Source organism: Lolium rigidum, chromosome 4, assembly GCF_022539505.1.
Source record: "Lolium rigidum isolate FL_2022 chromosome 4, APGP_CSIRO_Lrig_0.1, whole genome shotgun sequence".
Lineage (NCBI taxonomy): Eukaryota > Viridiplantae > Streptophyta > Magnoliopsida > Poales > Poaceae > Lolium > Lolium rigidum.
In genome coordinates this window covers 215,497,375-215,569,463 of record NC_061511.1, presented here as the reverse complement: position 1 = coordinate 215,569,463, position 72,089 = coordinate 215,497,375, and the positions used below count along the sequence as shown (strand labels likewise).

Below are 72,089 nucleotides of genomic sequence, written 5' to 3'. Positions count from 1 at the left end.
CAAAGCAAAATAGGAGATATTCATTAGTTGGTAAGATTAGCAACGTTACCAAATATTTTAACACCTTCGTGTGGGTCAAAGTGTATTTGTACGTGAATATATTTTGCACTTGGAGCTGGCAAGGAGATCTTGCACGTACAGTTCTATACATACACGCGACCGAATCAACGATTGAGCTGATCGGTTTTAGTTTTAGAGTTTTATGCTTGTACGTCAAGTCTTTCCCTGTAAACGCGAAGTCCTGCACCTATATAAAGGTTCTGGCCGATTGAAGAAGACCAACAATCGATCTATACAAAAAATACATCTACCTTTTACGTACTTGTTGCCTTTTATCGTTTTTCTCCGCCATGCTCTAGCAGCCCTAGGGTTTGGTTCATCTTTGCCGTTTTGCGCTGAAAAGCGGCCGTATCTTCTCTCCGAAATCGAGGATCCTTTGTTGCTTTGCCGGAAAAGCAATCGGGCGTCGTCACGAAAGCACGACCACTATCACGGTGTTGCGCGGCAGTTTTGCGTGCCAACACTTTATGATTCAGTTGTTTACTCATGTCATTTACCATTGTTTTGATCACTGCATTCATTACATGTGCTTACAATAGTATGATCAAGATTATGTTGGTAGCATTGTCACTTAAGAAATTATCTTTGTTATCGTTTACCTACTCGGGACGAGTAGGAACTAAGCTTGGGGATGCTTGATACGTCTCAAACGTATCTATAATTTCTTATGTTCCATGCTACTTTTATGATGATACTCACATGTTTTATACACATTATATGTCATTATTATGCATTTTCCGGCACTAACCTATTAACGAGATGCCGAAGAGCCAGTTGCTGTTTTCTGCTGTTTTTGGTTTCAGAAATCCTAGTAAGGAAATATTCTCGGAATTGGACGAAATCAACGCCCAGGGTCCTATTTTTGGACGAAGCTTCCAGAACACCTGAGGGGAAAGGAAGTGGGGCCACGAGGCGGCCACACGCAAGGGCGGCGCGGCCCAGGCCCTGGCCGCGCCGGCCTGTGGTGTGGGCCCCTCGGGCACCCCCTTGACCTATCTCCTCCGCCTACTTAAAGCCTTCGTCGAGAAACCCCCAGTACCGAGAGCCACGATACGAGAAAACATACTGAGACGCCGCCGCCGCCAATCCCATCTCGGGGGATTCTGGAGATCACCTCCGGCACCCTGCCGGGAGGGGAATCATCTCCCGGAGGACTCTACACCGCCATGGTTGCCTCCGGATTGATGTGTGAGTAGTTCACCCCTGGACTATGGGTCCATAGCGAGTAGCTAGATGGTTGTCTTCTCCCCATTGTGCTTCATTGTCCGATCTTGTGAGCTGCCTATCATGATCAAGATCATCTATTTGTAATGCTACATGTGTGTTTGTTGGGATCCGATGAATAGAGAATACTATGTTATGTTGATTATCAATCTATCTATGTGTTGTTTATGATCTTGCATGCTCTCCGTTGCTAGTAGAGGCTCTGGACAAGTCATTGCTTGTAACTCCAAGAGGGAGTATTTATGCTCGATAGTGGGTTCATGTCTCCGTGAATCTGGGGGAGTGACAGCAACCTCTAAGATTATGGATGTGCTATTGCCACTAGGGATAAAACATTGATACTATGTTCGAGGATATAGTTATTGATTACATTACGTACCATACTTAATGCAATTGTCTGTTGTTTACAACTTAATACCGGAAGGGGTTCGGATGATAACCTGAAAGTGGACTTTTTAGGCATAGATGCATGCTGGATAGCGGTCTATGTACTTTGTCGTAATGCCCAATTAAATCTCACAATACTCATCATGTCATGTATGTGCATTGTCATGCCCTCTCTATTTGTCAATTGCCCAACTGTAATTTGTTTACCCAATATGCTATTTCTTATGGGAGAGACACCTCTAGTGAGCTGTGGACCCCGTTCCATTCTTTTACATCGAATACAATCTCTTGCAATACTTGTTTTACTTGTTCTCCGCAAACAATCATCATCCACACTATACATCTAATCCTTTGTTACAGCAAGCCGGTGAGATTGACAACCTCACTTCGTTTCGTTGGGGCAAAGTACTTTGGTTGTGTTGTGCGGGTTCCACGTTGGCGCGGAATCCCTGGTGTTGCGCCGCACTACACTCCGTCACCAACAACTTTCAACGTGCTTCTTGGCTCCCTCTTGGTTCGATAAACCTTGGTTTCTTACTAAGGAAAACTTGCTGCTGTACACATCATACCTTCCTCTTGGGGTTCCCAACGGACGAGTGCTTTACCGTCACAAGGAAGCTACAACTCCCACGTCAACAGCTCTGTCCTGGGTAGCAGCTCTTTTTCTGGCGCCGTTGCCGGGGAGATCAAGACACGCTGCAAGGGGAGTCTTCACAATCCAATCTCTTTACTTTGTTTTTTGTCTTGCTTTATTTTATTTACTACTTTGTTTGCTGCATTCTATCAAAACACAAAAAAATTAGTTGCTAGTTTTACTTTATTTACTGTCTTGCACTCTATATCAAAAACACAAAAAAATTAGTTACTTGCATTTACCTTATTATTATCATGACTAGTCCTGTAGTTACTCTATCACCTGAGGAATCAATCTTCACTTTTAAACAAGGTTTAAAATAGCGCGCTATTTCTCCGCTAATACCACGCAATAGCATATTTGGAGGGTCTACGCTAAATTTTAGTATTTTTGCTCGCTATGGTGCTATTTGTGAAATAGCATGATATATCGTGCTAAAACTTCATAGCGTTAGCGCACTATTTTTTCAATCTAAGTTGCTTTCACTTTTTCATGGTGATAAACTGCAATATGTTGGTTCCTCTTCTAGAATAGAACTTAATATCGCTAATGCTGATGATTCTTAATAAATAACTTATACTATGTTGTTGCCTTGTGCAATACTGATGTTAGCCTTCTGAAAAATTGGAGATATATTTATTGTATGTGGTTGTGTATGTATGACTTAGTCATTTTTGGACTAAATATCCAACCTTTTTAGCGAAATCCTTTATTTTTCGACTATATTTGAATTTTTTTTCAAAACGCTATTTGTAATATAGCACGCAATTACCACGATATAGCGTCCATAGCATTTGAAGAAGGCCGACGCTATTTTATTTAGCACGCTATTTTAAACCTTGCTTTTAAACAAGGAGGTGAAGAGAGTTTTAAAGAAGCTTGGTCTAGAATTTTTGATCTTTATAGTAAAACTGAACCTAAAATGACGCTAAGTTTGCTTCTTAGTAATTTTTATTTTGGGCTTATTCTTCGTTATAGATATGCCTTAGATGCTGTAGTGGGAGGAGATTTCCTTCATTGCGACGGAGATAGAGCTTTTAATGCCATAAAGAAATTGGTTGCATCATCTAGTTCCACTAATAATTATGATCCATCCCTTGTTAGTATTTATAATAGATTGAACACTCTTGAGACAAATGTATCTTGCTTAAAAAAGGGTATGGTCTAATCCGTGAGAATTTTGATTATGTTCCAATAAACTCTGAACCCTCAATGTGGGACCCCACTCTTAAAGTTACTATTGATGGTAAAATTTTTGATGCTCGTTGTGATATTATGACTGAATTTTGCCTTATGCCTGAAAGTATTTATAAATCTTTGACACTCTGGGGACTTACCAAAGGGGGAGAAAGAATAACTCTCGTTGATAACTCTGTTATAATTCCCAAGGGAATAGCTGAAGGTGTTTTCACAACCTTTCTTGGAAGGACGGTATCCACTGATTATCTCATTATTAAATGTGTAGGAACAGGAAAAATTACACTCGGAAGATCCCTGCTAAAACTATTGGGAGCAATCATAGATGTGGAAAAAGGCACTCTAGGCTCCTCCATACCTGGATGCCATCATATATTCCCTAAATCAAAGGGTAAGAAGGGTAGTAAAACCCCTGGTAAGAATGTTGATGCTTCATCTCTCGATAATACTTGATACACACTTTCTGCGCCTAGCTGAAAGGCGTTAAAGAAAAGCGCTTATGGGAGACAACTCATGTTTTTACTACAGTATTTTGTTTTATATTTGAGTCTTGGAAGTTGTTTACTACTGTAGAAACCTCTCCTTATCTTAGTTTTATTGCATTGTTGTGCCAAGTAAAGTCTCTAATAAAAGTATGATACTAGATTTGGATTACTGCGCAGAAACAGTTTTCTTTGCTCTAACGAATCTGGGGCTAATTCTCTGTAGGAAACTCAGAAAATTATACCAATTTACGTGAGTGATCCTCAGATATGTACGCAACTTTCATTAGTTTCAAGTTTTTTCATTTGAGCAAGTCTGGTGCCTGTTAGAAATTCGTCTTTACTGAACTGTTACGTTTTGACAGATTCTGTCTTTTATTTTGCATTGCCTGTTTTGTCATACTTGATGGATTTCTTTATTCCATTGACTTTCAGTAGCTTTGTGCAATGTCCAGAAGTATAAAGAATGATTGTGTCACCTCTGAATATGTGAATTTTAATTGTGCACTAACCCTCTAATGAGTTGCTTTGAGTTTGGTGTGGAGGAAGTTTTCAAGGATCAAGAGAGGAGGATGATATACACCATGATCAAGGAGAGTGAAAGCTCTAAGCTTGGGGATGCCCCGGTGGTTCACCCCAGCATATATTAAGAAGACTCAAGCGTCTAAGCTTGGGGATGCCCAAGGCATCCCTTTCTTCATCGACAACATTATCAGGTTCCTCCCCTGAAACTATATTTTTATTCCGTCATATCTTATGTACTTTGCTTGGAGCGTCTATTTGTTTTTGTTTTGTTTTGTTTGAATAAAATGGATCCTAGCATTCATTGTATGGGAGAGAGACACGCTCCGCTGTAGCATATGGACAAGTATGTCCTTAGGCTTTACTCATAGTATTCATGGCGAAGTTTCTTCTTCGTTAAATTGTTATATGGTTGGAATTGGAAAATGATATATGTGGTAATTGGTATAACACCTTGAATAATGTGATACTTGGCAATTGTTGTGCTCATGTTTAAGCCATTGCATCATATACTTTGCACCTATTAATGAAGAAATACATAGAGCATGCTAAAATCTGATTTGCATGTTTGGTTTCTCTAAGGTCTAGATAATTTCTAGTATTGAGTTTGAACAACAAGGAAGACGATATAGAGTCTTATAATGTTTACAATATGTCTTTTATGTGAGTTTTGCTGTACCGCTTCATCCTTGTGTTTGTTTCAAATAACCTTGCTAGCCTAAACCTTGTATCGAGAGGGAATACTTCTCATGCATCCAAAATCCTTGAGCCAACCACTATGCCATTTGTGTCCACCATACCTACCTACCACATGGTATTTCTCTGCCATTCCAAAGTATATTGCTTGAGTGCTACCTTTAAAATTTCCATTCTCTACCTTTACAATATATAGCTCATGGGACAAATAGCTTAAAAACTAGTGTGGTATTGAATATGTACTTATGCACTTTATCTCTTATTAAGTTGCTTGTTGTGCGATAACCATGTTTCTGGGGACGCCATCAATTACTCTTTGTTGAATATCATGTGAGTTTCTATGCATGTCCGTCTTGTCTGAAGTAAGAGAGATCTACCACCTTATGATTAAGCATGCATATTGTTAGAGAAGAACATTGGGCCGCTAACTAAAGCCATGAATCATGGTGGAAGTTTCAGATTTGGACATATATCCTCAATCTCATATGAGAACATTAATCGTTGTTACATGCTTATGCATAAAAGAGGAGTCCATTATCTGTTGTCTATGTTGTCCCGGTATGGATGTCTAAGTTGAGAATAACCAAAAGCGAGAAATCCAATGCGAGCTTTCTCCTTAGACCTTTGTACGAGCGGCATAGAGGTACCCCATTGTGACACTTGGTTAAAACATGTGTATTGTGATGATCCGGTAGTCCAAGCTAATTAGGACAAGGTGCGGGCACTATTAGTATACTATGCATGAGGCTTGCAACTTATAAGATATAACTTACATAACTCATATGCTTTATTACTACCGTTGACAAAATTGTTTCTTGTTTTCAAAATAAAAGCTCTAGCACAAATATAGCAATCGATGCTTTCCTCTTTGAAGGACCATTCTTTTACTTTTATGTTGAGTCAGTTCACCTATTTCTCTCTACCTTAAGAAGCAAACACTTGTGTGAACTGTGCATTGATTCCTACATACTTGCATATTGCACTTGTTATATTACTCTATGTTGACAATATCCATGAGATATACATGTTACAAGTTGAAAGCAACCGCTGAAACTTTTATCTTCCTTTGAGTTGCTTCAATACTTTCTACTTTGAATTATTGCTTTATGAGTTAACTCTTATGCAAGACTTATTGATGCTTGTCTTTAAGTACTATTCATGAAAAGTCTTTGCTTTATGATTCAGTTGTTTACTCATGTCATTTACCATTGTTTTGATCGCTGCATTCATTACATGTGCTTACAATAGTATGATCAAGATTATGTTGGTAGCATTGTCACTTAAGAAATTATCTTTGTTATCGTTTACCTACTCGGGACGAGTAGGAACTAAGCTAGGGATGCTTGATACGTCTCAAACGTATCTATAATTTCTTATGTTCCATGCTACTTTTATGATGATACTCACATGTTTTATACACATTATATGTCATTATTATGCATTTTCCGGCACTAACCTATTAACGAGATGCCGAAGAGCCGATTCTTTGTTTTACGCTGTTTTTGGTTTCGAAATCCTAGTAAGGAAATATTCTCGGAATTGGACGAAATCAACGCCCAGGGTCCTATTTTTGGACGAAGCTTCCAGAACACCTGAGGGGAAAGGAAGTGGGGCCACGAGGCGGCCACACGCCAGGGCGGCGCGGCCCAGGCCCTGGCCGCGCCGGCCTGTGGTGTGGGCCCCTCGGGCACCCCCTTGACCTATCTCCTCCGCCTACTTAAAGCCTTCGTCGAGAAACCCCCAGTACCGAGAGCCACGATACGAGAAAACATACTGAGACGCCGCCGCCGCCAATCCCATCTCGGGGGATTCTGGAGATCACCTCCGGCACCCTGCCGGAGAGGGGAATCATCTCCCGGAGGACTCTACACTGCCATGGTTGCCTCCGGATTGATGTGTGAGTAGTTCACCCCTGGACTATGGGTCCATAGCAGTAGCTAGATGGTTGTCTTCTCCCCATTGTGCTTCATTGTCTGATCTTGTGAGCTGCCTATCATGATCAAGATCATCTATTTGTAATGCTACATGTGTGTTTGTTGGGATCCGATGAATAGAGAATACTATGTTATGTTGATTATCACTCTATCTATGTGTTGTTTATGATCTTGCATGCTCTCCGTTGCTAGTAGAGGCTCTGGCCAAGTCATTGCTTGTAACTCCAAGAGGGAGTATTTATGCTCGATAGTGGGTTCATGTCTCCGTGAATGCGGGGAGTGACGACAACCTCTAAGATTATGGATGTGCTTGTTGCCACTAGGGATAAAACATTGATACTATGTTCGAGGATATAGTTATTGATTACATTACGCACCATACTTAATGCAATTGTCCGTTGTTTACAACTTAATACCGGAAGGGGTTCGGATGATAACTCGAAAGTGGACTTTTTAGGCATAGATGCATGCTTGGATAGCGGTCTATGTACTTTGTCGTAATGCCCAATTAAATCTCACAATACTCATCATGTCATGTATGTGCATTGTCATGCCCTCTCTATTTGTCAATTGCCCAAGCTGTAATTTGTTTACCCAATATGCTATTTCTTATGGGAGAGACACCTCTAGTGAGCTGTGGACCCCGTTCCATTCTTTTACATCGAATACAATCTCTCGCAATACTTGTTTTACTTGTTCTCCGCAAACAATCATCATCCACACTATACATCTAATCCTTTGTTACGACAAGTCGGTGAGATTGACAACCTCACTTGTTTCGTTGGGGCAAAGTACTTTGGTTGTGTTGTGCAGGTTCCACGTTGGCGCCGGAATCCCTGGTGTTGCGCCGCACTACACTCCGTCACCAACAACCTTCAACGTGCTTCTTGGCTCCTACTGGTTCGATAAACCTTGGTTTCTTACTGAGGGAAAACTTGCTGCTGTACACATCATACCTTCCTCTTGGGGTTCCCAACGGACGAGTGCTTTACCGTCACAAGGAAGCTACAACTCCCACGTCAACACTCTTTACTGGGTAGCACTTCCCCAAGCTTAGATTCTTCAATAGCATTAGCAATAATAGTGTTCAAAGAGTTCATGCTAATAACATTGCTACAAATATTTTGCAAACAAAGTTCCATGGGTTTTTTAATTCTCTCTTCAAACACATCATGTCCTAATTCAATATAAAGTTCATAAAGATCTCTAATTTTTTTTTTGTTTTCCATTAAGCCTAACTAGTGAAAATAAAAACAAGAAACAAAAAGATGCAATTGCAGGATCTAAAGGAAATAGCTTCGAGCACTCACACACCGGCAACAGTGCTAGGAAATAGCTTAGTAGTCGGAGGATGTGAATACCTTCTACCTTACCTCCCGGCAACGGCGCCGGAAAATAGCTTAGTTGCCGGGGTCCGAGTGTGAGTGCCTTTTACCTTTCCTCCCCGGCAACGGCGCCGGAAAATAGCTTGATGTCTACGCACGCTTCTATTCCCGTAGACGGTGTTGGGCCTCCAAGAGCGGTGGTTTGTAGAACGGCAGCAAGTTTCCCTTAAGTGAATCACCCAAGGTTTATCGAACTCGGGGAGGAAGAGGTCAAAGATATCCCTCTCAAGCAACCCTGCAATCACGATACAAGAAGTCTCTTGTGTCCCCAACACACCTAATACACTTGTCAGATGTATAGGTGCACTAGTTCGGCGAAGAGATAGTGAAATACAAGTAATATGGATGTATATGAGTAGTAGCAACGGCACCAAGAAAATAGCTTGCTCGGCGTGCGGTAAGTAAAGATGCGAGCAGAACAGTAAATAAGCGATGATTGCAGTATTTGGAAACAAGGCCTAGGGATCATACTTTCACTAGTGGACACTCTCAACATTGATCACATAACTGAATAGATAAATACTACTTTCTCTACACTCTCTTGTTGGATGACAAACACCATTCATTGTGTAGGGCTACAAGAGCACCTCAATGCCGAAGTTAACAAGCTCCACAACATTCGATGTTCATATTTAAGTAACCTTAGAGTGCATGATAGACCATTGCAATTATACCGAGTACTAACATAGCATGCACACTGTCACCTTCAGACTATGAAACGGGGAATAGATCGCATCGATGCTATCATAGTAATAATTAACTCCATAATCTACAAGAGATCACAATCATAACCTATGCCAATTAACTCCATGGAGGAGGAATAGAGTACTTTAATAACATCACTAGAGTAGCACATAGATTAATAGTGATACAAAGCTCATCATATGAATCTCAATCATGCAAGGCAGCTCATGAGATCATTGTATTGAAGTACATGGGAGAGAGATTAACCACATAGCTACCGGTACAGCCCTTAGCCTCGAGGAAGAACTACTCCCTCCTCATCATGGAAGCAGCAGCGGCGATGAAGATGGCGGTGGTGTCGATGGAGATGCCTTCCGGGGGCACTTCCCCGTCCCGGCGGCGTGCCGGAACAGAGACTTCTGTCCCCGAATCTTGGCTTCGCGATGGCGGCGGCTCCGGAAGGTTTCTCGTACCGTGGCTTATTCGTCTCGATGTTTTAGGTCGGGAAGGCTTAAATAGGCGAAGAGTCGAGTCGGAGGGGTCCGGTGGCTCCACACACCGGGGGCGCCCCCGGGCCGCGCCGCCACCATGTGTGGGGCCCACCCGCCTCTTCTCCGGCCCCTCTTCGGTGCTCTGGAAGCTTCCTTGAAATATAAGATATTGGGCGTTGATTTCGTCCAATTCCGAGAATATTTCCTTACTAGGATTTCTGAAACCAAAAACAGCAGAAAACAGGAACTGGCACTTCGGCATCTCGTCAATAGGTTAGTTCCGGAAAATGCATAAATATGACATAAAGTGTGAATAAACCATGTAGGTATTGTCATAAAACAAGCATGGAACATAAGAAATTATGGATACGTTGGAGACGTATCAGCAACATCAAGAGTTTTACTAGCATAATGAATAACATTCAATTTTTTTATCTACTCATTGTCCAAGAACGGCACCAACTGCAAAATCACTAGCATCACACATAATTTCAAAGGGTAAATTCCAATCAGGTGGTTGAAAAATAGGAGCAGTAGTTAAAGCCTTCTTTAAAATTTCAAAATCATGCTTACAAGCATCATCAAAAACAAAAGGTACATCCTTTTGGAGAAGATTAGTAAGAGGCTTTGAAATTTTAGAGAAATCTTTAATAAACCTCCTATAGAAACCAACATGGCCTAGAATACTACAAATACCTTTAACATCCCTGGGATAGGGCATTTTCTAAGTTGCTTCAACTTTGGCTCTGTCGACTTCAATACCTCTTTCAGAAATTTTATGTCCAAGAACAATTCCTTCATTTACCATGAAGTGGTATTTCTCCCAATTAAGAACAAGATTAGTTTCCTCACATCTCTGAAAAACTTTATCAAGATTGTGCAAACAGTTATCAAAAGAAGTCCCATCGACGGAGAAATTGTCCATGAATACTTCCACAATTTCTTCACAAAAACCATGAAAACTAGCAGGCATCCATCTTTGAAATGTAGCAGGAGCATTACACAAGCCAAAAGGCATACGTCTATAAGCATAAGTTCCGTAAGGACAAGTAAAAGTGGTTTTCTCTTGAACTTGCTTTCGAACAACAATTTGAGAAAACCCAGAATAACCATCAAGAAAACAAAAGTGAGTTTTCTTAGCCAAGCTTTCTAACATTTGATCAATAAAATGTAAAAGATAATGATCCTTCTTAGTAACTTTATTAAATTTTCTAAAATCAATACACATTCTATAACCAACTACTACTCTTTGAGGAATAAGCTCATTCTTCTCATTAGGCACAACAGTAATTCCTCCTTTCTTAGGGACACAATGCACATGACTAACCCATCTACTATCAGCAATAGGATAAATAATACCAGCATCAAGGAGTTTCAATACCTCATTTCTTACCACATCCTTCATCTTAGGAATTAAACGACATTGATGTTCAACAACTGGCTTTGCATCAGGTTCCATATTAATAGCATGTTGACATATAGTAGGAGAAATCCCCTTCAAATTGTCAAGAGTATATCCCAAACCTCCTCGGTATTTCTTCAGTACTACCAATAATCTTTCATCTTCCTGTCCTAAAAGTTTAGAACTAATAATAACATGATATATTTTATTATCATCAATATAAGCATATTTAAGATCATCAGGCAAAGGCTTCAAATCGAAACGGGATCTTCCTTGGGTGGTAATGTGGTACCCAAGTCCTCCACAGGTAAATTGTGCTTAAGCATCTCCGGTTGACAAAGAAAAATCTCAGCAATATCATTCTTTCCTCCATAAAGACATCACTCCCGTGGTCCTCCATATATAGCTGCAAAGCATTGTTAGGAGGAAGAGCAATAGAGGCAAGTTGTTCAACTCTAAAATCCTCGTTAGGCAATTTGAAAGTATAGAGATGGTAAACCTAGAGGGGGGGGTGAATAGGTTTCTACAAATTTTAATTCTTTCTTTGCAATATTAGGCTTTGCGGAATATAAAGATGAGCCTAATGCAAACTAGGTGAAACAACCTATATGAGGATACAACTAACTCGAGCACGAAGACTCTCACAGGCAGTTAAATCACAAGTAAGGAGTTCGGTTAGAGATAACCGATAGCACGCGGAGACGAGGATGTATTCCCGTGTTCCCTTGCTTTGCAACAAGGTACGTCACGTTTGGAGGAGTGGAGGTCCCACGAAGGATTCCCCACGCCACGAAGGCTCACCCTATTCTCCGGAGCCTATCCCACGAAGGAATAGCTCACTCACTTGTGGTAGACTTTGAGGTAGCCTCCAAACCTTCACAATCTTGCCCGGAGCAAATCCACGGCCCGGATGCTTCCGGACTCCTCTTGCCTACCTAGGGTTTCCAAGGAACCCTAGGAAGCAAGCTTCTCAATGAATACAAGGGGGAATGAGATTTGGCTTGGTAGAACGGTAGATCGGGTCCTCCTCTAATGATTCCCGGAGGGATTTGTGTTTGGGTGGAGGAGGAGGGAGATGCGAGGCTTTTGGTGTTTCTAGCAATGGAGTATGAGAGAGAGAGCTCAAGAACAGCTTGTAGTGTAGTGCCTAAGCTGTTCGAGAGGTAGGAGAAGACCTATTTATAGTGTTCTACTAAATACGGCCGTTGGTCACTTGCCACATCGGCGAGATTCTTCGAGAAACCCGGTCAACCGGATTTTGCGCCGGACAGGCCGGTCCACGGCCCGGTCGGACCGGGCCACGGACCGGGCCGGCCGGTTTCCAACGGAGCTGGGACCGGGACTTGACCGGGCAGGCTTCGGGCTTCCTGGATGTGGCCCGGATGTCACAGGCGCAGAACCCGGTTGCTGACCGGGCCGCTCGGTCAGGCGCCCGGTCAGACCGGGCCGTGGACCGGAGCAGCCGGTCCGAAACCGGGCTGGTGACCGGACGCGCGCCGGATGGCTTCGTTTCTTTACTGGATGTCGCCCGGATGGCACCGGTTCAGGGTCCGGTTGGCGACCGGGCTGCCCGGTGCCGGGGCCGGTCCAGCCGGATCCGTGGCCGGCCTGGCTCGGAAAAACTAGCTGATTTTTCGTCGAATTGGGGGGTCTCCCGTTGCCTTTTGTTCCATTGCAACACCATCATACCTCTTTGGCTAATACACGAAAGTCATCTTGTAGGCATGTATTAGTCCAAATACTCTAGCACGGTGTCATAGATACCAAAATAATGGATAAGGGTAAAATACCCTTACAATCTCCCCCTTTTTGGTATAAGATGACAAACCGAGCTAGAGTCACACATAGATATTATGATAAGTTCTAAACCTTGATTCCATATAAGATATTACGACAGCTCCCCCATAATGTGTGCACTTGGAGAGTTTGCGTTTGAATGCAAAGTGCACCATTTGTGGAATATGAGAAGCTCCCCCAATATCTTTAGGAAACAAGCATGGTATGGACAAGTATATCAACATATATAAGCATAAAGCATGATTATCCATAAAGCATGATTATCCTAACATAGAGTAGCACACATAATAGTCGTCCATACATATCCATACATGAATTATTCAAAGTAGCAAATGGTTCTTGAGAAATCAAAGCAAATACGCACAAGCCATATAAAATCCAAATAAAGCAACTCCCATGGCTTGTGACAACCGAAAGAACCCCGTAATTCTAGACTCTACTCTCTTCTCCCCCTTTGGCATCGGAACACCAAAAAGGCGAAGAAAAGAGGAGAGATGCTAGCGTCCCATCAATAGAAGTGGGGCACCGCGGATGGAGAGTTGCCATCACCATCCCCATCGTCATCCTCGTCATCATCATCCTCATCATCATCCTCTTCATCATCATCCTCATTACCGTCATCATCCTCTTCATCATCATCATCAGCAGGAGGTGCATGAGCAAATCTACCACCAAAGTACAGAGAAGGATCAAAGTTCTGGAACATCTCATCAGTGAGAGGAGGCATCTCCCAGTCTTGTGCATGGACAGGCTCCAACTCAGGGCCAGGAGGAGGGGTAGGCACATTCCTAGCAGCCATGAACTCATTTTGGCGCCTCCTTGTCTCTTGGTTCAAAGAGAGACTTTGATGTGCAACATCATGTGTAGTTTTGCACATCTGCCATAAGCGAGAGAAGAACCGTGCGACACCACGCTGTGGGCGACGAGAGGAGCTGGAGCTAGCATGGTCATGGCGTGCCTTGGACCGGCGCTCAGAAGGCATCATTTCAGGAACATCCGGGTTATCACCTTGGGCAGGGATTTTGAACGCTTCCATCCTGACCCGCTCACCTAAAGTATTGAGAGGTGCGGGCACAACCTTGTTGATGAGCAGCTGAACGTACTGGGCAAGGTTAGGAGTCAACCTCTCGCGAACACAGCGCCGTAACTCGCAGTAGATGAGATCACAGCCATCAATAGGTTGCCGGTGCTCAGGGAGACAGTAGTACATCAAGTTCAGATGATATGCACGGCATTCACTTGTATCGCCGGACTTGCTGATGAGAGTCTCACGGAAGAGCTTGGCAAGTAAGAGGTAGGAGTAGTACATCCCGGAGATGGTGGGAGGTCCAGGTGTGGGTTCCGGCGGATAGCAACCAGCAATGTCCCCACGGTTGAACTTCTGCTGAGAATATATCTTGAAGCCAGAAGTACGCCCTCCACCAAACCCCAAGGCTTCACGAGAAATCAAGATAGTTGCAAGTGTATTTCTGTTTGCCGGTCATCCAAGTCATAGTCCGGGCTGCATCATCATGGAAAAAGACTGTGCAGTGAAACTGTCTCACCAAGGTTGGACAATAGCACCCATCAGTAGGTGTCAAGCACATAAGATCATACAGCCCCATTCGCCTCAAGGTCGCAACCACAAAGCGGAACTTGGTGGCTTCATACATTCCAATGACATCCTTGATGGCCTTGGGCATAACAATGGTGCCTTTCTTCATGTACTCGCGGGAGTCATAGAATTCATCCCACATGACTTGCTGTGTGTTGGTCCAGAAAAATTGATCTCCCCCTGTGTAAGTGGGTTCCTCAAAGCGATAGGGGTTGGACTCTCTGAGTCTTCTCCATGCCCCAATATGCACACTACCAGTATGGAAATCTGGCAGTACCTCATCACCATCCTGTGCTGCCTCTTTATCTTTTCTCTTATTGGCAGACTTCTTGATTCGGCCTCCAGTTGAGCTGCCACCCCTAGTCAGAGGAGCACGACCAGTAGAGCGCCGGGGTGGAACCCCGGAGCTCCTCCCTCTCTTGGCAACATGGCCAGGGTTCGCTTCGATCCATTCATCACCTGTGAATCAGCATAATAGGGAGAGGATAGCAAAGAGGTAAGTGTACATGTCATCAGCATATGTGAGGAAGCCAAAAGCATAGCCTAGGTTCAAGTGTCTCGACGAGATCATGCGAAAAAGCTGAGCGAGCCGGCGTAGGAGCCGGTCCGACCGGACGACAGACCGGACGAGCCGGTTGGCCATCCGGTTGACCGGGCTGTGCGCCGGACCAGCCGGTCGAGAGGCCGGTCGACCGGGCTGTGGACCGGGTCATGCTGAGTTGTAATGTTTGCCCAGAAATTCGACATAAAATCATGCAAAACTCACAAACTTGAACATAGATTATACCAGGAGAGTGAACAATGTGCATAGGAGGGGTGTGACACTCTAGGTGGCATGAGGACTTACTAACCCTAACCCTAACCCTAACTTTTCTCAACTTTCCTCAAAAATGAGCAATGTGGGAGGGAAAGCAAGAGGGAGAGGGATAGGGAGAAAGATTTACCCGAAGACATTGTCCTCTTGGCCCAAGTGAGCAAGAGGAACTCGTGAAGAAGGCTTGAGGACCAAATCCCCACGATCTCCCAAACTAGCTTGAGAGGGACCAAATGCTTTGGTGAAGATGCTTGCGAGATCCCGATCTATGTTTGTGTGAAGTTTGGGGAGAATCTAGTGGTGGGAAGTGCCTAGGATGTGGTGGAGATGGTGGAGGCGGCGGCCATGGAGGTTTGAGAGGTGGGGGATAATGAGGAAGAAGATCCCCAAGGGGTATCCTCTTCAAAACATAACAGCCCGCACGGCCGGTCGGGCACCCGGTCGGCCGGGCCGGTGGCCGGACGACCGGCGCACGAGGCCGGTCCGACCGGGCCAGTGACCGGCCAGAGACAATTTTCCCAAAAATGTGTCATTTTGCCTCGTTTTGCCCCTATTCTTTGTGTAAATGTGTGTGAGTGCTCATATGATGACATGTACATATAGATAGATAGATGATGATGAGATGAGCATAGACATGGGATTGGAAAACACAAAGTTCTCTAGGCATACCCATTGGAGTGAAAATGCAAACAAGATACAAATAGCTACAATGGGCATGATTCGAAGTATATCAAGAATCATAAGAGCATTTTGAAATAGTTTTTGCAATAAGATCATTTGGCCTTATATAGTCAAATCAAGTTGTAATGAAGGCTCAATGAGGGGCGGGGGATTACTCCCCCTATGTGAAAGCGCAAATGTCATGAGACCTCGAAGAGACATGCTTGGGTCCATATAATGACATTGGGTCTATTTATGTTGCACACATAGGTATGCATCATACCAAGACATGGTAAGATGACTATCCCCATATGTGCTATGCCTCTAAGCTAGATAGCAAGATAAATGCAAGAATATAGTGCAAGAAGTTAATCAATCCAAGTTTTTAGGATCAAGAATACCAAGTTCTCCTCTCAAGTTAACAAAGCGGGCTTCATCCAAAGGCTTAGTGAAAATATCCGCCAATTGGTAGGTTGTTCCCACATGAGTGAGATCAATATCCTTATTGGCAACATGATCACGTAGGAAGTGATGGCGAATGTCAATATGTTTGGTGCGACAATGTTGAACCGGGTTGTTGGCGATCTTTATTGCACTTTCATTGTCACAAAGAAGAGGCACCGTACCAAGAGACACACCATAGTCTTTCAAGGTTTGCTTCATCCATAACAATTGAGTGCAACAAGATGCCGCGGATATGTATTCGGCTTCGGCGGTGGATAGGGCGGTGGAGTTTTGTTTCTTGGATGACCAACTCACCAATGACCGGCCAATAAATTGGCAAGCCCCGGAGGTAGACTTCCGATCAACCTTATCACCGGCCCAATCGGAATCCGAATAGCCAATGAGTTCAAAGGTTGACCCCTTTGGATACCATAGCCCGAGAGTAGGAGTGAGAACAAGGTATCTTAGTATCCGTTTGACCGCCATTAAATGGCTCTCCTTGGGAGCGGATTGAAAACGAGCACACATCCCTACACTTAGCATGATATCCGGCCTAGAGGCACAAAGGTAGAGCAAGGATCCTATCATGGAGCGGTATACCTTTATGTCCACATCCTTCTCACCGTCACATGAACCAAGTTGCCCCTTTACGGGCATGGGTGTCTTCATTGGACTTGCATTGGTCATGTTGAATTTCTTGAGCATGTCCTTCACATACTTTTCTTGAGAGATGAAGGTGCCTTTTGCAAGTTGCCTCACTTGGAAGCCAAGAAAGAACTTCAACTCTCCCATCATGGACATCTCAAATTTCCTAGTCATCAATAGCTCAAAAGCTTTGTTATGATTGGGGTTAGTTCCACCAAAAATAATATCATCAACATATATTTGACATATAAAGAGGCCACCCCCTTTAACCCGCTTGGTGAAAAGGGTGGAATCGACCGTACCCATGCAAAACCCATCATGTAGTAAGAAATCCCTAAGGAACTCATACCAAGCACGTGGAGCTTGCTTGAGACCGTAGAGTGCCTTATGGAGTAAATACACGTGGTTGGGTCGGCATGGGTCTTGAAGCTCGGGGGTTGAGCCACATATGCGGTTTCTTTTAGGGGACCATTCAAAAATGCACTTTTCACATCCATTTGATATAATTTGAAATTGTGGAAAGATGCAAATGCAAGCAAAAGACGAATAGCTTCAAGACGGGCTACCGGCGCAAAGGTATCCTCAAAATCCATACCTTCTATTTGGGCAAACCCTTGCGCCACTAACCTTGCTTTGTTTCGTATAACAATGCCATTCTCATCTTGCTTGTTCTTGAATACCCATTTGGTCCCAATGACATTGATGCGATGATCCTTGGGTCTCTCAACTAGAGACCATACTTCATTACGAGTGAAACACTCCAATTCTTCTTGCATGGCAATTACCCAATCCGGATCAACCAAGGCTTCATGTACCTTAAGTGGTTCAAAACTAGACACAAAAGCATGATGTTGACAATAAGTGATAAGTAATGCATGGTGTCTACGAGTTACCACTCCTCTTGAGATGCTACCAAGGACTTGATCCACTTTCATGTCACTTGCCCTTGTAGCGGCCTTGATCTTCCGAATGGTTCCTTCATGATCAATGAATTCATCTCTTGCAAGTACTTGATCATGAGGGACCACTTGAGCTTGATCATGAGTTGAGGATGTTTCTTGATCGTCATCATGATCTTGCTCCATGGAATGAGGATCTTCTTCTTGTTCTTCGGATTGAGACTCATCTTGAGTGGAGGATGGTTCTTGAGTTGCACTTGATGGTTCGGCTTGAGTTGAGCTAGGCTCTACTTGTGGCGTGCTTGAGACATCTACTCCATCATCTTGATCATCATTATGAACCTCCATGGGCCGGATGTGTCCAATGCCCATATGCTTGATGGCACTAGATGGATCAACATCATTACCTGCAACACATGGAACAACTTGCTCCACTTGGGAGCCATTATCCTCCAAGAACACCACGTCACAAGATACTTCAATAGTCCCGGAGGACCGGTTGTAGTATCTATAGGCGTGAGAGTTCTCCGCATATCCAACAAATATACCCTCTATGGTTCTAGTTTCAAATTTACCGAGCTTTCCTTTGTTGTTCTTAACAAGGCATTTGCATCCAAAGACACGAATATACATGACATTAGGCTTGTTACCGGTAAGGAGCTCGTATGGGGTTTTGTTGTGGAGGGGACGGAGGAAGAGCCGGTTGGAGTAGTGGACGGCCGTAGAGATGGCTTCTCCCCAAAAGTTGTGGGGTGAGTTGAATTCACTCAACATGGTTCTTGCCATCTCAATGATAGTCCGGTTCTTCCTTTCAACAACACCGTTTTGTTGAGGGGTGTATGGCGCCGAAAACTCATGCTTGATGCCCTCATCATCCACAAACTCTTGCATAGTGTAGTTCTTGAACTCGGTGCCATTGTCGGTCCTAATTGCCTTGATCTCGGATTCATACATACGTTGAGCTTTCTTGGCGAAGGTGATGAACTCTCTATGGGTCTCGTCCTTAGACTTAAGGAGAAAGACCCAAGAGTATCTTGAGTAATCATCAACAATGACAAGTCCATACTTGCTTCCACCAAGAGTATCATAGTGTGATGGCCCAAAGAGGTCCAAATGAAGGAGCTCCAAAGGCCTAGATGTGGTAACAATACTCTTGATGGGATGCTTCTTCTTGAGTTGCTTTCCGGCTACACATGCACTACAAACACGATCTTTCTCAAAAGAAACACCGGTTAGTCCCACAATATGCTCACCCTTTAGGAGTTGTTTAAGATTCCTCATGTTAACATGACCAAGGCGGCGATGCCACAACCATCCTTCGTCATGCTTGGCCGCCATTAGACATGTGGAGAAGGAGGGGCTCTCTTTCGAGAGGTCAACCACATAAAGGTTGTTCTCCACAAATCCAACAAGGACCAATTTGAGATTGTCACTCCTAAAGACTTGCACATAATATTTAGTGAAATATGAATTGTAACCGGCATCGGCAAGATGATATATAGAAAGTAAGTTATAGCCAAGGTGTTCAACAAGCATAACCGTCTCAAGGCACAAGTCCTTAGAGATTGCTACCTTGCCATACCCAAGTACCTTTCCCTTTGAGTTGTCACCAAAGGTAATGCTTGACTTCTTGTGGATATCTTCAATGAATTGATCAAGCACACCTTTTCCTCCGGTCATATGATTGGTGCATCCACTATCAAACACCCATTTTGGACCACCGGAGGAATACCCCTACAAGATCAAGTAGAGGATTTAGGAACCCATCGATTAATGGGTTCCTTTGCAATGGCAACAATATCTTTTGGTACCCAAATTGAGTACTCTCTATAAGCATAGCCATTAGGAGGGCCAACATAGTTAGCATAGACATCACCATAATAATCAACAAATAATGCATAGTGATCGTTTGGCCCCGTGTGGGCACCACTAGTGGCTTTGCCCTTTGAGGCTTTGCCATTATTAGTGACCTTCTTGTTCTTATCTTGAGCGGGTTTCTCCTTGTTGTAGTTCTTCTTCTTGTGAGACTTGGAAGCATATCCAAGTCCAAACTTTTGATTGTTTGACCTTTGCTTACTCAAGAGGTCATCCAATCCCATCTTGTTCTTGGCGGTGGTGAACTTTGCAAGTTCCTTTGTTAGCCTAACATTTTCCTCAAGAATAGATGCTTGCTCACAAGAAGATTCATTAGGATGATAGTCAAGACCATATTTGGTCACCAAGGACTCAAGATATGCATTGGTCTCAACATGCAAAGAAAGTTCCTCTTGTAAACGAACATGTTCCTCAACAAGTTTAGCATGCTCACTAGTAAAGGAAATGGAGGAACAAGCAAGCTTTTCAACATCAATGGGATCCTTCATTGATCCAAGAGCCTTTTGTAGGATTCTTGAAGTAGATCATGATTCTCTCCAAGTTTCTTGAGCTCATCCTTGACAAGCTTGTTAGCTCTTTCAAGGTGGTCAAGATCCCTAGTGAGAGAAGCATGAGCAACTTCAAGTTCCTCCTTTGAAGCATTGAGCTCTTGGGTCAATAATTGAGCCCTATCAATAGTTTCTAGGTCCTTAACTTTATCAAGTTCATAAGTTTCAATTTGTTGCTTAAGGCCTTGAGATATGCACCTTTCGGTTTTTAGCTCTTGTCTTAGGAGATTGAATCTCCGTTCCTTCTCATTCAATTGATATTCTAATTCCTCAATGGACTCATCCTTTTCTTTGAGTGAGTCCATCAAGAAATCAAACTTGACAAGAGCTTCACCACGAAGGGTGCATCTAACATCATAGAGTTCCTTAAGCATAGTTAATTCTTCTTGATCTTCGTTTTCATCATCAAGAACACTAGATAGGGAAGGTGGAGGTTCCATTACCTTGGTTTCCCTTGCCATAAGACAAGAGCCAATGATTGGAGAGGAGGGAGAGTCATCGGAGTCATCATCTTGAGTTGTTCTTGCCATGAAGGAAGAGCCAACATCATTCTCCGTGGAGTAATCTTTGGAGTAGTCATATGTGAAGAGTGACCCGGGCTTAGAGTATGCTAAACCGGCCACTCCGGCCTCCTTCTCCTCATCTTCCTCTTCTTCATCGGACAAGTACTCGGCCCCAACAAAAGCTCTTCCCTTGTTCTTCTTGTACCGATCGTTGATTGGGTTCGGCTTCAATCTTGGCTTGACCCCTTTGATGAACTTTGGCTTGTCTACCCTTTTCTCATAAGGGCACTCATTTGCAAAGTGGTTATCTTCATCACAATTGTAGCAAGTTCTCTTCTTCTTCTTGTCATTGAGGAGCATAGGGAACTTTGCCTTGTACTTCTTGGCAAAGAAAGCAAAGTCGGTAGCAATGTCACTAGTTGAAGTCATCTCTTCATCTTCTTCAATCTCATAGTCTTCTTTGCTTTCATGGTCGGCTCTAGCTTTGAGAGCAAGGTTGTGTGACGCTTCATGGTTGTGTGAGGCTTCATCAACACGGTTCATTGCCTTGAGCCTCTTTCCGGCTTTGGCCATGCTTTCATTGGCGGCCACATAGGAGACTAGATCATCGGAGTTGAGATCGGCACTCTTGGTCATGATTTGCAAGTTGAGTCCAAGGTTGGTGTCTTCTTGTTTGACGGCAATCATAGCAATGACCTTGGATTTTATGAAGGCTTCGTTCATCTCAAATCCGTCATTGTACTTCTCAACACCAAGTCCCTTGACCCTTACTTTCGAGCACCAAGCCTAGCATAGGCATCAAATATGGATTCTCCATCTCGAATCATGAATTGGTAGGCCTCTTGCTTTGCGGTCTCATAGAGAGCTGATTGGATCAAATCGGTTCCCTCTTGTAGTACTACGATCCGATCCCACAACTCTTTAGCGGAGACAATGTCATCGACTTGATCAAGAAGCTTGCGGTTGATGCCACTTCTAATCTTGTCACGTGCGGATGCATTGAGTTGACGGTTGTAGAACTCGGTGGAGGTCAGCCGAGTGGGATCTTGTGGCTCCGGATATCCATGAACAATGAGCTCCCATAGCTCCACACTGCAGCTGCGAATATGAGATTCCATAGCAGATTTCCAATGTGGAAAGTGAGTTCCATCGTAATGGGGAACGGTCCCACTATGGTTTATATGAGGCATGGGTGAAGTGTTTCTAGGATAGTTATAGTTAACATCATGGTAGGACTCCTTAGAGACCGAAGCCCCACTAGAAGTTCCACCCGCGAGTTAGGTTCTTAAGCATGGCGATCATTTCGCCATTTGGTTTTGTAGCTCATCCTCCTTTTTCTTCTTCTCGGCCTCATATGCCAAGAATCTAGATTTCATCTCTTTAACCGAAAGGTTAGAGTCTTCATCTAGACCCTCGAAGAGTTTATCCATCTCACTCTTAAGGCGGTGAAGCCCTTAATAAGAGTCCGGGCTACGATACCAATTGAAAGTATAGAGATGGTAAACCTAGAGGGGGGTGAATAGGTTTCTACAAATTTTAATTCTTTCTTTGCAATATTAGGCTTTGCGGAATATAAAGATGAGCCTAATGCAAACTAGGTGAAACAACCTATATGAGGATACAACTAACTCGAGCACGAAGACTCTCACAGGGCGGTTAAATCACAAGTAAGGAGTTCGGTTAGAGATAACCGATAGCACGCGGAGACGAGGATGTATTCCCGTGTTCCCTTGCTTTGCAACAAGGTACGTCACGTTTGGAGGAGTGGAGGTCCCACGAAGGATTCCCCGCGCCACGAAGGCTCACCCTATTCTCCGGAGCCTATCCCACGAAGGAATAGCTCACTCACTTGTGGTAGACTTTGAGGTAGCCTCCAAACCTTCACAATCTTGCCGGAGCAAATCCACAGCCCGGATGCTTCCGGACTCCTCTTGCCTACCTAGGGTTTCCAAGGAACCCTAGGAAGCAAGCTTCTCAATGAATACAAGGGGGAATGAGATTTGGCTTGGTAGAACGGTAGATCGGGTCCTCCTCTAATGATTTCCCGGAGGGATTTGTGTTTGGGTGGAGGAGGAGGGAGATCTGAGGCTTTTGGTGTTTCTAGCAATGGAGTATGAGAGAGAGAGCTCAAGAACAGCTTGTAGTGTAGTGCCTAACTGTTCAGAGGTAGGAGAAGACCTATTTATAGTGTTCTACTAAATACGGCCGTTGGTCACTTGCCACATCAGCAGATTCTTCGAGAAACCCGGTCAACCGGATTTTGCGCCGGACGAGGCCGGTCCACGGCCCGGTCGGACCGGGCCACAGACCGGGCCGGCCGGTTTCCAACCGGAGCTGGGACCGGGACTTGACCGGGCAGGCTTCTGGGCTTACTGGATGTGGCCCGGATGTCACAGGCGCAGAACCCGGTTGCTGACCGGGCCGCTCGGTCAGGCGCCCGGTCAGACCGGGCCGTGGACCGGAGCAGCCGGTCCGAAACCGGGCTGGTGACCGGACGCGCGCCGGATGGCTTCGTTTCTTTACTGGATGTCGCCCGGATGGCACCGGTTCAGGGTCCGGTTGGCGACCGGGCTGCCCGGTGCCAGGGCCGGTCCAACCGGATCTGTGACCGGCCTGGCTCAGAAAAACTAGCTGATTTTTCGTCGAATTGGGGGGGTCTCCCGTTGCCTTTTGTTCCATTGCAACACCATCATACCTCTTTGGCTAATACCTGAAAGTCATCTTGTAGGCATGTATTAGTCCAAATACTCTAGCACGGTGTCATAGATACCAAAATAATGGATAAGGGTAAAATACCCTTACACAATTCAGTTTTATTAAGGAGCTTTAGCAAACTTACAAAATTAAACTCATAAGACTCTCCATCAAAATTAATAAGAATTTTCTCCTTCTTACAATCCATAATAGCACCGCAAGTATTCAAGAAAGGTCTACCAAAAATTATAGGACAAGTCTTACTAGCAGCTGAACCAAGTACTAGAAAATCAGCAGGATATTTTATCTTACCACATAAAACTTCCACATCTCTAACAATACCAATTGAAGAGATGGTCTCTCTCTATTAGCAAGCTGAATAACTACATCAATTTCTTCAAGTTCACAAGAACCAATTTCATGCATAATTTCTCTATAAAGTTCATAGGGAATAACACTTGAACTTGCACCAATATCACATAAACCATAATAGCAATGATCACCTATTCTGATAGAAAGCACAAGAATACTAGTTTTCTTGGATTTACCAGGATGTGAATATTAGAAGCATCTTCACAAAAGATAATGTGTCCATCTTCTACATTTTTAATAATCAAATCCTTTACTATTGCTACAAGAGGTTCCATAGTTATTTGTTCATCAGATTCTATATCTTTATTTTTTTACTTTTATTAACCACACTAGTTATAATAGAATTTTCCTTCACCTTGGCAGGAAAAGGTACTTTCTCAATATAAGGTTCAGGCAAAACACGATCAACAGTACAAACTTCAGTATTTCTAGCAGGAACACAATCAACAATATCTTTATAAGGTGCATGATACTTGTTCCACTCATTTTTAGGAACATCAAGATAAGAGGCAAAAGCCTTAAAACAATTTGCAAGAATTTGAGAATCAAGACCATAAATAGCACTAGTATTACGAAAGTCACCAGTTCGCATAAAATATTCAATGCATTCATAAACATAATTTATACCTAACTTTCTTCCTTTATCATTCTCTCATCCTTCATTATTTTCCTGAATACGATCGAGAAGATCCCATTTAGATTCTTCCTTCATACATGTAAATGATCCAAAACAATAAGCATCCAATAAATCCCTATCATGAAGAGAAAGCCTTGCATAGAAGTTGTTAATAACAATATTACTTGGAAGCTCATGAATGGGACATTTGAGCATTACTAACTTAAATCTCCCCCACGCTTGGGCAATACTCTCTCCATCTTGAGGCTGGAAATTATATATTTGATTCTGATATTTATGAATCTCACTTGGAGGATATAACTTAGAATAAAAGAGGGGTACAATTTCCTCCCATCCAATAGATTGGCCATTCTTCAGCATCTTATACCATTCCGCAGCTCTTCCCTTAAGTGATAAAGAGAATAACTTCCTTTTAACTTTGTCCATTGAAATACCTGCAAACTTGAACAACTCGCGTAATTCATGTATAAAGAGTAATGATCACCCGGATGGACAATTCCATCTCCTAAATAGCAGTTATTCATGACACGTTCAACAATTTGCATAGGTATTTTAAAAGGATCCACTTGAGCATGTGGAGGTTCATCCACTACCGTAACAGTGGTAGTAGTAATCCCAAATAGGGAATCAAATGGAGACGTCTCCATAATGAAATAAAGCAGTAAACAAAAATAAAAACAACACTTGCAGTAAAAATTTCCTTTACCAATTCCACTCTTCAATAGCGCTTCACTCCCCGGCAACGGCGCCAGAAAATAGTATTGATGACCCATAAGTATAGGGGGTGTATCGTAGTACTTTCGATAAATAAAAGTGTCGAACCCAATGAGGAGCAGAAGGTATTGACGAACAATTTTGATCACTGATTCAATGTAAACACTAACAAATAGGTTTGCAGGGATATTTGGTATTGCAAGTAAATAAAGTGCGAGTAAATAAAAAATAATAATAACAATTGCAGCGAGTGGACCAATCCTTTTCAGAGCAAAGTACAAGCCGGTTGTTGTACCTATCATGACCAAACTTTCATGAGGACACACGGGAATTTCATCAAGTGCTTTCGCTTCACATAGCTAAATAATCTTCATTGGTTTGATAAGTGTTGTGTGGGTGAACCTATGATAATGCACTACCACATACTTGGACTAATGCATACTTGTGATTATACCCCTTGCAAGCATCCACAACTAAAAGAAAGTAATTAAGATAAATCTAACCACAACCTTAAACTTTGAGATCCTACACTCCCTCGTGCACCGATTTCCTAATGGGGGTTTGGGTTTATGTCGTTCCCGCAACCCCACAATTAGTAGCCAAATACACGATGCATTCCCCTAGGCCCATAAAGGTGAATGATCATGTAGTCGATGTTCACATGACACCACTAGAAGAATAGTACCACAAATTAAATATCATAACATTGAATAATACTCAACATAGTTCCACTACTAACATCATGACTTCTCCCATGTCCTCAAGAACTAAACGGATTACTCACGAGACATCATATGGATCATGATCAGAGGTGATATAATGATGAACAAAAATATGGACATAAACATTAATTCAATGGTTCCACCCAATAGCATCAACTACAAGAGGTAATCAACACCGGGAAAGTTTCCCCTATGAACTAGACAAGTATCAAACCCAAATTTCTGCAGCAGGACGGAGTGGAGACAGAGGTGATGATGGTGCTGGTGGTGGAGATGATGACGTTGATGATCCTGATGAAGTCTAGCTCGATGACGGTGACGATGACGACGATCTCCCCTCTTCGGTGAGGAGTTTTCCCGACAGATTTCTGCCTCACGGAGAGCTTTTCTCTCTCTGTGGTTTTCCGTCCCGTACCAGCGGCATAATATTTCTATGGTCACTCGCCCGATGTTAGGGTTCTTTGGGGGATGAAATACGTGAGGAGGCGATGTCAGAGGATGGCCAGGGTGCCCAGACCACGCCTAAGCGCGGCCAGGGGGTGGCCCGTACCTAGGGGTGGTGTGGGCCCCTCCTGGCCCATCTCTGCCTCCCCTTATGGCTTCCGCCGTCATCTAGCAAAATAGGATTTTCCATATATTTTATGAGAATTGTTATTCTTTAGAAATATCGTGTCTTGACGGTCCTTTTTCCAGTATAATCCTGGCTCCGACAGTCAATTCCCCAATAATCATCAAACATGCAAAAACAGATGGAATAACATAAGTAACTTCTCTAAATATGTAATATATCAATGAATAACAGTAAATTATGATATAAAATAGTGATGCAAATTGAATGTATAAATTATATCCTAAGTGATGGCTTATTCCTTGTAAGATTGAATGACATCAACGATAATTATGCTAGAGCTAGCAAGTGGCTTAAACAAGGGGATCCCCTCTCACCCCATTCTATTCAACCTGGTGGATTATGTCTTCTCGAGTTTTTAATAAAGATAGTAGGCATGGTACTATTAGTGGCTTACTGCCTAATATATTTGAAGATGGTATTAGTAGTTTATAGTACGCTAGTGGTACCATAATTTTTTTAGGTTGATATGTTCACTGCTAGAATTATCAAATGGATACTGACTTGTTTTGAGAACTTTTCTAGTCTAAGAATTAATTACAATAGGAGTGACCTTGTGATAATTAATTTGGTGGAACAATAAGGAATTGTTTTTCCTCAAACTATTGATAGAAGAAGGATAAGTCCCTTTCAAATATCATGTGGTTCCTCTTCATCATATTTGAAATTTACAAGAGGTGATCTCCACCCTGTTAGTGATAAGATAATTAATGAAGCGTGTTCAAGGATGGAAGGGCAGTTCCTGTCTTATGGCATTAAGGATGGAAGGGTGCCAACTTATCTTCTCAATAATTAAATTTGCTAAGTGGGCAATCCAAAAAACTACCTCTCAAATATATCGTTTGTTCTTGGGTGATGTTGGTGATAATAAAAAGTATCATTTAGCCAACTAGAACTTGGTTTCACTGACTAAGGAAAATGGTGTTTCATGTGTTCACAATTTTAGAGAATTTAAGCTATGTTTATTATCATTATGGATCAAAAGAAATAACCTATCAGATAATAAAATTATAGAAAATAGTTATATATATTACAAATATAATATTTATTCTCCTAGTACTCTTTTGATTAATGATCAAATGGTCTCTTATTTTTGGAAATGAGTAGCCTGGGTTATTAATGCTGCTACAATGTCATATAAGTGGAAAGTAGGTAATGGATGTGTAGTGAACGATCGGGTGGATGTTTGGTTTGGGTAGTACTGCCATGGCATCATGCACTGGGATCTATATGTTATTTCCAAAAAAAAAGTGTTGCAATTGGGCATGATCCGAAAATCCCTTTTTGTAGATGTGCGGATGTTATTTGTATGGACAATCGGTATGAGCTTGTGGATCTTGTTGTGTTTCGTAAATTGAGTGAGGAAGATGTTACTGTTGGGATCGTGTGTGTCTCCACAAATTCATGTGATCTTGTGACATGTGGCAAATAGAAAACTTTTAACTAGAGAAAATTTTAACAAACATAGGCATCTAAAAGATATAACTGGTGTTTTATTTATGGAATCTGAAATATTCATAACTTATTTTTTTCAATGTATCATTGCATCCTATTTATAATAGTTTGTTTGCTCCATTTCTGAATGTAATGGCGGTATTAACTTAAATCTACGTGAAATTGGTGTATTAGTGAGAAGAAAGATGTTGGTTTGAATATGGTCCTAGTTGCTACCTTATGGTCTTTGCGGGTTTTGAAAGATTAACTCTTCTTTCAGGGAACAACTTGGCTAGTTATGGCTTATGTTTGGAACAAATCGCTACACATATTTATCGATGGAGGAAATGTTTAAAGCCTTAAACCAGAGTTGCTGGATCGCGCAATTTTCATGCTAGAAAGAATAAGGGGGAAATTGCTCTGAATCACCCGTAGATCATGTTGTCAAAACCCTTATCAGTGAAATGCCATGGTCATGCTCTAGACTTTGGATACATTTTTTTTCTTGTATGACCTGTAATCATAAAATTATCATGAGTATACGGTTTACTTTTCATATGTTACCTGAAGGTTCTGGGATGGATGATGTGGTTTTGTGTTTAATAAACCAGAGGGGGTGGTTGTCCTTTTCTTTTAAAGGACATACTTTAGGTGTTTGTATCCAGTCAATAGAACCCTGAGTGCGTCATGTACATATGTCTTTATGAAAGGATGAGATGTCGCCTAGAGGGGGGTGAATAGGCGTTTTAAAAACTCTTATGTATTTGGCTTGTAAGAATGCGAAATTAAACTAACATTTATTTTACAAGCACAAAACCTAAATATGCTAGGCTCAACTAAGTGCAACAACAACTAGAGCTAAGCAAGATAGGTACAAGATATATATATATATATATATATATATATATGAACAACAAGTGATAGAAAGATATAATAGATAGTTCAAACTCGATCTCTATCACAAGGGAAAGTAAACTCGGGTATAGAAATAACCGAGGCACGCGGAGAAGAAGATGTATTCCCGTGTTCCCTTCCTTTGCAAGAATGTACGTCATGTTTGGCGAGGTGGGTATCCCACAAAGGATTTTCTAACGCCACGAAGGCTCACCTTTTTCTCCGAGCCTATCCCACGTAGGAATAGCCCTTACCTTATGGTTAGCTTTTCCTCCACTTCGGAGATGGCAAGCTCCACAACCACTTCACAAGCTCCACGAAGGAGAAGCCCGGGCCTCTTCACAATCTTCCACGAAGAGGTTACCGGGACAGGAACCAAGCCAACTAGGAGGTCACCCTCCAAGAGTAACAAGCTCATGGTGTCTCACTCGAACTAATCGTGGTGGAGAGCTCAACACTATGCAATGATGCAAAGCAAGAACACCAAAGGCGTTCAAGTCCTTCACACTCAAATCCCAGCAAAGCAACAAATGCTAGGATGAGATTAGAGAGGAACAACAATGGAGGAAATCAACAAATGACTCCAAGATCTAGATCTAAAGGGTTCCCCTCACTAAGAGGAGAAATGGATTGGTGGGGATTGTAGATCTAGATATCCTCTCTTAGATCTCTCAAGAATGAGCGAGAATCATGGGCGGAATCAAGAGATAGGGCAAGTTCTTCAAAGGCAACAATGGAAGAGAGAGAGTAGAAGAACTTAACCAGCCCAAGGTGGAAGAAGGCCTATTTATAGTCTAGGGAAAAATAGAACAGTTGGGGAGAAAAACGGGCAAAAAAACGACCCAGCCGACATACAACTCCGCAGGGCCAGACCAGGTGCCGGACCACCCGGCAGCCCGGGCCAGGGGCCGGGCCACCCGAAAGCAGCACTCGGCAGGCCCGGCCAGAGGCCGAGCTAACCGGGAGGATGGGCCGGTCGGCACCACACCCGGTGGGCCGAACCAGATGCCGGCCCGCCCGCCAGCAGCACTCGGCATGCCGGGCTGGGTGCCGGACTGATCGGCAGCAGCACCCGGCAGGCTGGGCCAGAGGACGGATTTCGGGACCCCCTGATAAACCTTTTCTTTTCTTTTAAATAGAAAATGCTCCTGAACTCCGATTGAGATGAAACCAATTTTGTTGGAAATATTTTAGATGATTTTAGAGAGGGAGTCTCCCACCGACAAGAAACGGTAAAGACGTCCAAACTCGAAAACGCAATAGAAGATGCATGCGGATTCCGTTTTCGATGAACTTTGGCTTGTTGTAAAGCTAGCAACAAGCTCAAGAACCTCACACTGAGAAATACCAAGAAGCAATAGGGATATGCAAATTATGCAAAGGATTGAGCTCCCTAAGACGATATGATCAAGTTACCCAACCGAAAGCCCCTCTTGATAGTGCGGCTATCTATCCTATAACCCGATCTCCCAACAACCACCTTGAGACTGGTAAAAGGAAAACCTAGCAAGGCCAAACCTTTTCCTTGCGCATCCCGCTTGATCTTGATGATAACTCTTCAAGCACCACTCAAGCCGGAATGCCTCACTTGATCATTGTTGCATCGTGAAGACTCACACATGCTCCCACATACACCTATGATGGGATAACTCCATTGATGCACATCTTCACATGTCCATTATCACCTAATGGACGGGAAGCTTCAAGCATATGATCCTCTTGAGATGCTCAACTTGAACTTGCCCAACTCAACCTTGATGACGATCACCACTTGATGTCATCCTCTCATGGGTTATATGGGATCTCACTTTTGACGCATGCCCATGGAAAGATACCTAACTCATATAGACAACACAGGGGCATATATATGATGGGTTAGTTAATAAAGCATAATTGACAAGGCTTACCATACCACATGACTTCGCGTGGCACATTCTTTATGCTTGTGTTGACCAAACTTGAATCTATTCTTCACTATTTGTATTGGTCGACCTTGTATCTTCACATGCTCTATCATACCATCTTGAGGTGTATAAAGAACTCTTCATTTGTTTGCATGCTCTAAATTTTAGTCAATCATAGCTCAACTCATGAGACTATCATGACACTGACTTAGAGCCATATCTTGAATTCTTCAGTTGGAATCAAGCCATCAAAATCTTGATCATTCATTGCTCAAAACATAAGCTAGAGCATGGATAATGTTGAGTTCCACATAAGAACTCCATCTTCATTTCTGCTTCTTGATCATATCACATACATGTCTTAAAATCGATGATCTTGATGCCCATACTCAAGGTATATCTTTTATCTTCATGGCATCCATACGTAAATCTAACACATGGACTACAAGTAGTGCCTATGGAATCTTCCTTCATATAAATTCAATGCAAACATTAGTCCATAGGGGTTGTCATTAATTACCAAAACCACACATAGGGGAAATGTACCCTTACACTTTAACATATCGAAACCTACTTCCTGGGAATATTTCTTGCATAAACTAAATAAAAGAGTTAGTGCCTTAAATGTGTTGTTGTCAATCATCAAAGTTTCACTTAGAGGGCATTAGATTCACTTTCACACTGACAAGCTAGACACATCTTTGGAAAACCATGGTGATTGAGTGCTCGGCTGAACATGTGACAGAAGACATCTTAGCCCAGTAACAAGAAGGTGTTGATGTTTTTTTGCGGGGCACCATCCCATTTGCGTTGGGAAATCTAGTTAGCACGCATTGAATCAGATGCCTGGAGGATCTAGGTCATCCATGATAGATCCCATGGCAACAAATGCTAATTATTTCTGAGGGCCTGTAGGTCTCTGCTTTGTGTCTATGACTTACTTTCCTCACATGACATTTTCGTAAAATGTATATTACTGAGGATACGAGGGGATACATCCAAACATTTAAAACATTAAATAGGTCCATGGCTTAGGGAAATGGGCAAAAAATAAGAGAAATATATAAAAATATAACTACAATTAAGATTTGAGAAATAGAATATATAAATTCTAATTATGTTATGTTACTGTTATAGTGGTGAATCTGCAAAATCTATGAAAATTCTTTACCCTTATCACTATTTAAAGTACTAAACCAACGTTTGCTTTGCTCTCTGTTACTTTATTTCGCATTAATCATTAGTTTGTTCGCCCAAATAAACAATTATTTTAATAGTCTTTCTTTGGACCGAAGATAACTTGGTACAAATAAGAAAAGGTGGCAATTCAACATTCTGTGGATTCAATACTCTTCTATTCAAAACTAAAAACTAGATACTTCCATCTGTGCACATGGCAAACGACTTTGTGGAAGTTATTCTATATTATGCTAGACAAGAACAAATGTGGAATGAGGCGACAACGGTTTATGCAGAATATCAAGTGTTTTCTGGTTTGATTGGGAAGGTCGAGAGATGAATGAAGCGGCACATGTAATTGATAGGAATTGATTTCGCTCTAAAATTTCATGTAATTGGTCGACGAACCACCTAGTTATATTTTGAGAACTCATGGTCTTCCCTAAGAAATGGAATCAAGAAACTCTATCTAAATAAATATTTTCTTGCATAACATATTTTAATATTATATGAATTTTATAATATTTTACGTTATGTTTCGTTAATATACTATGATTGCCACACTTTTCCACATTTTAAGTTAGGCCGTTCGCTTTAGTCATACTTGTGACACTTCATTTCATGGAAACTAGACCCACATGTCATTGGCTCGGAAAAGCGTGCCAAGCACTCTTCAAGTGTAGCAATGTTTGGCCCTCATTCTAGTTGAAAAACTTTAGACTTGAAGGCCAAAAGGTAAGACAAAAGTTGACAGCCTTAGAATACCAACTAAACAAGCCTTTGGCCATGTTTTACAAATAAAATCAAACTGTAATAGGGATAGCAATTGGTGCTAAGCAATGGAATCTTCGAGAACACTCGTGTTATAGTTCTACATTCTCGGTCCATAATATAGAGACATACACTGCAAAAAGTGTATTTTTATTGGACGAGCTAACATGTAGTTTGCTTTCTTTTGAAAATTTCAAAAATGACATTTTGAAGTTTCTGAAAAATCTGAAGAAAAATGTAGACGCAGATAATGTTGAGTTCTATCAATTTGCAAAATTTGAACTCAAGATATCCCATATTCTAGGCTGTGCAAAAATAACAAAATATGACAGATTTTAAGGTTTTGAAAGTTTACACCGTTTCATTATTGTAGATTTCAGATTTTGTCGTTTTTGTGCAGCCTCGACTATAATGTATTTTGAGTTGAAATCTTTTGGGCGTACCAATATTTTGAGTTGAAATCTTTTGGGCGTACCAATATTTTGGTAAGGCAATCTTGGCATAGAATCAAACACCGGTTGAATGGCCAGGGTGAAGAATGGGGATTTCGGCAGCTCGTGAGCCAAAGGACCTAAAATAGCTAGTCCGCAGCTCTATTTTTTTTTATGAAAATAGCACCGCTACAATGCTAGGAGAAATAGTTTGTATAGCGCCACTAATAACGAGACTAGCGTCACAATGAGATAAATATCCATAGCATAGCGTTTACTCTCCAAATATGCTTTAGTGCCGCTAAAACGCTGAAATAGCGTGCTATTTTTTTCATTGATTTTGATAGGACGAGCTACATGTAGTTCGTTTTCTTTGAAAAAATAAAAAAATGACATTTTAAAGTTTCAAAAAAATGAAAAGAAAAATTAGATGTAAACAATGTTGAGTTCTATCAAGTTGCAAAATTTAAACTCGGGATACCATATAGTCTAGGATGTGCAAAAATAACAGCCTCAATTATAATGTATTTTGAGTTGGAATTTTTCCATGTTGATAGAGCACAATACTTTTTCTTTACTTTAGAATGTAATTTCTATTTTTTTAAAAAATAAAACAAGCTCCATATAGCATGAGGTACATTTGTTGTTGGTTTCTGAGTAGCTTAATTTGTGTCTTCTTAATTAGCACAAATGATTTGCGCATGCATGTCATGTCCAAAAGAAATATGCGTCAGCTTCACTTGTTGTTCAGTGGCAGGACGGCGTCCTCCCCGTCCTCCTCCTCGAAGTCGACGAGGCTCCAGCGCCCATCGTCTCCTTTCACCATGCCTTTGTTCGCCGGCACCAACCATGCTGCCGGCACCGCGTGCTCCTCCCTGAGCGCGCCGTATGACTTGTTCACGAGCGCCACGTCCCGCTCCACCGCTAGCTCGAACCCTCCTCCGGCCTTGACGCCAGCCACCCCGTGGAGGTAGCACTCGAGGTTGTGCCAGACCCGCTCGTCCCCGGGCGCCCTGAGGTACGGCGAGGCGCCGGTGTCGATGGCCAGCTCGGCGCCCACGTCGTGGTACGGAAGCGCCGGGTACCTGGGCACGATGTCGTGGGCGTTGCGCACGCGCAGGAGCCGGAGCTTGCCGGCGGCGTCGAACCGCTTCCTGAAGCCGGCGCCGCCCACGCGCGGGCTGGCGAACGCGAACGCCGTGACGGGGAACGTGCCGTTGTAGCCGTTCTCGGCGATGTCGAAGGCGCTGAGCGTGGCCAGCGCCGCCCCGAGGCTGTGGCCCGTCGTCGTGATGCTCACCTCCTCCTCCTTGTACGTGTCCACCAGCTTGCTCACCTCAGCCAGCACCTGCAATCCATGATCCATGTACGGCGGCCAAGCATGAACAGTCTTGTGAGCACAATGGTGAACAGTGTAATAACAGTGCTGATGTTGTGTTAAGTTACCTGGTCTCTGGCGCTGTCCTTGTTGTGGCTGGACGCCGGGTCGGTGGAGGTGTAGATGGAGAGCCAGCCGTGGTGCACCATGGCGTCGGTTCGGCCGTGTGCGTCGCGGAGGAGGCCCCTTGGCGGCACCATGACGAACTCGAGGTCGTTGACCCACTCGAGCGCCTCGACGGTGCCGCGCCAGGCGACGACGATGTCGCGCCTCCCGAGCGTGGCCTTCCCCTCGTCGGTGGCCACGGCGACGAACCCGATCCAGTTGGACTCCCTGCAGCGCCTGCCCCTCCCGTGCGGCCCCACGAACGCGGCGCCCCTGACGGAGGGGGCGGAGCACGTGGCGTAGAGGAACCTGGTGACCCGGTACGTTGCGGCGTGGTCCGGCAGCATCACGCGCTCGAAGAAGCGCCGCCTGCCGAACCTGCACAGCCCGGCGTGCGGCGAGAGCTTCTCGTGGTTGAACGCGTCGTACTCCGCCTGCGCCATCTCGCCGTACCAGATCACAGTGCGGCGCAGGTCCAGGTCCAGCTGCGGGCGAAGCAGCCCGTCCCACCGCCGCTCGCCGTGGAGCTCCTTCCACCTCGCCGGCTTCGCCATGCTCGATTCAGCAGGGCGCCCTTGCTCCTCCGACATGGCCGGCCGGCGTCCACGCTTGCACTGTGAACTATGAGCTGAATCACTGATACGGTGGAGAGGTGAAGCAGCTGGCCTGCTCTTCGTCGACGTTTATACGCGCGCGGTGGCTGGCATCGACGGCGTGGCGTCGATCGGACCGGCCGGGTCTTGCATGCTTTCGCGAGCTGGCTTGTTTTGCTTGGCTCTGGATGGCCGAAGACGAGGAGAAAATGGCGTGACATTGCGATATGGGGGCACGATGACACAAACGCGTATTGATTCGCGCGCAACAGCCTGCTCCAATCGGAGACGATGATCAAGAGGAAGGCATCGGTGGAGTGGCACTAGCAGCCCATGCCAATGGCATGCATGGGCATCTTGCTTGGGTCCATCAGGAATTCTGTTACCGACATTTCGTGATGTTCTTAACAGAATCTCTTCTTTCAGCCTCGGGCACAGGCGTCCGCTTTCTCAGTGCACTGAAAAGATAAAGTCGTTCTAACTTCTAAGTTAGGCATTGTTGGACGTTGAGTTTTCACCTTATGCACTAGAGACACGTACTCGTGCTAGTACCACCGCTTCTGCTCCGGTGCTCCCCCCGGAAAAGTCTGGACGCGCCAAACACATGGACGGCTGAGATCTTCTGATACCTCTTCGGCAGCGGGGGTAAAATCGTAATTTCGCTATGCGTAGACCGTCCGTAGAGCCCTGTACAAGCCCGTATGGCCCGCGCACGTCATTCTGTACGTATCTACAGCGTGCCTACAGCACGTGCGTACGAGCGTGCGTGTACCGAAATAGAAACCCATATAAAAAGCCGACGTTTCCTTCTCCGCCTCCCTCGCCCCACCATTCCCCCCCCCAAATCAGGTACGGAGAAAACCCTCTCCTCCTCCCTCGGCCACTTCGTCTTCTCCACTCCCTCTCCACCTCCAGTTCTCTTCTTGAATCCCTTCTTCTCCGCGCATTTCCGTCGAATCGGAGGCCGATGGAGGGTAGCAGCTCCACCGCGAGGGCGGCCGCCGCAGCCTTGGTCAAGAACACCGGCGTGGCGGAGGCAGATGTGGTGCCGGGTGGATGGAGCCGTCGTGGTGCGGCCGCGTCGGGCGGAGGCTTGGTGCTGACGGCGGCGGATGAGCAGGAGCACGGATTCGGCGGCGAGATCGTGCCGGATCTGAACGTGCAGCCAACGGTGGAAGACCCTCTGGTATCTGCTATCCTCTCAACACCTCAGCTTATTTGCCCTTATTTGATGGTGATTAGGGTTAGATGAAACCGAAGAATAGACGAATCATATGATTTGTGATTAGGGCTTAATGCGGACCAAATGGATCTAGCAGACTGTCCTGTGGTTTGTGTATGTTGGCAAGGGGTTTTTTAATCTGGTTTGACATCCGTGTGCATTCGTAGTTAATGGGGGTTTTATTGTCATGTGACCCCAATTTATATACCGTGTGCACAATTTATCTGGTTTGATTACTGTGTGCACAATTTATTTGTTAGTAGTAGCATCAATTGTTTGCTACAGAGCTTCATTACTATGTTTTTATTACATGATTGCATAATTGCTTTAGGGATTCACATTGATTTGTAAATCTATGGTAATGCTGTTGTGCTCCAGGAGTGTTATCTTGCTATGATGGCAACAACATTGACATAATAATTTGTTCCCTGCTATGGGAAAATATGTAGTTACTATAAGTGTACATCACCACAGTATGAATAATAGCATGTATAACTATTATTTGAAATGGTATGATTTGGCAGGACCTCCACTTTTGGGTGTTAATTAGAAGCTAAAAACCCCTAAATGATGCTTACTTAACATCTTATGGTGATAATTATTGCTTATTAAATTTATGGTACTGCTGCTCCAGGGGCATTTCCATTTGTGCATAAGATATTTCCTTTTTCAGAATGTGTTGTAATCTATTAATTCCACCTGTATTAAACATGCTTTATGTAGTAATATTTAACATGCTTTGTATAGTAAGGTATAGTTGTCATGTTTTGAAAGTACAGTTGTAAATTACAATGTGCTACATTTCTTTGAAGCACCTATAATGTAGTAATGATTGCAATAGAATCTTGACTCTATTTCCTCTATGAAATTTGTTATTAAGAGCAACATTATGGTAAGATGAAACATAATATTGACTATGATTACTCTATGATATTAAGATCAGTATTAATGATAGGTTGACAGAATTATGTTTCACCTTAACATAGTAGGAGAAATATAATGTTACTGGCCTGTTATTGTAATGATCGCAATAAGGATTTGTAGTATATGTGTTATGCTGCTATGATTGCAATTTAGATTGACATAATAATCTGTATATATTCCATCAGCTTGGTGAGACCTCCTCTGTCCGCAAGAGGAAGTTTGAGGAGTTTGATGACTCGGAGGACTCTGGCCACTCCTACATTTCCCGCGAGGTCGAGTCTGGGGACGCCGTGTCGGTAAGATAGCATTCTCAATATTGATTGTGCATGGTTGACAAGTTTATTGAACTCATTGCTGTACAATAGTTGTGACATATGATTGTGACATTGTTGTTTTGCAGTACAACTCGGATGCTTCATCTGATAATGAAGTCAGCAAGTACAATGTGCTGTCATATGAGAATAAGGTGGAGGAGAAGATCTGGGCTGAGGGAATCAGTGCTTACATGAAACCTGATGGGAGGTACTACTGCAAGTTCCATCCCTCTAAGCAGGTTCCTAGGGATGGTATGTGTGAAGGACTTGTAAGCCATGTGAAGGAAGTGCACCCGAAGGATCTCCGCGACAAGGCGAACCATGCTGCCCTGAGGAAAGTACTGGAGTACTATGATCAGGATTGACTGAATGTCTGAAAAAGTTAGTGAAGAAGTACATCATCAGTAGTTATGATGATGTTAAGTAATGTATGTTATTAAGAACTGCTAGTTTATCTGTGCACCTTCTGTTATGGTGCGGTAACTATGTATGGACTTGCTAGGCATGTGAACTTTAGCTATGGTAGCTATGTATGCACTGTACCAGTGTGCTAGATGGTATGTAGCACACTGTGTTTGCTTTTGCTGGTTCTTCACTTTGTTATAAGATAAGTGAAGTTATGGATGGCTACAAAGTATTGTGAGCCTTTTTATCTACCATGCATGTTGTGTTGGAAAAATGGTAGTCCATAAATATTATCTTGTTTGCAAGGAAATGGTAATTCTAAAATTTTGCTTGTCTGAAAATTTGATAGTTTAATATTGACTTATGTACCAATTTGATCTCTGTCATAATGTTTTCAATAGTTTAAAAAACATAGTACATAAGTTACATGAATGAATAGCAAGCCGCTATGTGATGAGAATAGCAACCACCAATGTCATGAGAATAAAACAGAGTAGCAATTTCATATGTTATTTGTATCTGATATTTCATATGTGAATTTAAAAAATCGAATTTGTAAAAAGTTCATATACAGAAAATGTACAAAAGATGCATTGAAGGTTGGCAGATCAACCCAACCTTGTATGTTTTCATTAATTTGTTTTAGAATTGTCCTTTATCAAAATATATACATGAAAGTATAGTGGTTGAAATAAAAGTATAAACTTTTTTTAAATGTTTTTTCAATAATACTTTATATTACATGCATGGGAGCATAAAAAAAATAGGATGAACTAGAGATGGTCGAAAAAAATCATTTGCTCTACGACGGACTATTAGGTCTAACATTTAGCCCCATTTTTAAAGCAAGTGATTTTTCGACCTCCTCCAAATCACCTCAAATTTTTATCACATTGTATGTAACACAAGAAAACATGGAATGTGACGATTTTTTTCATTTTGAATATTTTTGAATTACTAATGGATGCTCCATGGTTGGGAGGTGCCGATACTAGGGTTTTAGGGTCAAAATGGGTCTACCATGGACTAAAACATACCAAACCACCTTGGATGGGGCCCGTATTTGGCACACTTGTGCATGGTGGTGTGCCCCACCCTTTTTCCATTGCTTTTTGTAGGTTGGTTTTTACATTCATGGTGATCCCATGGTTGGGAGGTGCCGATACTAGGGTTTTAGGGTCAAAATGGGTCTACCACGGCCTAAAACATACCAAACCACCTTGGATGGGGCCCATATTTGGCACACTTGTGCATGGTGGTGTTCCCCACCCTTTTTGCATTGCTTTTTCTAGGTTGGTTTTTACATTCATGGTGATCCCATGGTTGGGAGGTGCCGATACTAGGGTTTTAGGGTCAAAATGGGTCTACCATGGACTAAAACATAACCAACCACCTTGGATGGGGCCCATATTTGGCACACTTGTGCATGGTGGTGTGCCCCACCCTTTTTGCATTGCTTTTTCTAGGTTGGTTCTTACATTCATGGTGATCCCATGGTTGGGAGGTGCCGATACTAGGGTTTTAGGGTCAAAATGGGTCTACCATGGCCTAAAACATACCAAACCACCTTGGATGGGGCCCATATTTGGCACACTTGTGCATGGTGGTGTGCCCCACCCTTTTGCATTGCTTTTTCTAGGTTGGTTCTTACATTCATGGTGATCCCATGGTTGGGATGTGCCGATACTAGGGTTTTAGGGTCAAAATGGGTCTACCATGGTCTAAAACATACCAAACCACCTTGGATGGGGCCCATATTTGGCACACTTGTGCATGGTGGTGTGCCCCACCCTTTTTGCATTGCTTTTTCTAGGTTGGCTTTTACATTCATGGAAATCCCATGGTTGGGAGGTGCCGATACTAGGGTTTTAGGGTCAAAATGGGTCTACCATGGACTAAAACATACCAAACCACCTTGGATGGGGCCAATATTTGGCACACTTGTGCATGGTGGTGTGCCCCACCATTTTTGCATTGCTTTTTTTAGGTTTGTTTTTACATTCATGGTGATCCCATGGTTGGGAGGTGCCGATACTAGGGTTTTAGGGTCAAAATGGGTCTACCATGGACTAAAACATACCCAACCACCTTGGATGGGGCCCATATTTGGCACACTTGTGCATGGTGGTGTGCCCCACCCTTTTTGCATTGCTTTTTCTAGGTTGGTTTTTAAATTCATGGTGATCCCATGGTTGGGAGATGCCGATACTAGGGTTTTAGGGTCAAAATGGGTCTACCATGGACTAAAACATACCAAACCACCTTGGATGGGGCGCATATTTGGCACACTTGTGCATGGTGGTGTGCCCCACCCTTTTTGCATTGCTTTTTCTAGGTTGGTTTTTACATTCATGGTGATCCCATGGTTGGGAGGTGCCGATACTAGGGTTTTAGGGTCAAAATGGGTCTACCATGGACTAAAACATACCAAACCACCTTGGATGGGGCCCATATTTGGCACACTTGTGCATGGTGGTGTGCCCCACCCTTTTTGCATTGCTTTTTGTAGGTTGGTTTTTACATTCATGGTGATCCCATGGTTGGGAGGTGCCGATACTAGGGTTTTAGGGTCAAAATGGGTCTACCATGGCCTAAAACATACCAAACCACCTTGGATGGGGCCCATATTTGGCACACTTGTGCATGGTGGTGTTCCCCACCCTTTTTGCATTGCTTTTTCTAGGTTGGTTTTTACATTCATGGTGATCCCATGGTTGGGAGGTGCCGATACTAGGGTTTTAGGGTCAAAATGGGTCTACCATGGACTAAAACATAACCAACCACCTTGGATGGGGCCCATATTTGGCACACTTGTGCATGGTGGTGTGCCCCACCCTTTTTGCATTGCTTTTTCTAGGTTGGTTCTTACATTCATGGTGATCCCATGGTTGGGAGGTGCCGATACTAGGGTTTTAGGGTCAAAATGGGTCTACCATGGCCTAAAACATACCAAACCACCTTGGATGGGGCCCATATTTGGCACACTTGTGCATGGTGGTGTGCCCCACCCTTTTTGCATTGCTTTTTCTAGGTTGGTTCTTACATTCATGGTGATCCCATGGTTGGGATGTGCCGATACTAGGGTTTTAGGGTCAAAATGGGTCTACCATGGTCTAAAACATACCAAACCACCTTGGATGGGGCCCATATTTGGCACACTTGTGCATGGTGGTGTGCCCCACCCTTTTTGCATTGCTTTTTCTAGGTTGGCTTTTACATTCATGGAAATCCCATGGTTGGGAGGTGCCGATACTAGGGTTTTAGGGTCAAAATGGGTCTACCATGGACTAAAACATACCAAACCACCTTGGATGGGGCCAATATTTCTAGGTTCGGTTTTTACATTCATGGTGATCCCATGGTTGGGAGGTGCCGATACTAGGGTTTTAGGGTCAAAATGGGTCTACCATGGACTAAAACATACCAAACCACCTTGGATGGGGCCCATATTTGGCACACTTGTGCATGGTGGTGTGCCCCACCCTTTTTGCATTGCTTTTTGTAGGTTGGTTTTTACATTCATGGTGATCCCATGGTTGGGAGGTGCCGATACTAGGGTTTTAGGGTCAAAATGGGTCTACCATGGCCTAAAACATACCAAACCACCTTGGATGGGGCCCATATTTGGCACACTTGTGCATGGTGGTGTTCCCCACCCTTTTTGCATTGCTTTTTCTAGGTTGGTTTTTACATTCATGGTGATCCCATGGTTGGGAGGTGCCGATACTAGGGTTTTAGGGTCAAAATGGGTCTACCATGGACTAAAACATAACCAACCACCTTGGATGGGGCCCATATTTGGCACACTTGTGCATGGTGGTGTGCCCCACCCTTTTTGCATTGCTTTTTCTAGGTTGGTTCTTACATTCATGGTGATCCCATGGTTGGGAGGTGCCGATACTAGGGTTTTAGGGTCAAAATGGGTCTACCATGGCCTAAAACATACCAAACCACCTTGGATGGGGCCCATATTTGGCACACTTGTGCATGGTGGTGTGCCCCACCCTTTTTGCATTGCTTTTTCTAGGTTGGTTCTTACATTCATGGTGATCCCATGGTTGGGATGTGCCTAGATACTAGGGTTTTAGGGTCAAAATGGGTCTACCATGGTCTAAAACATACCAAACCACCTTGGATGGGGCCCATATTTGGCACACTTGTGCATGGTGGTGTGCCCCACCCTTTTTGCATTGCTTTTTCTAGGTTGGCTTTTACATTCATGGAAATCCCATGGTTGGGAGGTGTCGATACTAGGGTTTTAGGGTCAAAATGGGTCTACCATGGACTAAAACATACCAAACCACCTTGGATGGGGCCAATATTTGGCACACTTGTGCATGGTGGTGTGCCCCACCATTTTTGCATTGCTTTTTTTAGGTTTGTTTTTACATTCATGGTGATCCCATGGTTGGGAGGTGCCGATACTAGGGTTTTAGGGTCAAAATGGGTCTACCATGGACTAAAACATACCCAACCACCTTGGATGGGGCCCATATTTGGCACACTTGTGCATGGTGGTGTGCCCCACCCTTTTTGCATTGCTTTTTCTAGGTTGGTTTTTAAATTCATGGTGATCCCATGGTTGGGAGATGCTCGATACTAGGGTTTTAGGGTCAAAATGGGTCTACCATGGACTAAAACATACCAAACCACCTTGGATGGGGCGCATATTTGGCACACTTGTGCATGGTGGTGTGCCCCACCCTTTTTGCATTGCTTTTTCTAGGTTGGTTCTTACATTCATGGTGATCCCATGGTTGGGAGGTGCCGATACTAGGGTTTTAGGGTCAAAATGGGTCTACCATGGTCTAAAACATACCAAACCACCTTGGATGGGGCCCATATTTGGCACACTTGTGCATGGTGGTGTGCCCCACCCTTTTTGCATTGCTTTTTCTAGGTTGGCTTTTACATTCATGGTAATCCCATGGTTGGGAGGTGCCGATACTAGGGTTTTAGGGTCAAAATGGGTCTACCATGGACTAAAACATACCAAACCACCTTGGATGGGGCCAATATTTGGCACACTTGTGCATGGTGGTGTGCCCCACCCTTTTTGCATTGCTTTTTCTAGGTTGGTTTTTACATTCATGGTGATCCCATGGTTGGGAGGTGCCGATACTAGGGTTTTAGGGTCAAAATGGGTCTACCATGGACTAAAACATACCCAACCACCTTGGATGGGACCATATTTGGCACACTTGTGCATGGTGGTGTGCCCCACCCTTTTTGCATTGCTTTTTCTAGGTTGGTTTTTAAATTCATGGTGATCCCATGGTTGGGAGATGCCGATACTAGGGTTTTAGGGTCAAAATGGGTCTACCATGGACTAAAACATACCAAACCACCTTGGATGGGGCGCATATTTGGCACACTTGTGCATGGTGGTGTGCCCCACCCTTTTTGCATTGCTTTTTCTAGGTTGGTTTTTACATTCATGGTGATCCCATGGTTGGGAGGTGCCGATACTAGGGTTTTAGGGTCAAAATGGGTCTACCATGGACTAAAACATACCAAACCACCTTGGATGGGGCCAATATTTGGCACACTTGTGCATGGTGGTGTGCCCCACCCTTTTGGAATTGATTTTTCTAGGTTGGTTTTCACATTCATGGTGATCCCATGGTTGGGAGGTGCCGATACTAGGGTTTTAGGGTCAAAATGGGTCTACCATGGACTAAAACATACCCAACCACCTTGGATGGGGCCCATATTTGGCACACTTGTGCATGGTGGTGTGCCCCACCCTTTTTGCATTGCTTTTTCTAGGTTGGTTTTTAAATTCATGGTGATCCCATGGTTGGGAGGTGCTGATACTAGGGTTTTAGGGTCAAAATGGGTCTACCATGGACTAAAACATAACAAACCACCTTGGATGGGGCCCATATTTGGCACACTTGTGCATGGTGGTGTGCCCCACCCTTTTGGCATTGCTTTTTCTAGGTTGTTTTTTACATTCATGGTGATCCCATGGTTGGGAGGTGCCGATACTAGGGTTTTAGGGTCAAAATGGGTCTACCATGGTCTAAAACATACCAAACCACCTTGGATGGGGCCCATATTTGGCACACTTGTGCATGGTGGTGTGCCCCACCCTTATGTCATTGCTTGTTCTAGGTTGGTTTTTACATTCATGGTGATCCCATGGTTAGGATGTGCCGATACTAGGGTTTTAGGGTCAAAATGGGTCTACCATGGACTAAAACATACCAAACCACCTTGGATGGGGCCCATATTTGGCACACTTGTGCATGGTGGTGTGCCCCACCCTTTTTGCATTGCTTTTTCTAGGTTGGTTTTTACATTCATGGTGATCCCATGGTTGGGAGGTGCCGATACTAGGGTTTTAGGGTCAAAATGGGTCTACCATGGACTAAAACATACCAAACCACCTTGGATGGGGCCCATATTTGGCACACTTGTGCATGGTGGTGTGCCCCACCCTTTTTTCATTGCTTTTTCTTGGTTGGTTTTTACATTCATGGTGATCCCATGGTTGGGAAGTGCCGATACTAGGGTTTTAGGGTCAAAATGGGTCTACCATGGCCTAAAACATACCAAACCACCTTGGATGGGGCCCATATTTGGCACACTTGTGCATGGTGGTGTGCCCCACCCTTTTTGCATTGCTTTTTCTAGGTTGGTTCTTACATTCATGGTGATCCCTTGGTTGGGAGGTGCCGATACTAGGGTTTTAGGGTCAAAATGGGTCTACCATGGTCTAAAACATACCAAACCACCTTGGATGGGGCCCATATTTGGCACACTTGTGCATGGTGGTGTGCCCCACCCTTTTTGCATTGCTTTTTCTAGGTTGGTTTTTATATTCATGGTGATCCCATAGTTGGGAGGTGCCGATACTAGGGTTTTAGGGTCAAAATGGGTCTACCATGGACTAAAACATACCAAACCACCTTGGATGGGGCCCATATTTGGCACACTTGTGCATGGTGGTGTGCCCCACCCTTTTGGCATTGCTTTTTATAGGTTGGTTTTTACATTCATGGTGATCCCATGGTTGGGAGGTGCCGATACTAGGGTTTTAGGGTCAAAATGGGTCTACCATGGCCTAAAACATACCAAACCACCTTGGATGGGGCCCATATTTGGCACACTTGTGTATGGTGGTGTGCCCCACCCTTTTTGCATTGCTTTTTCTAGGTTGGTTCTTACATTCATGGTGATCCCATGGTTGGGAGGTGCCGATACTAGGGTTTTAGGGTCAAAATGGGTCTACCATGGTCTAAAACATACCAAACCACCTTGGATGGGGCCCATATTTGGCACACTTGTGGATGGTGGTGTGCCCCACCCTTTTTGCATTGCTTTTTCTAGGTTGGTTTTTACATTCATGGTGATCCCATGGTTGGGAGGTGCCGATACTAGGGTTTTAGGGTCAAAATGGGTCTACCATGGACTAAAACATACCAAACCACCTTGGATGGGGCCCATATTTGGCACACTTGTGCATGGTGGTGTGCCCCACCCTTTTTGCATTGCTTTTTCTAGGTTGGTTTTTACATTCATGGTGATCCCATGGTTGGGAGGTGCCGATACTAGGGTTTTAGGGTCAAAATGGGTCTACCATAACATACCAAACCACCTTGGATGGGGCCCATATTTGGCACACTTGTGCATGGTGGTGTGCCCCACCCTTTTTGCATTGCTTTTTCTAGGTTGGTTTTTACATTCATGGTGATCCCATGGTTGGGAGGTGCCGATACTAGGGTTTTAGGGTCAAAATGGGTCTACCATGGCCTAAAACATACCAAACCACCTTGGATGGGGCCAATATTTGGCACACTTGTGCATGATGGTGTGCCCCACCCTTTTTGCATTGCTTTTTCTAGGTTGGTTTTTACATTCATGGTGATCCCATGGTTGGGATGTGCCGATACTAGGGTTTTAGGGTCAAAATGGGTCTACCATGGACTAAAACATACCAAACCACCTTGAATGGGGCCCATATTTGGCACACTTGTGCATGGTGGTGTGCCCCACCCTTTTTGCATTTCTTTTTCTAGGTTGGTTTTTACATTCATGGTGATCCCATGGTTGTGAGGTGCCGATACTAGGGTTTTAGGGTCAAAATCGGTCTACCATGGACTAAAACATAACCAACCACCTTGGATGGGGCCCATATTTGGCACACTTGTGCATGGTGGTGTGCCCCACCCTTTTTTCATTGCTTTTTCTAGGTTGGTTCTTACATTCATGGTGATCCCATGGTTGGGAGGTGCCGATACTAGGGTTTTAGGGTCAAAATGGGTCTACCATGGCCTAAAACATACCAAACCACCTTGGATGGGGCCCATATTTGGCACACTTGTGCATGGTGGTGTGCCCCACCCTTTTTGCATTGCTTTTTCTAGGTTGGTTCTTACATTCATGGTGATCCCATGGTTGGGAGGTGCCGATACTAGGGTTTTAGGGTCAAAATGGGTCTACCATGGTCTAAAACATACCAAACCACCTTGGATGGGGCCCATATTTGGCACACTTGTGCATGGTGGTGTGCCCCACCCTTTTTGCATTGCTTTTTCTAGGTTGGCTTTTACATTCATGGTAATCCCATGGTTGGGAGGTGCCGATACTAGGGTTTTAGGGTCAAAATGGGTCTACCATGGACTAAAACATACCAAACCACCTTGGATGGGGCCAATATTTGGCACACTTGTGCATGGGGGTGTGCCCCACCCTTTTTGCATTGCTTTTTCTAGGTTGGTTTTTACATTCATGGTGATCCCATGGTTGGGAGGTGCCGATACTAGGGTTTTAGGGTCAAAATGGGTCTACCATGGACTAAAACATACCCAACCACCTTGGATGGGGCCCATATTTGGCACACTTGTGCATGGTGGTGTGCCCCACCCTTTTTGCATTGCTTTTTCTAGGTTGGTTTTTAAATTCATGGTGATCCCATGGTTGGGAGATGCCGATACTAGGGTTTTAGGGTCAAAATGGGTCTACCATGGACTAAAACATACCCAACCACCTTGGATGGGACCATATTTGGCACACTTGTGCATGGTGGTGTTCCCCACCCTTTTTGCATTGCTTTTTCTAGGTTGGTTTTTACATTCATGGTGATCCCATGGTTGGGAGGTGCCGATACTAGGGTTTTAGGGTCAAAATGGGTCTACCATGGACTAAAACATAACCAACCACCTTGGATGGGGCCCATATTTGGCACACTTGTGCATGGTGGTGTGCCCCACCCTTTTTGCATTGCTTTTTCTAGGTTGGTTCTTACATTCATGGTGATCCCATGGTTGGGAGGTGCCGATACTAGGGTTTTAGGGTCAAAATGGGTCTACCATGGCCTAAAACATACCAAACCACCTTGGATGGGGCCCATATTTGGCACACTTGTGCATGGTGGTGTGCCCCACCCTTTTTGCATTGCTTTTTCTAGGTTGGTTCTTACATTCATGGTGATCCCATGGTTGGGATGTGCCGATACTAGGGTTTTAGGGTCAAAATGGGTCTACCATGGTCTAAAACATACCAAACCACCTTGGATGGGGCCCATATTTGGCACACTTGTGCATGGTGGTGTGCCCCACCCTTTTTGCATTGCTTTTTCTAGGTTGGCTTTTACATTCATGGAAATCCCATGGTTGGGAGGTGCCGATACTAGGGTTTTAGGGTCAAAATGGGTCTACCATGGACTAAAACATACCAAACCACCTTGGATGGGGCCAATATTTGGCACACTTGTGCATGGTGGTGTGCCCCACCATTTTTGCATTGCTTTTTTTAGGTTTGTTTTTACATTCATGGTGATCCCATGGTTGGGAGGTGCCGATACTAGGGTTTTAGGGTCAAAATGGGTCTACCATGGACTAAAACATACCCAACCACCTTGGATGGGGCCCATATTTGGCACACTTGTGCATGGTGGTGTGCCCCACCCTTTTTGCATTGCTTTTTCTAGGTTGGTTTTTAAATTCATGGTGATCCCATGGTTGGGAGATGCCGATACTAGGGTTTTAGGGTCAAAATGGGTCTACCATGGACTAAAACATACCAAACCACCTTAGATGGGGCGCATATTTGGCACACTTGTGCATGGTGGTGTGCCCCACCCTTTTTGCATTGCTTTTTCTAGGTTGGTTCTTACATTCATGGTGATCCCATGGTTGGGAGGTGCCGATACTAGGGTTTTAGGGTCAAAATGGGTCTACCATGGTCTAAAACATACCAAACCACCTTGGATGGGGCCCATATTTGGCACACTTGTGCATGGTGGTGTGCCCCACCCTTTTTTCATTGCTTTTTCTAGGTTGGCTTTTACATTCATGGTAATCCCATGGTTGGGAGGTGCCGATACTAGGGTTTTAGGGTCAAAATGGGTCTACCATGGACTAAAACATACCAAACCACCTTGGATGGGGCCAATATTTGGCACACTTGTGCATGGTGGTGTGCCCCACCCTTTTTGCATTGCTTTTTCTAGGTTGGTTTTTACATTCATGGTGATCCCATGGTTGGGAGGTGCCGATACTAGGGTTTTAGGGTCAAAATGGGTCTACCATGGACTAAAACATACCCAACCACCTTGGATGGGACCATATTTGGCACACTTGTGCATGGTGGTGTGCCCCACCCTTTTTGCATTGCTTTTTCTAGGTTGGTTTTTAAATTCATGGTGATCCCATGGTTGGGAGATGCCGATACTAGGGTTTTAGGGTCAAAATGGGTCTACCATGGACTAAAACATACCAAACCACCTTGGATGGGGCGCATATTTGGCACACTTGTGCATGGTGGTGTGCCCCACCCTTTTTGCATTGCTTTTTCTAGGTTGGTTTTTACATTCATGGTGATCCCATGGTTGGGAGGTGCCGATACTAGGGTTTTAGGGTCAAAATGGGTCTACCATGGACTAAAACATACCAAACCACCTTGGATGGGGCCAATATTTGGCACACTTGTGCATGGTGGTGTGCCCCACCCTTTTGGAATTGATTTTTCTAGGTTGGTTTTCACATTCATGGTGATCCCATGGTTGGGAGGTGCCGATACTAGGGTTTTAGGGTCAAAATGGGTCTACCATGGACTAAAACATACCCAACCACCTTGGATGGGGCCCATATTTGGCACACTTGTGCATGGTGGTGTGCCCCACCCTTTTTGCATTGCTTTTTCTAGGTTGGTTTTTAAATTCATGGTGATCCCATGGTTGGGAGGTGCCGATACTAGGGTTTTAGGGTCAAAATGGGTCTACCATGGACTAAAACATAACAAACCACCTTGGATGGGGCCCATATTTGGCACACTTGTGCATGGTGGTGTGCCCCACCCTTTTGGCATTGCTTTTTCTAGGTTGTTTTTTACATTCATGGTGATCCCATGGTTGGGAGGTGCCGATACTAGGGTTTTAGGGTCAAAATGGGTCTACCATGGTCTAAAACATACCAAACCACCTTGGATGGGGCCCATATTTGGCACACTTGTGCATGGTGGTGTGCCCCACCCTTATTTCATTGCTTGTTCTAGGTTGGTTTTTACATTCATGGTGATCCCATGGTTAGGATGTGCCGATACTAGGGTTTTAGGGTCAAAATGGGTCTACCATGGACTAAAACATACCAAACCACCTTGGATGGGGCCCATATTTGGCACACTTGTGCATGGTGGTGTGCCCCACCCTTTTTGCATTGCTTTTTCTAGGTTGGTTTTTACATTCATGGTGATCCCATGGTTGGGAGGTGCCGATACTAGGGTTTTAGGGTCAAAATGGGTCTACCATGGACTAAAACATACCAAACCACCTTGGATGGGGCCCATATTTGGCACACTTGTGCATGGTGGTGTGCCCCACCCTTTTTCATTGCTTTTTCTTGGTTGGTTTTTACATTCATGGTGATCCCATGGTTGGGAGGTGCCGATACTAGGGTTTTAGGGTCAAAATGGGTCTACCATGGCCTAAAACATACCAAACCACCTTGGATGGGGCCCATATTTGGCACACTTGTGCATGGTGGTGTGCCCCACCCTTTTTGCATTGCTTTTTCTAGGTTGGTTCTTACATTCATGGTGATCCCTTGGTTGGGAGGTGCCGATACTAGGGTTTTAGGGTCAAAATGGGTCTACCATGGTCTAAAACATACCAAACCACCTTGGATGGGGCCCATATTTGGCACACTTGTGCATGGTGGTGTGCCCCACCCTTTTTGCATTGCTTTTTCTAGGTTGGTTTTTATATTCATGGTGATCCCATAGTTGGGAGGTGCCGATACTAGGGTTTTAGGGTCAAAATGGGTCTACCATGGACTAAAACATACCAAACCACCTTGGATGGGGCCCATATTTGGCACACTTGTGCATGGTGGTGTGCCCCACCCTTTTTGCATTGCTTTTTATAGGTTGGTTTTTACATTCATGGTGATCCCATGGTTGGGAGGTGCCGATACTAGGGTTTTAGGGTCAAAATGGGTCTACCATGGCCTAAAACATACCAAACCACCTTGGATGGGGCCCATATTTGGCACACTTGTGTATGGTGGTGTGCCCCACCCTTTTAGCATTGCTTTTTCTAGGTTGGTTCTTACATTCATGGTGTTCCCATGGTTGGGAGGTGCCGATACTAGGGTTTTAGGGTCAAAATGGGTCTACCATGGTCTAAAACATACCAAACCACCTTGGATGGGGCCCATATTTGGCACACTTGTGGATGGTGGTGTGCCCCACCCTTTTTGCATTGCTTTTTCTAGGTTGGTTTTTACATTCATGGTGATCCCATGGTTGGGAGGTGCCGATACTAGGGTTTTAGGGTCAAAATGGGTCTACCATGGACTAAAACATACCAAACCACCTTGGATGGGGCCCATATTTGGCACACTTGTGCATGGTGGTGTGCCCCACCCTTTTTGCATTGCTTTTTCTAGGTTGGTTTTTACATTCATGGTGATCCCATGGTTGGGAGGTGCCGATACTAGGGTTTTAGGGTCAAAATGGGTCTACCATAACATACCAAACCACCTTGGATGGGGCCCATATTTGGCACACTTGTGCATGGTGGTGTGCCCCACCCTTTTTGCATTGCTTTTTCTAGGTTGGTTTTTACATTCATGGTGATCCCATGGTTGGGAGGTGCCGATACTAGGGTTTTAGGGTCAAAATGGGTCTACCATGGCCTAAAACATACCAAACCACCTTGGATGGGGCCAATATTTGGCACACTTGTGCATGATGGTGTGCCCCACCCTTTTTGCATTGCTTTTTCTAGGTTGGTTTTTACATTCATGGTGATCCCATGGTTGGGATGTGCCGATACTAGGGTTTTAGGGTCAAAATGGGTCTACCATGGACTAAAACATACCAAACCACCTTGAATGGGGCCCATATTTGGCACACTTGTGCATGGTGGTGTGCCCCACCCTTTTTGCATTTCTTTTTCTAGGTTGGTTTTTAGATTCATGGTGATCCCATGGTTGTGAGGTGCCGATACTAGGGTTTTAGGGTCAAAATCGGTCTACCATGGACTAAAACATAACCAACCACCTTGGATGGGGCCCATATTTGGCACACTTGTGCATGGTGGTGTGCCCCACCCTTTTTTCATTGCTTTTTCTAGGTTGGTTCTTACATTCATGGTGATCCCATGGTTGGGAGGTGCCGATACTAGGGTTTTAGGGTCAAAATGGGTCTACCATGGCCTAAAACATACCAAACCACCTTGGATGGGGCCCATATTTGGCACACTTGTGCATGGTGGTGTGCCCCACCCTTTTTGCATTGCTTTTTCTAGGTTGGTTCTTACATTCATGGTGATCCCATGGTTGGGAGGTGCCGATACTAGGGTTTTAGGGTCAAAATGGGTCTACCATGGTCTAAAACATACCAAACCACCTTGGATGGGGCCCATATTTGGCACACTTGTGCATGGTGGTGTGCCCCACCCTTTTTGCATTGCTTTTTCTAGGTTGGCTTTTACATTCATGGTAATCCCATGGTTGGGAGGTGCCGATACTAGGGTTTTAGGGTCAAAATGGGTCTACCATGGACTAAAACATACCAAACCACCTTGGATGGGGCCAATATTTGGCACACTTGTGCATGGGGGTGTGCCCCACCCTTTTTTGCATTGCTTTTTCTAGGTTGGTTTTTACATTCATGGTGATCCCATGGTTGGGAGGTGCCGATACTAGGGTTTTAGGGTCAAAATGGGTCTACCATGGACTAAAACATACCCAACCACCTTGGATGGGGCCCATATTTGGCACACTTGTGCATGGTGGTGTGCCCCACCCTTTTTGCATTGCTTTTTCTAGGTTGGTTTTTAAATTCATGGTGATCCCATGGTTGGGAGATGCCGATACTAGGGTTTTAGGGTCAAAATGGGTCTACCATGGACTAAAACATACCAAACCACCTTGGATGGGGCGCATATTTGGCACACTTGTGCATGGTGGTGTGCCCCACCCTTTTTGCATTGCTTTTTCTAGGTTGGTTCTTACATTCATGGTGATCCCATGGTTGGGAGGTGCCGATACTAGGGTTTTAGGGTCAAAATGGGTCTACCATGGTCTAAAACATACCAAACCACCTTGGATGGGGCCCATATTTGGCACACTTGTGCATGGTGGTGTGCCCCACCCTTTTTGAATTGCTTTTTCTAGGTTGGCTTTTACATTCATGGTAATCCCATGGTTGGGAGGTGCCGATACTAGGGTTTTAGGGTCAAAATGGGTCTACCATGGACTAAAACATACCAAACCACCTTGGATGGGGCCAATATTTGGCACACTTGTGCATGGTGGTGTGCCCCACCCTTTTTGCATTGCTTTTTATAGGTTGGTTTTTACATTCATGGTGATCCCATGGTTGGGAGGTGCCGATACTAGGGTTTTAGGGTCAAAATGGGTCTACCATGGACTAAAACATACCCAACCACCTTGGATGGGGCCCATATTTGGCACACTTGTGCATGGTGGTGTGCCCCACCCTTTTTGCATTGCTTTTTCTAGGTTGGTTTTTAAATTCATGGTGATCCCATGGTTGGGAGATGCCGATACTAGGGTTTTAGGGTCAAAATGGGTCTACCATGGACTAAAACATACCAAACCACCTTGGATGGGGCCAATATTTGGCACACTTGTGCATAGTGGTGTGCCCCACCCTTTTTGCATTGCTTTTTCTAGGTTGGTTTTTACATTCATGGTGATCCCATGGTTGGGAGGTGCCGATACTAGGGTTTTAGGGTCAAAATGGGTCTACCATGGACTAAAACATACCAAACCACCTTGGATGGGGCCAATATTTGGCACACTTGTGCATGGTGGTGTGCCCCACCCTTTTTGCATTGATTTTTCTAGGTTGGTTTTTACATTCATGGTGATCCCATGGTTGGGAGGTGCCGATACTAGGGTTTTAGGGTCAAAATGGGTCTACCATGGACTAAAACATACCCAACCACCTTGGATGGGGCCCATATTTGGCACCCTTGTGCATGGTGGTGTGCCCCACCATTTTTGCATTGCTTTTTCTAGGTTCGTTTTTAAATTCATGGTAATCCCATGGTTGGGAGGTGCCGATACTAGGGTTTTAGGGTCAAAATGGGTCTACCATGGACTAAAACATACCAAACCACCTTGGATGGGGCCCATATTTGGCACACTTGTGCATGGTAGTGTGCCCCACCCTTTTTGCATTGCTTTTTCTAGGTTGGTTTTTACATTCATGGTGATCCCATGGTTGGGAGGTGCCGATACTAGGGTTTTAGGGTCAAAATGGGTCTACCATGGTCTAAAACATACCAAACCACCTTGGATGGGGCCCATATTTGGCACACTTGTGCATGGTGGTGTGCCCCACCCTTTTTGCATTGCTTGTTCTAGGTTGGTTTTTACATTCATGGTGATCCCATGGTTGGGATGTGCCGATACTAGGGTTTTAGGGTCAAAATGGGTCTACCATGGACTAAAACATACCAAACCACCTTGGATGGGGCCCATATTTGGCACACTTGTGCATGGTGGTGTGCCCCACCCTTTTTGCATTGCTTTTTCTAGGTTGGTTTTTACATTCATGGTGATCCCATGGTTGGGAGGTGCCGATACTAGGGTTTTAGGGTCAAAATGGGTCTACCATGGACTAAAACATACCAAACCACCTTGGATGGGGCCCATATTTGGCACACTTGTGCATGGTGGTGTGCCCCACCCTTTTTGCATTGCTTTTTCTAGGTTGGTTTTTACATTCATGGTGATCCCATGGTTGGGAGGTGCCGATACTAGGGTTTTAGGGTCAAAATGGGTCTACCATGGACTAAAACATACCAAACCACCTTGGATGGGGCCCATATTTGGCACACTTGTGCATGGTGGTGTGCCCCACCCTTTTTTCATTGCTTTTTCTTGGTTGGTTTTTACATTCATGGTGATCCCATGGTTGGGAGGTGCCGATACTAGGGTTTTAGGGTCAAAATGGGTCTACCATGGCCTAAAACATACCAAACCACCTTGGATGGGGCCCATATTTGGCACACTTGTGCATGGTGGTGTGCCCCACCCTTTTTGCATTGCTTTTTCTAGGTTGGTTCTTACATTCATGGTGATCCCTTGGTTGGGAGGTGCCGATACTAGGGTTTTACGGTCAAAATGGGTCTACCATGGTCTAAAACATACCAAACCACCTTGGATGGGCCCCATATTTGGCACACTTGTGCATGGTGGTGTGCCCCACCCTTTTTGAATTGCTTTTTCTAGGTTGGTTTTTAAATTCATGGTGATCCCATGGTTGGGAGGTGCCGATACTAGGGTTTTAGGGTCAAAATGGGTCTACCATGGACTAAAACATACCAAACCACCTTGGATGGGGCCCATATTTGGCACACTTGTGCATGGTGGTGTGCCCCACCCTTTTTGCATTGCTTTTTATAGGTTGGTTTTTACATTCATGGTGATCCCATGGTTGGGAGGTGCCGATACTAGGGTTTTAGGGTCAAAATGGGTCTACCATGGCCTAAAACATACCAAACCACCTTGGATGGGGCCCATATTTGGCACACTTGTGTATGGTGGTGTGCCCCACCCTTTTTGCATTGCTTTTTCTAGGTTGGTTCTTACATTCATGGTGATCCCATGGTTGGGAGATGCCGATACTAGGGTTTTAGGGTCAAAATGGGTCTACCATGGACTAAAACATACCAAACCACCTTGGATGGGGCGCATATTTGGCACACTTGTGCATGGTGGTGTGCCCCACCCTTTTTGCATTGCTTTTTCTAGGTTGGTTCTTACATTCATGGTGATCCCATGGTTGGGAGGTGCCGATACTAGGGTTTTAGGGTCAAAATGGGTCTACCATGGTCTAAAACATACCAAACCACCTTGGATGGGGCCCATATTTGGCACACTTGTGCATGGTGGTGTGCCCCACCCTTTTTGAATTGCTTTTTCTAGGTTGGCTTTTACATTCATGGTAATCCCATGGTTGGGAGGTGCCGATACTAGGGTTTTAGGGTCAAAATGGGTCTACCATGGACTAAAACATACCAAACCACCTTGGATGGGGCCAATATTTGGCACACTTGTGCATGGTGGTGTGCCCCACCCTTTTTGTATTGCTTTTTATAGGTTGGTTTTTACATTCATGGTGATCCCATGGTTGGGAGGTGCCGATACTAGGGTTTTAGGGTCAAAATGGGTCTACCATGGACTAAAACATACCCAACCACCTTGGATGGGGCCCATATTTGGCACACTTGTGCATGGTGGTGTGCCCCACCCTTTTTGCATTGCTTTTTCTAGGTTGGTTTTTAAATTCATGGTGATCCCATGGTTGGGAGATGCCGATACTAGGGTTTTAGGGTCAAAATGGGTCTACCATGGACTAAAACATACCAAACCACCTTGGATGGGGCGCATATTTGGCACACTTGTGCATGGTGGTGTGCCCCACCCTTTTTGCATTGCTTTTTCTAGGTTGGTTCTTACATTCATGGTGATCCCATGGTTGGGAGGTGCCGATACTAGGGTTTTAGGGTCAAAATGGGTCTACCATGGTCTAAAACATACCAAACCACCTTGGATGGGGCCCATATTTGGCACACTTGTGCATGGTGGTGTGCCCCACCCTTTTTGAATTGCTTTTTCTAGGTTGGCTTTTACATTCATGGTAATCCCATGGTTGGGAGGTGCCGATACTAGGGTTTTAGGGTCAAAATGGGTCTACCATGGACTAAAACATACCAAACCACCTTGGATGGGGCCAATATTTGGCACACTTGTGCATGGTGGTGTGCCCCACCCTTTTTGCATTGCTTTTTATAGGTTGGTTTTTACATTCATGGTGATCCCATGGTTGGGAGGTGCCGATACTAGGGTTTTAGGGTCAAAATGGGTCTACCATGGACTAAAACATACCAAACCACCTTGGATGGGGCCCATATTTGGCACATTTGTGCATGGTGGTGTGCCCCACCCTTTTTGCATTGCTTTTTCTAGGTTGGTTTTTAAATTCATGGTGATCCCATGGTTGGGAGATGCCGATACTAGGGTCTTAGGGTCAAAATGGGTCTACCATGGACTAAAACATACCAAACCACCTTGGATGGGGCGCATATTTGGCACACTTGTGCATAGTGGTGTGCCCCACCCTTTTTGCATTGCTTTTTCTAGGTTGGTTTTTACATTCATGGTGATCCCATGGTTGGGAGGTGCCGATACTAGGGTTTTAGGGTCAAAATGGGTCTACCATGGACTAAAACATACCAAACCACCTTGGATGGGGCCAATATTTGGCACACTTGTGCATGGTGGTGTGCCCCACCCTTTTTGCATTGATTTTTCTAGGTTGGTTTTTACATTCATGGTGATCCCATGGTTGGGAGGTGCCGATACTAGGGTTTTAGGGTCAAAATGGGTCTACCATGGACTAAAACATACCCAACCACCTTGGATGGGGCCCATATTTGGCACCCTTGTGCATGGTGGTGTGCCCCACCATTTTTGCATTGCTTTTTCTAGGTTGGTTTTTAAATTCATGGTAATCCCATGGTTGGGAGGTGCCGATACTAGGGTTTTAGGGTCAAAATGGGTCTACCATGGACTAAAACATACCAAACCACCTTGGATAGGGCCCATATTTGGCACACTTGTGCATGGTAGTGTGCCCCACCCTTTTTGCATTGCTTTTTCTAGGTTGGTTTTTACATTCATGGTGATCCCATGGTTGGGAGGTGCCGATACTAGGGTTTTAGGGTCAAAATGGGTCTACCATGGTCTAAAACATACCAAACCACCTTGGATGGGGCCCATATTTGGCACACTTGTGCATGGTGGTGTGCCCCACCCTTTTTGCATTGCTTGTTCTAGGTTGGTTTTTACATTCATGGTGATCCCATGGTTGGGATGTGCCGATACTAGGGTTTTAGGGTCAAAATGGGTCTACCATGGACTAAAACATACCAAACCACCTTGGATGGGGCCCATATTTGGCACACTTGTGCATGGTGGTGTGCCCCACCCTTTTTGCATTGCTTTTTCTAGGTTGGTTTTTACATTCATGGTGATCCCATGGTTGGGAGGTGCCGATACTAGGGTTTTAGGGTCAAAATGGGTCTACCATGGACTAAAACATACCAAACCACCTTGGATGGGGCCCATATTTGGCACACTTGTGCATGGTGGTGTGACCCACCCTTTTTGCATTGCTTTTTCTAGGTTGGTTTTTACATTCATGGTGATCCCATGGTTGGGAGGTGCCGATACTAGGGTTTTAGGGTCAAAATGGGTCTACCATGGACTAAAACATACCAAACCACCTTGGATGGGGCCCATATTTGGCACACTTGTGCATGGTGGTGTGCCCCACCCTTTTTTCATTGCTTTTTCTTGGTTGGTTTTTACATTCATGGTGATCCCATGGTTGGGAGGTGCCGATACTAGGGTTTTAGGGTCAAAATGGGTCTACCATGGCCTAAAACATACCAAACCACCTTGGATGGGGCCCATATTTGGCACACTTGTGCATGGTGGTGTGCCCCACCCTTTTTGCATTGCTTTTTCTAGGTTGGTTCTTACATTCATGGTGATCCCTTGGTTGGGAGGTGCCGATACTAGGGTTTTACGGTCAAAATGGGTCTACCATGGTCTAAAACATACCAAACCACCTTGGATGGGGCCCATATTTGGCACACTTGTGCATGGTGGTGTGCCCCACCCTTTTTGAATTGCTTTTTCTAGGTTGGTTTTTAAATTCATGGTGATCCCATGGTTGGGAGGTGCCGATACTAGGGTTTTAGGGTCAAAATGGGTCTACCATGGACTAAAACATACCAAACCACCTTGGATGGGGCCCATATTTGGCACACTTGTGCATGGTGGTGTGCCCCACCCTTTTTGCATTGCTTTTTCTAGGTTGGTTTTTACATTCATGGTGATCCCATGGTTGGGAGGTGCCGATACTAGGGTTTTAGGGTCAAAATGGGTCTACCATGGCCTAAAACATACCAAACCACCTTGGATGGGGCCCATATTTGGCACACTTGTGTATGGTGGTGTGCCCCACCCTTTTTGCATTGCTTTTTCTAGGTTGGTTCTTACATTCATGGTGATCCCATGGTTGGGAGGTGTCGATACTAGGGTTTTAGGGTCAAAATGGGTCTACCATGGTCTAAAACATACCAAACCACCTTGGATGGGGCCCATATTTGGCACACTTGTGCATGGTGGTGTGCCCCACCCTTTTTGCATTGCTTTTTCTAGGTTGGTTTTTAAATTCATGGTGATCCCATGGTTGGGAGATGCCGATACTAGGGTTTTAGGGTCAAAATGGGTCTACCATGGACTAAAACATACCAAACCACCTTGGATGGGGCGCATATTTGGCACACTTGTGCATGGTGGTGTGCCCCACCCTTTTTGCATTGCTTTTTCTAGGTTGGTTCTTACATTCATGGTGATCCCATGGTTGGGAGGTGCCGATACTAGGGTTTTAGGGTCAAAATGGGTCTACCATGGTCTAAAACATACCAAACCACCTTGGATGGGGCCCATATTTGGCACACTTGTGCATGGTGGTGTGCCCCACCCTTTTTGAATTGCTTTTTCTAGGTTGGCTTTTACATTCATGGTAATCCCATGGTTGGGAGGTGCCGATACTAGGGTTTTAGGGTCAAAATGGGTCTACCATGGACTAAAACATACCAAACCACCTTGGATGGGGCCAATATTTGGCACACTTGTGCATGGTGGTGTGCCCCACCCTTTTTGTATTGCTTTTTATAGGTTGGTTTTTACATTCATGGTGATCCCATGGTTGGGAGGTGCCGATACTAGGGTTTTAGGGTCAAAATGGGTCTACCATGGACTAAAACATACCCAACCACCTTGGATGGGGCCCATATTTGGCACACTTGTGCATGGTGGTGTGCCCCACCCTTTTTGCATTGCTTTTTCTAGGTTGGTTTTTAAATTCATGGTGATCCCATGGTTTGGAGATGCCGATACTAGGGTTTTAGGGTCAAAATGGGTCTACCATGGACTAAAACATACCAAACCACCTTGGATGGGGCGCATATTTGGCACACTTGTGCATAGTGGTGTGCCCCACCCTTTTTGCATTGCTTTTTCTTGGTTGGTTTTTACATTCATGGTGATCCCATGGTTGGGAGATGCCGATACTAGGGTTTTAGGGTCAAAATGGGTCTACCATGGACTAAAACATACCAAACCACCTTGGATGGGGCCAATATTTGGCACACTTGTGCATGGTGGTGTGCCCCACCCTTTTTGCATTGATTTTTCTAGGTTGGTTTTTACATTCATGGTGATCCCATGGTTGGGAGGTGCCGATACTAGGGTTTTAGGGTCAAAATGGGTCTACCATGGACTAAAACATACCCAACCACCTTGGATGGGGCCCATATTTGGCACCCTTCTGCATGGCGGTGTGCCCCACCATTTTTGCATTGCTTTTTCTAGGTTGGTTTTTAAATTCATGGTGATCCCATGGTTGGGAGGTGCCGATACTAGGGTTTTAGGGTCAAAATGGGTCTACCATGGACTAAAACATACCAAACCACCTTGGATGGGGCCCATATTTGGCACACTTGTGCATGGTAGTGTGCCCCACCCTTTTTGCATTGCTTTTTCTAGGTTGGTTTTTACATTCATGGTGATCCCATGGTTGGGAGGTGCCGATACTAGGGTTTTAGGGTCAAAATGGGTCTACCATGGTCTAAAACATACCAAACCACCTTGGATGGGGCCCATATTTGGCACACTTGTGCATGGTGGTGTGCCCCACCCTTTTTGCATTGCTTGTTCTAGGTTGGTTTTTACATTCATGGTGATCCCATGGTTGGGATGTGCCGATACTAGGGTTTTAGGGTCAAAATGGGTCTACCATGGACTAAAACATACCAAACCACCTTGGATGGGGCCCATATTTGGCACACTTGTGCATGGTGGTGTGCCCCACCCTTTTTGCATTGCTTTTTCTAGGTTGGTTTTTACATTCATGGTGATCCCATGGTTGGGAGGTGCCGATACTAGGGTTTTAGGGTCAAAATGGGTCTACCATGGACTAAAACATACCAAACCACCTTGGATGGGGCCCATATTTGGCACACTTGTGCATGGTGGTGTGCCCCACCCTTTTTCATTGCTTTTTCTTGGTTGGTTTTTACATTCATGGTGATCCCATGGTTGGGAGGTGCCGATACTAGGGTTTTAGGGTCAAAATGGGTCTACCATGGCCTAAAACATACCAAACCACCTTGGATGGGGCCCATATTTGGCACACTTGTGCATGGTGGTGTGCCCCACCCTTTTTGCATTGCTTTTTCTAGGTTGGTTCTTACATTCATGGTGATCCCTTGGTTGGGAGGTGCCGATACTAGGGTTTTAGGGTCAAAATGGGTCTACCATGGTCTAAAACATACCAAACCACCTTGGATGGGGCCCATATTTGGCACACTTGTGCATGGTGGTGTGCCCCACCCTTTTTGCATTGCTTTTTCTAGGTTGGTTTTTATATTCATGGTGATCCCATAGTTGGGAGGTGCCGATACTAGGGTTTTAGGGTCAAAATGGGTCTACCATGGACTAAAACATACCAAACCACCTTGGATGGGGCCCATATTTGGCACACTTGTGCATGGTGGTGTGCCCCACCCTTTTTGCATTGCTTTTTATAGGTTGGTTTTTACATTCATGGTGATCCCATGGTTGGGAGGTGCCGATACTAGGGTTTTAGGGTCAAAATGGGTCTACCATGGCCTAAAACATACCAAACCACCTTGGATGGGGCCCATATTTGGCACACTTGTGTATGGTGGTGTGCCCCACCCTTTTAGCATTGCTTTTTCTAGGTTGGTTCTTACATTCATGGTGATCCCATGGTTGGGAGGTGTCGATACTAGGGTTTTAGGGTCAAAATGGGTCTACCATGGTCTAAAACATACCAAACCACCTTGGATGGGGCCCATATTTGGCACACTTGTGCATGGTGGTGTGCCCCACCCTTTTTGCATTGCTTTTTCTAGGTTGGTTTTTACATTCATGGTGATCCCATGGTTGGGAGGTGCCGATACTAGGGTTTTAGGGTCAAAATGGGTCTACCATGGACTAAAACATACCAAACCACCTTGGATGGGGCCCATATTTGGCACACTTGTGCATGGTGGTGTGCCCCACCCTTTTTGCATTGATTTTTCTAGGTTGGTTTTTACATTCATGGTGATCCCATGGTTGGGAGGTGCCGATACTAGGGTTTTAGGGTCAAAATGGGTCTACCATAACATACCAAACCACCTTGGATGGGGCCCATATTTGGCACACTTGTGCATGGTGGTGTGCCCCACCCTTTTTGCATTGCTTTTTCTAGGTTGGTTTTTACATTCATGGTGATCCCATGGTTGGGAGGTGCCGATACTAGGGTTTTAGGGTCAAAATGGGTCTACCATGGCCTAAAACATACCAAACCACCTTGGATGGGGCCAATATTTGGCACACTTGTGCATGGTGGTGTGCCCCACCCTTTTTGCATTGCTTTTTCTAGGTTGGTTTTTACATTCATGGTGATCCCATGGTTGGGAGGTGCCGATACTAGGGTTTTAGGGTCAAAATGGGTCTACCATGGACTAAAACATACCAAACCACCTTGGATGGGGACCATATTTGGCACACTTGTGCATGGTGGTGTGCCCCACCCTTTTTGTATTGCTTTTTCTAGGTTGGTTTTTACATTCATGGTGATCCCATGGTTGGGAGGTGCCGATACTAGGGTTTTAGGGTCAAAATGGGTCTACCATGGTCTAAAACATACCAAACCACCTTGGATGGGGCCCATATTTGGCACACTTGTGCATGGTGGTGTGCCCCACCCTTTTTGCATTGCTTTTTCTAGGTTGGTTTTTACATTCATGGTGATCCCATGGTTGGGAGGTGCCGATACTAGGGTTTTAGGGTCAAAATGGGTCTACCATAACATACCAAACCACCTTGGATGGGGCCCATATTTGGCACACTTGTGCATGGTGGTGTGCCCCACCCTTTTTTAATTGCTTTTTCTAGGTTGGTTTTTACATTCATGGTGATCCCATGGTTGGGAGGTGCCGATACTAGGGTTTTAGGGTCAAAATGGGTCTACCATGGACTAAAACATACTAAACCACCTTGGATGGGGACCATATTTGGCACACTTGTGCATGGTGGTGTGCCCCACCCTTTTTGCATTGCTTTTTCTAGGTTGGTTTTTTACATTCATGGTGATCCCATGGTTGGGAGGTGCCAATACTAGGGTTTTAGGGTCAAAATGGGTCTACCATGGCCTAAAACATACCAAACCACCTTGGATGGGGCCCATATTTGGCACACTTGTGCATGGTGGTGTGCCCCACCCTTTTTGCATTGCTTTTTCTAGGTTGGTTTTTACATTCATGGTGATCCCATGGTTGGGAGGTGCCGATACTAGGGTTTTAGGGTCAAAATGGGTCTACCATGGCCTAAAACATACCAAACCACCTTGGATGGGGCCAATATTTGGCACACTTGTGCATGGTGGTGTGCCCCACCCTTTTTTGCATTGCTTTTTCTAGGTTGTTTCTTACATTCATGGTGATCCCATGGTTGGGAGGTGCCGATACTAGGGTTTTAGGGTCAAAATGGGTCTACCATGGCCTAAAACATACCAAACCACCTTGGATGGGGCGCATATTTGGCACACTTGTGCATGGTGGTGTGCCCCACCCTTTTTGCATTGCTTTTTCTAGGTTGGTTCTTACATTCATGGTGATCCCATGGTTGGGAGGTGCCGATACTAGGGTTTTAGGGTCAAAATGGGTCTACCATGGCCTAAAACATACCAAACCACCTTGGATGGGGCCCATATTTGGCACACTTGTGCATGGTGGTGTGCCCCACCCTTTTTACATTGCTTTTTCTAGGTTGGTTCTTACATTCATGGTGATCCCATGGTTGGGAGGTGCCGATACTAGGGTTTTAGGGTCAAAATGGGTCTACCATGGCCTAAAACATACCAAACCACCTTGGATGGGGCCCATATTTAGCACACTTGTGCATGGTGGTGTGCCCCACCCTTTTTGCATTGCTTTTTCTAGGTTGGTTCTTACATTCATGGTGATCCCATGGTTGGGAGGTGCCGATACTAGGGTTTTAGGGTCAAAATGGTTTTTCACTTTAATGCTAATTTTGTTGTTTAATTGCGTTGGACCAGAATGCCATATGCAACAATAATGAAAGTGAAAAAATGTAATTAGAAAAAGGCCCAACCCGAAATGGCGGATGGAAACGCACCATTACGATCTTCACGGGCGCCACGATCTAATCGTGAATGGTTTGCGCATGGCATGTTCCGGAAATGACGGACGACGTCGTCGGCCTTCAAAAAGCTGTTCGTGCTGCCGTCATTGAGATCGTGCAAACCCTAGCTAGAGTCACCGCCGCTGCCACCGCCCGCGCAGTCGCCCTCTCTATTCTTCTCGCCTCCTCCGTCTCCAAGGCTCTCATCCCCGCCACCGCCGCCATCTGCAAGGCACCCTCACCTGAGACCGCCGTACCCAGGCCCAACACCATCACGTAGATCTCATCGGAGACAGACAGCAAGACGGTTCCAACACTGCCTCGTCAAGTAAGTACACATCAAGACCTTCGTATCTACATCTTATGAAGCAACTAATATTTGTATAGTTTAGAGTCGCCGCTCCTCTGATATGGTCTATATTTGCGGTTGTTAGAATAATTTTCTTAAGTGTTGACTCGATTAGGACTTGGATCGAGTTGTTGTGCTTGTTTCGTGCATGCATGTGCACACCTGTAGTCAATTCGTTTAGGTTAAGTAAAATTTAACGTGACTTCGTGCCCGAGTACGTCGGATCCAGTCGAGCCTTTCTCAGCAGTTCGCCTATATATGCATCGCTCTTGTAACATGAAAATAGCAAACATTGCAAGTATCAGTTTGTAAGATGTAAATTTTATTGAGGGGTTTCATATATAGGGCAGATGTTTGCTCTCAATTTTTTTGTATAAAATTTCACCATGATTTGTCTGTTGAAAGCATGTCATCTCACACAGCGTAGGTAAAATCATGTCATCTCATGCATCGTATGTAAAATCATGTTGTATTGAAGTCTCCCTCTTGCACATTTAATTTAGTTTTTTGTACGTGACATATTACTTTCTTAATATACTGTTTTTCCTTGATAGAATGGACGAGCTTAGGGGTGAAGTTTGCTGCAACATCGAAAAATGGTGTAGGCTCATGGACCGTCTTACCGTGGATCAACGTGCTAGACTAGCTCTAACTAATTTAAGAAGTATGATGATGATTCCTTTTGTGAAGATGCGTACAATATTGATCATGTACACCTTCTCACATGTATATTACGTAATATTTCATCACATGTTCATATGTCATTTGTATTTTGTGGATTATTTTTGCATAGTACTTATTGAATCATGTTCATTTTTGTTCCAGGTTCATGCTTGATGTTTTTGACCCTGCCACTGGTACATTCGAAATAGGAGAGAACAATGGCGCGGTGTCTCTTGGTTTTGTCGATGTTGAGTGTCTCCTTGGTCTGGTTAATGAAGGTTTTTCAGCTGGGAAATACTTACCGAGGAAGGTGAAGACGTGAAGCATCGCATCCCACCACAGTTCATAAGCAAATCAACCGGTAACATCGTTATCGACGAATTAATTGACGACATCATTAAAAGTAAACTTGCCGATGATGACTTCCTGAGGAGGGTAGTGCTAGTGCTTCTAGGAACAGTACTTGCGCCTATGGCGACGAAGATTGTTCCACACAAGTTCTATGCACTAGTAGAAGATGTTAACCGAATATCAAAAATCAATTGGAATGCATTCACTCTTAGGGTTCTGTTGGATAGCATTAGGCTGGTAAGAAAAGGTAGACAAATCCGTCAGTGGCCAAAAGGGAACTTAGAAATGTTGCAGGTATGTATGGTCTTATGTCGGAGTGTTGTGCATAGTACATCTCACTGCATTTTTCACGTATAGATAATTAATTTACTCTCCTTTGTTTACATGCAGTACTTGTACTGGGAAAAATGTCAGCCGCTAGAAGGCGACTGTGCATTTAATCCTAAACTGTCCATGCGCCCTCTAATGAGGAACTGGAATGAAGCAGCTGCCACGCGGAGAGACAATTTTGACTATGAGAATGGTTGAGGTCGTGGTAACGTGAAGGTACTAATTTCAGTGTTACGAGTACGCACACTTAATTTTGTAAATACTCAATTCAAAACTGTAGTACTTAACTCTTGCATTACATAACGTGCAGATTGATGAAAATATCACTGAAGAGTATCGGTTGATGGAGCCAGTTGTGCCAGATCCTGTGGCTGCTCCTCAGAATAACGCCAAGCCCGCGAGTGCTGTTCCAAAAAAGAAACAGGCTCCAAAACCCAGTGATAACGGTCAGACGGAAATTCTGATAAATCGTTTAACGGGTTACCTTGATGCACAAGTGCAGAAGATGTTGGCTACCATCCCTGCCTTATGTGCTCAGGTGAAACGCCTAATTGTTGTGTCATTTTCTTTTGTTATTGAAAATGCAATCGTTCATGAACTTATATATTTTTGTGTTGCAGAGAACATTGGAGATGTTTAATAACGAAGGCGTGACTTACAAACCGGCAGCCGCACCGGTTTCCGGTAACATGGAGGACCAGGAAGATGTCAACTCTTTCCGGAACGGGCCTCGTGATAAAAAAGAGTTCATGTACAAGGAAGAGAGCGATTCAGCAGGAGGTGGAGATTCTGTTCATATCATTGACAAGAACCTGGCTGATGAAGTTGATAAATTGGAAAAAAAATTAAAGGAGCCTGCTAAGAATGGTACTGCAAAGAATACAAATGATGTTATGTGCACACCTGCCAAGGCTAGTGCACTGAATGGTACTCCACCAGAAAAGCCATTTGGCAACGTTGGTAGCACACCGGATAATCCGTTCATCATTGAAAATGCTGATCCAGGGACATCAGATTCAGAAATTGATCTTGACGCAGTAACTATTAGCAAGTTCATATCTAAATCAAAGGAAGATGAGTTGGCTGGGAAGAGGAAGCGAACAATTCCCAAAAAATTTCAATCTCCCTATGCTCTAGACAGACGCACCAAGCGTCAAGTCCATGGTTCATCCACAAAAGGTAGTTTATTTTTCCCATTATTTTTCATATTCTCTATAAGAAATGTTGTATTTGCTAATCCTTTTCGTATGCATGCAGCTCTGAATTTCGATGACAAACCTGGAGCAGATACAAATGCAAAACCAGATGCATCATGTGATTTGACGCCTGAACTAGTAGATGCAGCTATAGTCTTCCTCGAGCTTGCATCTCGCTCAGAGCAACACAAAAAAAAAGAATGTTTACCGGGGTGCCAGGGGCGATGAAGTTAACGCTGAACGTCTACGCGTTGTTATCGACGAAAGATGGCTTTCAGATGATGTAAGTGCATAGAACACATCTATTCCATACATTTAATATTTACATGTATGTTATTAACATAAAATGTCATTATGTTATTTGCAGGTCATAGATGCTTACATAGGGCATTTGAACATCCGTGTTGGGGATGATCGATTCTTGTGTCCAGCATGGAGATCCAAATATCTAGTAGACCGGGCAAATGCGAGAGACAAACCCAAAGAATCCAGCAAGAACATGGATAGCGCGATGGTAAGATCTAGCGCGGTCGGTAGAGTGGTGACGGAATACACCGTCCGTGACAAGGTACGTAATATATGATTGTTATAAAATATTGTAGTATTCTGCTAATAAACATGCCGAATGACATCTCATTTTTTTCATATGTTCTAATTTTTTGCAGGTTTATTTTCCACTCAACATTACCAATACACACTGGACGACCGTTGTCATGCACATACCAAAGCAAGAATTCCAAGTTCTCGAACCGCTTTATCCTCTAGAGTTTACGTTGGAGACTGTTGAGGCACTTGTAAGTGAAAAACAAATTGTCCACATTACTTATAACACACTGAATTGCGCAAATTAGCATAACTATTATGTCTCTACAGCGGCGCCAAATTGCAGACGACATGCACGTGGCCAACGAAGTCACGAGTGGAAATCAGCCCGACGTTTCAAAGTGGCCGATATTAGAGTACGACATGCCGCAGCAACATGACGGGTGAGTTAATGTTACACTAATTTAAGTTTATGATCAATACATGGGAGGGTTAACCTTATCGAGATTTTGCATGTACAACAGGAACTCTTGTGGATTGTTTGTGATGGAATGCATGGAGCATTGGGATGGGGATCGGATGACTGCAGAGATATCACAGGTTTGTTAAAAATCATCTGTATGTACACCCTTGGATTAACAAAAATGTGTTACATCTAACCCATATTTCGTAATATTGTATAGATCAAAATTAATGCAAGGCGAAGACGAGTTGTCGCTGAAATCATGTTATCACCTTCGAACAAGTTAGAGATGGTGAAAGACAGAATTCGGTCCATCGCTTCCAGGATCAACAAGAAGACATAGAAAATTGAAGATAAAAGTTTGAGTGGTTAGGTTTTAGTCCCGAAGAAGGTTTCCTGACCATGAATAGATTTTTTCCTTCTATCAACTATGTTTTGTTTTATAGTGACCATGAATACTTTCTTCATTTTGTTCAAGACATATGGCTATCCTATTATTTTGTTTGCTTAATCATATATTCTTGTTTGTTGTTTTATTGAGGTGCACATACAGACACACACCTACATATTTGTTGATCATGTTTTCGTGATGATTTTTTCGATTGCACACAAACACTGAAAGTAACATTTAAGCTACATACACAAACACAGTACCAACTCGGTATCATTTTCGTTGAAGAATTTTTCAGGTGTAGACACACGCTTTGCATTTGTAAAGGATCATACACCATAGTAGCCTTTTTTCAGCTACACACTCACACACACTTGAATTTTTCGCGTACACACAGCAATTTCGTTGAAGATTTTTTCAGGTGCACACACACAATTTGCATTTAGACAAGTAGTTCAAACCATTTACAAAAAAAGCCTAGGATGAACATACACACTTCACAGAACTTAGATCTGTCTAGGGTGTGTTTGGGGCATCACCACTCCAATCTATCTTCGGCTTCTTCTCCTCTGGCCAATCGTCCCACTGGCCCCTGATACGTCTCAAACGTATCTATAATTTCGTATGTTCCATGCTACTTTTATGATGATACTCACATGTTTTATACACATTATATGTCATTATTATGCATTTTCCGGCACTAACCTATTAACGAGATGCCGAAGAGCCGATTGTTGTTTTCCGCTGTTTTTGGTTTCAGAAATCCTAGTAAGGAAATATTCTCGGAATTGGACGAAATCAACGCCCAGGGTCCTATTTTTCCACGAAGCTTCCAGAAGACCGGAGGGAAGACGAAGTGGGGCCACAGGGCGCCGACACGCTAAGGCGGCGCGGCCAAGGGGGGGCCGCGCCGCCCTAGTGTGTAGGCCCCCTGTCAGGCCCCCTGACCTGCCCTTCCGCCTACAAATAGCCTTCGTCGAGAAACCCCCAGTACCGAGAGCCACGATACGAGAAAACATACTGAGACGCCGCCGCCGCCAATCCCATCTCGGGGGATTCTGGAGATCACCTCCGGCACCCTGCCGGAGAGGGAGTCATCTCCCGGAGGACTCTACACCGCCATGGTCGCCTCCGGATTGATGTGTGAGTAGTTCACCCCTGGACTATGGGTCCATAGCGGTAGCTAGATGGTTGTCTTCTCCCCATTGTGCTATCATTGTCCGATCTTGTGAGCTGCCTATCATGATCAAGATCATCTATCACGTAATGCTACATGTGTGTTTGTTGGGATCCGATGAATAGAGAATACTATGTTATGTTGATTATCAATCTATTACTTATGTGTTGTTTATGATCTTGCATGCTCTCCGTTGCTAGTAGAGGCTCTGGCCAAGTCATTGCTTGTAACTCCAAGAGGGAGTATTTATGCTCGATAGTGGGTTCATGCCTCCATTAAATCTGGGACAGTGACAGAAAGTTCTAAGGTTGTGGATGTGCTGTTGCCACTAGGGATAAAACATTGATGCTATGTTCGAGGATATAGTTATTGATTACATTACGCACCATACTTAATGCAATTGTCTGTTGCTTGCAACTTAATACCGGAAGGGGTTCGGATGATAACCTGAAAGTGGACTTTTTAGGCATAGATGCATGCTGGATAGCGGTCTATGTACTTTGTCGTAATGCCCAATTGAATCTCACAATACTCATCATGTCATGTATGTGCATTGTCATGCCCTCTCTATTTGTCAATTGCCCAACTGTAATTTGTTTACCCAATATGCTATACTTCTTATGGGAGAGACACCTCTAGTGAACTGTGGACCCCGGTCCATTCTTTTACATCGAATACAATCTACTGCAATATTGTTTTACTGTTCTCTGCAAACAATCATCATCCACACTATACATCTAATCCTTTGTTACAGCAAGCCGGTGAGATTGACAACCTCACTGTTTCGTTGGGGCAAAGTACTTTGGTTGTGTTGTGCAGGTTCCACGTTGGCGCCGGAATCCCCGGTGTTGCGCCGCACTACATCTCGCCGCCATCAACCTTCAACGTGCTTCTTGGCTCCTACTTGGTTCGATAAACCTTGGTTTCTTACTGAGGAAAACCTGCTGCTATACGACATCATACCTTCCTCTTGGGGTTCCCAACGAACGTGTGAGTTACACGCCATCAAGCAGTTTTTCTGGCGCCGTTGCCGGGGAGATCAAGACACGCTGCAAGGGGAGTCTTCACAATCCAATCTCTTTACTTTGTTTTTTGTCTTGCTTTATTTTATTTTACTACTTTGTTTGCTGCATTATATCAAAATACAAAAAAATTAGTTGCTAGTTTTACTTTATTTACTGTCTTGCACTCTATATCAAAAACACAAAAAAAAATTAGTTACTCGCAATTGCTTTATTTCTATTATCATGACTAGTCCCGTAGTTGTTACTCTATCACCTGAGGAATCAATCTTCACTTTTAAACAAGGAGGTGAAGAGAGTTTTAAAGAAGCTTGGTCTAGAATTTTTGATTTTTATAGTAAAACTGAACCTAAAATGACGCTAAGTTTGCTTCTTAGTAATTTTTATTTTGGGCTTATTCTTTGTTATAGATATGCCTTAGATGCTGTAGTGGGAGGAGATTTCCTTCATTGCGACGGGGATAGAGTTTTTAATGCCATAAAGAAATTGGTTGCATCATCTAGTTCCACTAATAATTATGATCCATCCCTTGTTAGAATTTATAATAGATTGAACACTCTTGAGACAAATGTATCTTGCTTAAAAGAAGGGTATGGTCGAATTCGTGAGCATTTTGATTATGTTCCAATAAACTCTGAACCCTCAATGTAGGATCCCACTATTAAAGTTACTATTGATGGTAAAATTTTTGATGCTCGTTGTGATATTATGACTGAATTTTGCCTTATGCCTGAAAGTATTTATAAATCTTTGACACTCTGGGGACTTACCAAAGGAGGAGAAGGAATAACTCTCGTTGATAACTCTGTTATAATTCCCAAGGGAATAGCTGAAGGAGTATTCACAAACCTTCTTGGAAAAACGGTATCCACTGATTATCTCGTTATTGAATGTGTAGGTACAGGACGAATTACACTTGGAAGATCCCTGCTAAAGCTCTTCGGAGCAATCATAGATGTGGAAAAAGGCACTCTAGGCTCCTCCATACCTGGATGCCATCATATATTCCCTAAACCAAAGGGTAAGAAGGGTAGCAAAATCCCTGGTAAGAATGCCAAGGCTTCATCTCTTAATAATACTTGATACACACTTTCTGCGCCTAGCTGAAAGGCGTTAAAGAAAAGCGCTTATGGGAGACAACCCATGTTTTTACTACAGTAATTTTATTTTATATTTGAGTCTTGGAAGTTGTTTACTACTGTAGCAACCTCTCCTTATCTTAGTTTTATTGCATTGTTGTGCCAAGTAAAGTCTCTAATAGAAGTATGATACTAGATTTGGATTACTGCGCGAAACGAGTTTTCTTTCTTTGTCACGAATTTGGGTCTAATTCTCTCGTAGGTAACTCAGAAAATTATGCCAATTTACGTGAGTGATCCTCGGATATGTACGCAACTTTCATTAGTTTTAAGTTTTTTCATCCGAGCAAGTCTGGTGCCTTTTAAAAATTCGTCTTTACGAACTGTTCGTTTTGACAGATTCTGCCTTTTATTTTGCATTGCCTGTTTTGCTATGTTAGATGGATTTCTTTGTTCCATTGACTTTCAGTAGCTTTGTGCAATGTCCAGAAGTATAAAGAATGATTGTATCACCTCTGAATATGTGAATTTTAATTGTGCACTAACCCT

The 72,089-nt window shown here is 44.1% G+C and overlaps 1 protein-coding gene across 1 annotated transcript; it reads right to left on the bottom strand.

Moving 5' to 3' along the window:
- Positions 1 to 33,993: 33,993 nt before the first annotated feature.
- LOC124648250 (phospholipase A1-II 6-like) lies at positions 33,994 to 35,330 on the bottom strand. The gene is made up of 2 exons (XM_047188043.1): positions 34,704 to 35,330; positions 33,994 to 34,605 (listed from the first exon to the last, which is right to left on the bottom strand). Exons 1-2 carry the CDS (start codon positions 35,328 to 35,330, stop codon positions 33,994 to 33,996), a joined length of 1,239 nt encoding a protein of 412 aa, XP_047043999.1.
- Between the last annotated feature and the right edge of the window lie 36,759 nt (positions 35,331 to 72,089).

Bases quoted from the DNA above. Each gene is read 5' to 3' on its own strand.
- LOC124648250 (XM_047188043.1), bottom strand. From the start codon at position 35,330: ATGTCGGAGGAGCAAGGGCGCCCTGCTGAATCGAGCATGGCGAAGCCG. The intron at 34,606-34,703 runs GTAACTTAACAC...CATGGATTGCAG, and splicing joins AGGACAGCGCCAGAGACCAG to GTGCTGGCTGAGGTGAGCAA.